The sequence below is a fragment of the Oryzias latipes genome, chromosome 21, assembly GCF_053564925.1.
Source record: "Oryzias latipes strain Hd-rR chromosome 21, Olatipes_Hd-rR_3.1".
Lineage (NCBI taxonomy): Eukaryota > Metazoa > Chordata > Actinopteri > Beloniformes > Adrianichthyidae > Oryzias > Oryzias latipes.
This window is the reverse complement of record NC_136257.1, coordinates 29952038-30024126: the sequence shown is the minus strand read 5'-3', so window position 1 is coordinate 30024126 and position 72089 is coordinate 29952038. Positions and strand designations below refer to the sequence as shown.

Genomic DNA, 72089 nt, shown 5'->3' with positions numbered 1-72089 from the left:
CTAAAATAGTCATGATTAAAATATTTAAAATAGATGAAAATATGATTTTTGGTAGGTTTTTGGTATGCCTTGTTTTTATTTTAGTTTGAGTAAGTTTGACATAAAATTTATTCTATTTATTTTGACTACAGTTTTTTCAACTTCAACTTAGAATTTACTGAAGTTCTCTTTCCTGATGGTGCTTTTATTTTGTTAATTTGTACTGCATTTTGGCAGCTTGGTTTAGAAGTGTGTGTAAATGAAGATGGACTGGACTGTTTCCAGATGAATTTCTTGAATGGACACACAGTTCTTTCAGGCATCATCACTGATAATACTAAATGATTGCTTTTGTCATCACATTTGACAGCAGAATGTCTTCAAGTCATTCTGTGCAAGAATGATGTCAGTTCTTGTGAAGCGAGTGCAATGTTGTGGAAAACAAAAATCCTTACCTGACAGGTTTTCACTTTTGCTGAACAAGCCTGAAGAAAGACATAAAAGACTGCAGATGTGTGAAGAGTTTCTCCACCGGAGGTGGCTATTTTCTAGAACTCTTGAAAGTTCTGAACAAAACTTATCAGGATTAATTAAAAATTGTGTAAATAGGACATGTTTTACAGGTGCCATGTCCTATTTACAAATCAGTAACTGATAATTCTCCCTCTATAACAAATGTTAAAGATTTCATTAAAAAGAAAGCAAAAGCTATCATCTATTAAATGTGATTTTTTTTAACAGGATTGTTATTAAGCAATTAGAAAATTTAAAAAGTCCTTTTTGTCTTTGTGTCTCACTTTCAGAACAAATGATGTAAACAGTAAATGCTGTCCAGATTTAAGGAAAAAGGAAATGTCATTTTCTTATTACCATTGTATTCCATAAAACGCTGCTGTAAACAAAGAAGCCAAACCTAATATATGATGATGGTGTAAAGTCCAGATAAAGGAAAAGAACAAGGCGGGCTATTTTCATTTACCTGCTGAGAGAAACACCAGGAAAACATCCTCAATCTGCACCATAGTCTTTAGAGCTCTTAATGGTTTATCAGCAAAACACACATTAAAAGGAAGCTTGAACTGAGGCTTTATTCTGAAATTTCTTCTATGATTTTTCATTTTTACGTTACTGTAAATGTGGTTGTATAATTGCACACAGTCTTTAAAAACAGTTCATTTGCTGAAACCGTGTCTGAAAACTTACTGGTTTACTCTTGTGGTGGTTTGTCTTCTTCTCACACCCCAGCTTCAGGAGGACCACCCACAGACTCACTAGTTGAAGCTTCTCAAACGGAGCGCCTCCAGCACCCTCCCGCTCGTTCGATCTTTTACTTGTTCCGTCTCTGATTTCACCTGATCTGCACCTTTGTAGCCGCTCAAACCTGACAGGGCAGAGCCTGTGAGATTAGACGTGGGCTTTGAACACGTCAAGAGGCACCTATGTGAGATGTCCTAATGCTAGCAGTCAGAGAAATTCCCAGAAACTGCCCATGCCATATGACTGTACTGGTATAACTGACTTAGCAGTGATCAGAGGCAATGCTGTGATTGCAGACTAATTCATGATCTTCTGCTCAGAGGAAATGGGGTTTATAAAGGGACTCGGAAGAGGAAAGATCAAAGGAGTCAGTTGGATATTGACCCTGAAAAAACAAAACAGGCTCAAGCTTCTCAGAGGCTTAGGGTTTGAAAGTCATATTTGTTTGTAGGCAGCAGAACAGCATGTCAAAACCACCTGCAATCAAAATTTTCTTGAAGGGGGGGGGGGGTTGTATTTTATAGCTTTGTAGGACTCTATTATCATTTTAAAGAAACACTAAAATCTTTTTTTAATCTACTTTAGATTCATTTTCTGGAATCTTGTCTTTTCAGTGAAATGTTCTGTGAAGGAGCATGAATGAACAAAAAGCAAAAAAGAACAAACTGCATCCACTGCTGCCTGGTGTCCCTTGTGAAGTGACTCTGCAGTCTTTCACAGGCAGGAACCCATTTCTAGAGCTTCTCAATGAATTCCTAAGCGGTGGTATTGAGAAGCACAACAGGGACTCATAACTTCATCACGTAAAACACTTAAGACGCAATACTGATTAATTATTGCATACAATTTTAGATACTAATTACCTGTAATTTCTTCTCTGTGATTTTTTTTCTCAGTCATATTATTTTTTCCTTCTAAAAACAAATATCATGAAAAACTGCCCAGCTACAACAACGTTTATATGCAAGGTAAAACATACAAAACTTATTTCCAAAATCACCTACTCACGCTGTGCTGTGTTGCTGCTAAGGGTAACACTCACAACTCGCGGCTCCCTGGTCATGTGACAGATGGAGAAGTTCTATCATGAAAATGGAACGTACCATTATCGGGCATGTGGTAGATGTATCGTGAAGGCTCCTTGACGGTGAACTAGCGCCACACTAGTTCCTGTTAAACTGCAAATATTGGTTCCTTACTTACCGTGTGCGAATGCTGCACATGATACGTAAGTGACCATAGGATGTCCTCAAAAGTTGCTTCTGATTGTCTGATTTCCTAATTTTTCAGACCAGGAGTGTGCACTTTTCATGAGAACAACTCTAACGGTCTTGGGGGTTGAAACAATAAAAATTCAGACAACGTGCCTGTATCTCAGCTACTTATCTCTTCTTACCCTCATGTATAAGTGTTCGCTACGACCTGTTGTCCGCATCATGTCAGTAGAAAGAAATATGCATGAACATTTTTTCTCTAAAGGGTCACCATGTGTTCTACAGCCTTGATATTTTGTGCAGACCACCTGTGTGCCCCGTACAATTGGACTATTTTTCACTTGTAGACAACCTGTCACGGGTCCTCCGTCAGCTGCCTCCCTCCTCCCTACTCTGCTCATTGGAACCAGCTGCACCTCATCACCTCATCACCAGAAGACCTTCATAAGGAGATCCATCCCAGCATTCTACGCCAGTCTGTTACACACTCTCCGGTGCTTATGCCTGGCTTCAAGCTAAGTCTCATGTTTCCCAAGTCAAGTCACGCTCTTACCTTGTCTTGTCCTACGCCTTCAGGTTCTACTCTCCACGGGTGCCGCTGGTCCCTCCACGCCTCAGGCCGTTCAAGCCACGCAGTCCTCCTCGCTGCGCTCAGGATCATCCGCCACTGCGCGTCCTCACGCTCACAGGATTCTCGCCGCTGTACCACAGACGCTCTTCTGCAAACCCCACTGGAACTTCCTACCAGACTCTCGTGCTCTACGTTTATTCCTTGGAAGTTTAACATTAATTAAACTTACAACCAAGTCCCTGAGTCCTAGTCTCCTTCCGGGTTTCAGCAACTGGGTCTGTTTCGTCATCGCGACCATGACACAGCCCATTTTCACTTGTAAGGAAAACTGTAGCAAGGATCGGTACCGGTCCGTGGGTCATTTGGTACCGGGAGGCACAGAAAGAATAAATAACTCACTTTACATGTGTTTTATTTATTTCAGAATCTGAAAGATGTTTTATTTTGAAAAATTGCCAAATTCTCTGTTACATCCGTCTATGCCAAGGCGCTGTTCTCGGTCACCTGGTAGGTTACCGCTAAAATAAAACCCAGGAACTTTCAAAAAAAACCAAATGTCTTTGGAAAGTTTCTTTGCCAAGGGGAAAATCCAGGACAGAGAAGAGGAGCCTTTGACTTTCAAAATAAAGAAAACTATATTTAATAGACAGTACTTCTATTTTGCACCATGAGTGTGGGAAGGGAAAAGGGTGACCGCCACAACAATCGTCCATCAAATCCACAAGACCGGTCCATGAAATTTTGTATGACGCCATACCGGTCCGTGGTGTTAAAAAGGTTGGGAACCACTGATGTAGACAACAGAAAAATCTACAATTAATATATAAAGTGGTTTGTTGAGGTTTATCCTTGAATTTGCCAAATTGGAAGAAAACAACAGGTTTTGTGACATGAAGGCAGAACAACATTAAAAAGCAATAGAAGGGAAGTAAACAAAATCTATTTACAACACAATGGGGAAAAAAACGGTTCTCATATAAGTGAAAATACATATTCTAAAATAAAATAAAAACACGTATCACAGCCACAAGAAAGGCTGCAAATATATTCAGATTCAAAATCTCTCCATTCTTTCACTCCTTTTGTGTCTACTGTTTTTCTTTTTTCTAAAGGATTCTGACTTGAGGTTTCTTTTTTCTGGTGGGCTAATCACATTTCTGGTGGATGACATCAGCACTGGCCCTGAGTGAGGAAACCACACTGGTAAGAGATGTGCACCTCACCACTTCATCAAGTGAAAAAATGAGTTTTTTACTCAAAAAGGACAGAAAGTGTTTAGTTTCCAACCAGCCAGCCCCATTTCTTTGTTCTGATCTTGTTAACTCCGTTAACTTTCCCACCTTCAGCTCAGCCCTTTTCTCATCCTCATCCCACAGATGCCCTCCGTTCTAAACTAGTATTTTTATCTGCTGGAAAGAACACACTTGGGGAATGACAGATTGAGTGTTAATTTGTGTGAGAGACAGAAGCTGATTTGTGGCTTTGCATAGCTGTCTCATTCAGTTGCTTAGCGAGCGTCTAATTTCTGCATCTGCATGCTGTCAGACTGATGAACTCGTGTTTGGTTGATGGAGCTTGTAAAGGTATCTTGGCATAAAGAATTGGTCTGACATTTCCACAGCAGTAAAGATATTTTGTTTAATCCAAACTTCTTTGAAACCTGTTAACCAAATGCATTTTTTTTCTTCTTTCAGTCAGTGATGACTAATGCTCCTGCAGCAAACTAGAGTTGCTTCTAATTTGAATCACATGCATTGGAGCAGAGAAACCAAAAGAAGACGTCCATGGAACGGATTTCACTACAGGGGAGTCAGAATCCAGGCCTCAAGGACCGGTGTCTATCACGTGTTTCAACAAACCTGCCATCTAAGCTCCTTATTGGCCAAACTAGGGTTCGGCGCTGCCCGCATGCGGTGGGTCGGAACCAGGCGAGCTGCTCGTCCCTGGAGCAGCTCCCCGGTGGTGACGACTACAGTCGGCAAGCAGTAAACAGGAAAGGTTCATAAAAAAAAATACTGGGCTGAGTATTAGGCTTAAAAAAAATCTAAATGTAGACATTTTCTAAGTAAAGTTAAATGTGACCATTGTCCTGCATCACCGCCACAACTCCCACCGGTGTGTAATTCCAACAATTTTCCGACCCAGGCAGGACAACGATGGAGAATTTTGAGATAATTGAAGTTCCTGAAGAGAACAGTAGGTTTAATGGCACCTGGGCAGGTTTGTTTACTTTCAGAAACTTTACCAGTATGATTAATATGTAAGGAGGAATTGGGAAACAACAGTCTCAAATGTGGCGAGACAGAATAAATACACAGCTTTTGTCCAAAAACATCCTGATCACGATGGGAAAAAAAGTTGTCTGTTGACAAAATTCTATTGAAATGACAGAGGAAACAAAAAAACGAACATCTCATGAACTTAAAAAACGTGTGAAATGATTCCATTCACTGGAAACACTGGGTTTTCCAAAGGGCGTTGCAGCTCCCTGTGTTTGAATTTCTGTGGGAAACTGGTCCAAATGGCTCTGTCAATTCAATTCCATTTTATATACATAGTCCAATAATACATACCAGTAATTGTATAAGAAACGTCAAATCTTAAAGAACAGGATGTCATAGAAATCAATTGGCAATTAGAGTGGGAAAAGTTGCGACCCCTGGGCTCAACACACCTGATCCAGGTAATCAGCAGCAGATGACTCAGAAATTCTGAAAAAATAGCAGAGGGCCGGCCCTTAAGGCCTTAGTTTGACACCTTTGCTCTACATATTTAAGGGTGTATTCAGAGTGGATGCATTGGGTAAAAGTCAACCAGAGTTTGTTTCCCCCGATAATCCAGAACAGATTTTCAGTCTGAATGCACACAACCGCTCTCAGACGCATCTTTCCAAGTGGCTTCAGTTTGTTTTCCATCGACTGAGCTCTGGTTTGCTTTGAGTTTCCTCAGTCGGGACAAGCTCTGTGCTCTGAGCGGAAAAACTGAAAAGCATGGAGCAACTCATTGGAATAAGGTCATATAAACGTAGGCTCATTAATAAACTTGTAACATGATACACATTGCTTTTCACACCGGTTTTCCCAGCAATCTATATGTCATAAACACTTATTTTATTTACAGGACATTATTTTTGTGAAAATAATCCACAAATGCTCTGTCAAAGCTTCCGCTGATCTTTTAGGGTTTCAGCATGATCTGTTAACACATAGTGAATTGCACATTTGTTTGGCGTGATTGTTCTGACATTCTTAAAAGAAGCCAACGGTTTAACCAGAGCACATACTGTTACACACTTCAAACACAAAAACATTTTGACCAAATAATCTTCTGCATGAATTACATGTCTACATGTCACTGAAGGAGCCCGAGGCACAGCAGAACCAATCAAGTTATGATTTTGGCACTGTGGTGCAGTCAGCAAAATTAAAGAAGTTATGGATAAAGACTTTGATTTGTAAGCTCTTTGATGTAATATAGATCTTTTTGAATGTTAACTGAAAAAGGTTTTTACATCGTAATTATGTAAACAAAAGTTTTTTTTGGAGAAACTGAATCATAATAATACCCTAGAATACAAGGATAAATAGGCTTTTAAACATTGCGATTTTCTAGAAAACAAACCCAAACAATATTGGTCTATTTTTAAAACTCTTCTTTGAAAAATATAACTTATAAAAGTAGAATGTGAGACAGAACAACATGTTCTGATGTGGTTCCAAATCAGTGCTGGCTTTCATTAAGTATAGATTTCTCACATAAACCCCCCTCGATTAGGTTAATGTTTGCAGAAATTCATAAAAGCTGGCAGAAAAACGTGGAAAACCACTTATAAACAGACATTATGCAAAATAAAATGTTGTGCATCAAGTGAATAAGACATGTCAGTTACTTATTCAAACAGAGCAATAGGCAGTCATCACCAGTCTTATTTGGTTCAAACAATTTTTAAGATGAAAGTCAACTCTGATATTAAACTGACTGCTGGAAGCTTTAAAAAAGAGCTTTAAGTGCAGAAATGTAAATGTTTTTCAGACATTTCGGCTTTTCTTTTAATTTAGCTTTAAAACACATGTTGTACATTTATGGTCTTTTTTGGGAAATTTCAGTACATATACTTTTGGACCTTGCACATGTCTTAATTTTTTAATTCTTCCCTCAGAACTAAATTAAAATGAAAGTAAAGACAGAGATTTTTTTTTATTATTAACTAAAGGCTTTTCCCATGGGCTCATGATAACACTTTAACCAGGATGAAGATCTGGTGCAGGCGGCACAAGGGAAGGACTTTTGATCCAGCCACTTTTAAATATCTGAAAAAGTCAAACTTTGCTTCGTCTCATGTCTACATTTTCTGCGTGACTGAAGATTACACCCATTTACTTGGTCCTGTCCAGAAAGTTAAAAGTTAGAATAAAGTCAGAATAAAGTGTCCAGCATCAAACGTAAAAATCAGAATGAAATGATGAACACAAAAACTGAAAAACAACTCTTTAAGAGAGAAAAATACAAACTCAGTCCACTATAAACCACTTTTCGACAAATAACCATTTCATGTTGTTCATTATTAAAGTAACTAAGCAACAAACTACGTACTATGTTGTTTCTAATAAAGCAATAATAAAATAATGCAACAAAATAAACTCAGAAAAGTTCTAGAATTAGAAGAAAACAACAATTACAAAAAAGTCTATCTGATTATAGACCAAAGTCCATCATTTAGTTAAAGCTGAAAAACAAAGGGGGGGTCTGAATTCCCTTACCACTCACTAGTGCACTTTATAGGACATTTGTCAATTTTTTGGAGTGTCCGAATCCATAATTCCAAAATCCAGAGCCCTGAGAATTTCCTAGAAGTCGATGCTCAGATCGTAAATATATAACACCACAATACATCTCATTTCATTATCAGAACACAGTGGATTCATACACAGTTTTCATTAAATGTTCGGGGAAAATGGAAGATGTCATAATTGCCATTAAAAAGATAAAAAGCAGTGAGCGTGTGTTCAAATTGCTTTGAGATCCAGGGCACTGGATAGCTGTGCACTGAATAGAGGTGAGAGAGCAGTGAGGGAATTCAGATACAACCTGCTGTATTTTCTGCACTATGAAGCCACACACACACCGGGGCGTATTAAAGAACACACTAAACAGGCACTCTTGAACATGCCTTTAGCGTATGGTGTCCACACTGGACTTTTACTATCCAATCTACCCAAAACTATCGCATGTACACAGAAGAGGTTTGGTGCGAAATGTTAAAGCAGTGCAAACCTTGCAAGCTCCAGGCGTTTTCTTTCACAGCTCTATTCCGATGTATGAAAGATCAAATTCCAGCTGGGGACAAACCGCAATTATTAAATTCTCCTTCGTCATCAACTTTCAAACATTTGGCACTTCAGTGAAGTCACCCATACGTCACTGCCCAAAAGTCCCTGATGGGTCAAAGTTCAACTGATTTAACTTTCAACTTGCGTTCAATGGCCGCATGTTTCGTATATACAACCTGCAAACAGACTTAAAACTTGCGTGCCAACACTTGAACGCAAGTTTTAAAGTGGAAGCCCGAAATGCGCTTGGAAGTGGCCGCTGAACGTGAGTTTCTGAGCCCGGCGTGAAAGTAGCATAAGGCGCACTTAAAAGCCTTAATTTAATAAAACAATAACGTGTGCAACATGATCAAGAGCGCTTCATATATGGATGTATACTGGTTATATACTATATATACTGGTTGTGCTTACTGATGTGGAAGTGATTTTTAGAGGTACATGACTCTCTATCAAAATGTTTGGGTGGGTGTTATTGTGAATATGACAACGCGAAAATGTGTAGCGGTGTCTGACTGCTTTTTTTGTGTTTTTTTTATGAGTTGGGAGTTATAGGTAATGTGAATCCTCTAACACGGCCAACGTGTAGCTCGTTAAAAGAAACAGTTCTCAAGATAATGTGAATGCAGTAAAGACTGAGTGATTTATCTCTCTGTTCTCGCTTGATGAGTCTTTTTGTTCTAGGCACATTATATATGACATGAGTTCAAAAACTGATCATTCACTGACAGAGCGCCTTACTATCGAGTGAGCCCAATGGTGCGGAAAACACGGTAAGTTTTAAGATTAGCTTCTCCTTTCAGCAGGGGGCATCATTTCAGTGTTGAAGGGGGTAATTGCCATGCACATTGGGGCAGATCACAGAGAGAATTTGGTCTGAGAATCACTGACCTCAGTGATGGCGTCACATCTTACACAGGCAGAAATATACTTGAAATGAAAATGAACGTCAAAGGTTTTCTACAGCTGTTCTAGGGCTGGTTACGGTAGACTGTACATGATCTTCCACAGTCCATAGGTGGTAGTCCATAATGGTGGTATTGGAACCTAATGGTACAATTTTCCTTGTCAGCTCAGGTGGATAAGATGAAAAACTAATCAGAGGAGGTTTATGGGGAATCCAGAAGACTAAAGAAGGTAACCCAAAGAAAGTGACAATAAAGATTAAATTAAAATCATTAGTGACGATTACAAACTAAAACCAGGAGAAATTATGTCTTAATCAACAGAAACAGAAACTGTAAATGTTTTCAAGAGCCTGTGTAAGAAAAGTGTTTCAATGTTTTAATGCAGGGACAAAACACTGCTTTGGGGTTGTTTTCCATGAGGAATGAACATTTTAATACACTTAAATACAGTGGCAGTATAATACGTTTAAATGTTTATTTAGCATGGTATAGGCTCTTTAAAGCTTTCGAGTTTGGTAAACTCTACCTTTTTTGGCCTTTTTACTGAGATGTCATTGATGTAGCTTTTATCTACAATTTCCAAAGCCTGCTTGTATAGAGATGTTTTGTTCATGCTTGAGCTCAAACCCTTGAAAAAGGTAAACAGAGTGCATAAAGGTACGAGAATAAGACTTCTAAGTAACCATCCGCATCAATAAACTTCAATAAGGAAAAGAACTGCTCTGGTATTGACAGTCAACATCGAAAACGCTGAAACGGCTGGGCGTGTTTTGTGTACTCTGACGTAAAGCCGTCCTTTTGGTAACTGTTGTTTCCCCTCAGAGGCCACGAATCATGTTTGAAACACAAAAGCAAATAAAAACAGCAGCTGCGGGCGCACCTCACTATTGCTGAGGCTCAAACGTATCCAGGATATCAGCACGTCATTTTACCACGACAAACCGGAGCTTTTTTTCAGTCCCGGAGCTGAAACTAAAAGACAAAAGATGCTGAAAAAGTTGGATGCATGCTCCCGGGGATGACAAAGAGACCCATATCTGCTGCATGGCAGGTGGTCTGATGGACAAGAAAGCCTCAGGTATTGAAGCAAATTGACAAAGAAACAGACACAAGCTGTCAAAGACTGAATAATAAAGACATTCGCTTTGACTCCGTATTTAAAGTCTTACAGACACTGTGTGTTGTCACTTTTTATAGTTACTGCACTTGTTTGATCCCCAAGCAGTGACAGTGAGTGGCTGTGTAGTGAAGCAGTCATTCAGCTGCCTTTGTTATCTGCTCAGATCCAGACCCGCTGTGCAGTCAATGATGCCAAAGAAGCAGTGCATTACTGCTTTTAGTGGGCCAATCAATTCAGGCTTCTCTTACAGCGGGGAAACCGCGGGCGCACCTTTTCCATGGCCAAACCTCATGGAAAATGATCCAATTGAGTCACAGTGTGTGGAAACTTCTTTGTGCGATGTGTGCGTCACCCAGACTTCATGTTGACTTACTGTAGTGTTAAGGTTAACAGTGGAAATGAGGACAAGAGGCTTTCAGAGCAAATCCGGAACAAACATGAGGCAAAATAAGACTGTAGACAAAAGACAGTTACAGTCATTTAAAATTATGTATATCTATATAATAATACATAAAATTACTTTAAAATCTGATTATTATTTTCTTAAATCTCAAAATTGCAGAAGGAAAAAGGAAAACAATGAAAAGAGCTGGACAAAAAAAATAAGGGTTTTGTCGATTAAACTCCAACTTGGTGACTGTCCTAATGCTCTCGCCTCACAGCAAGAAGGGCACGGTTCAAATCCCAGCTCTGATCTTTCTGTGTGTAGTTTACATGTTTCTCCGGGAACTCCAAAATACATGCTTCATGGGTTAACTGGTTACTCTATGTGTGCACGCGTGAGTGTCAATGGGTGGCCCTGTGACAGACTGGCGACCTATAGATGGTGTTCACAGCTAATGCAGGACAAAACAAACATTGATCCTAAAGCCTACAAAACAGCATTTCTGTACCTAGAAATAAATACATAAAAATTGAGTTCATTTTGTTTAAAACATGGATTGTTGCTGTTTTCATCTGACAGACATTTCCCAAATCAGATGTTTTGTTGGTCACGTATGTAGGCCTGTCAGCGTACATTTAGGAAAATTGCCCGTAAAAAGATCTGGACTAATTTGGATCTCTCCATTTAGCGAACTGCTGACTCTTTTTTATATGGGGTTTCTGGAGTTAATCCCACTTACTTGGGAAGTTGGGGTACGTCCACAACAGATCACCAGGCTGTTGCAGGGATACACACTTATGTTGAGACAAGTTAGAGTCACCAGTTAATCTCTGAAGCATGTTGTTGAACTGTGGGATGATACTGGGGCTCCCTGAGAAAAAGCACAGGAGAACATGCAAAATCCACACAGAAAGATCCCAGCAGAAATATCTCAGCTGGATCTTTCGGGGGCTTCTCGCTGTGGGGCGACAGTGCATTACGTCCCAGGTCACCCCAAGTCTGAAATATATGACGACAAATGACATGATATAGAAAATAACAGTCGCTTCATTAGACGTTTCTTTCTTTTTGTGATGCACCTTGAGACAATCTCACTTTATGGCACTGGCACTTTATGAAAAGAAAAAAAAAACGTTAAAATATTAATTCTTTCACTTTATGATGTTTTACTTTCTTTTTACTGTTTTGATTTCTTGAAGGTAAATTTTTTATTCTCTGGCTCAAATATTCTGTTTTTTCTTTTTTTTGTTACTGTTTGTCCACATGTTTCTGAACACGCAATTAGCCAAGAGATGCTAAATTTACCCAAACTGCATGTTTGACATATTTATCTTTTGATTCATCGCTGTTAACTGCTCAAAATCCAAATTAATGGTTGTGATAAATGCACCGCTTTGAGAATCTCTCCTGGGAAAAGATGCTTTGTAAACTTTTTGCTTTTTTAAAGTTAAAATTGGAGCTGATATCAATGGGTGAAGCTGCAGTTTTGTCCCTATGTGCACAAAGCCAAAGCTGTGATTGGCTCCTGAGTGGCTCTGGATGTTAGATAAACAGAGTGAAAGTAGAACAGAGGTGTGTGAGGGATGCTCATTTCTGAGCCGTTCAAAAGCGAAATGTCAGCAGCCTGAGTGGAGGAGAACGTTAGATTTCTTGGAAACTGGAAAGAGAAACAAGGAGGCATTTTTAAGGTGATAGCAGAAAGGATGTGCTGGGCAATTCTGCACCTGCTGATCTTGTGGACATCCATCAGTCAGGCCTCGTCTGAAAATGAGGTGAAGGTCGCACCTTTCTGCCCCAGCGACCAGAAGGCCTTCGGAAGGTCTTGTTTTGCATTTGTGAACCAGCAGCAGTCTTTTCCCGCTGCTCAAGATTGGTGTGAGAAGAGTGGAGGACACCTTGCATTTATACCTGATAAAAACACTCAGAATTTCTTTGAGAAACACCTGGACCCCGATAAAGACGCGTGGCTGGGAATGGCACCTTCCACCTCCACCCGTAACCGCCAACATATGGAAGGTAAGCCAGTAGAGAAACCGAAAACAACTATTGTTAAGGATCAGAGATTTCAAACAAATTAAATAAAAATGAAAGTTTTTTTTTTTTTTTTTTTTTTTTTTTTTCTACATTTCAGCAATGATGCACAATTTTTTTTTTAGATCCACGTCTCTTTAAAAAAAAGAACAACGTTCCCAACTCTGCAAAAGATAAGCAGGCCACGTTATTCAGATTAAAACTCAAATTTAAATGTTTATTTATTTTTTAACCACTTTTGGGTGGAATAATCGTCCGTTGAATTTATAAAACATTTGAACATGTTTGTGTTCCATGAACAGATGCCTGTTTGGCCCTAATGCTACAGGAATAAAGCCAAACATGCACTTGTAGAACTTGGAGGTTAAGTTATCAAAGATTCTCATAAATCACTTTAAACCTGGTCTTTAAAATGGTCATCCATAAAACAGTGTAAAAGCATCTATTATCAGTCACCGTACATGAAACTAAAAAGCAAATCTCTTTTTTGTTGCTAATTTAAAGGAAAGAAAATGTTGGATTTGCCTTTGAGTCTGAGGAATCCTTCTTTCTTTTCTTTTAATTTGCTTTATAGACTTTAAAGTTAGCGATGTACCGATCAGGTATTTTTTTTACCCTGATCTGATTCAGAGACCTTTGATTTAGAGTATCAGCTGATACGATTCTTTTGAAACACATTCGAAATATGAACAAATGCGAAGCAAACAGATCCAGGTTATCCCCGTTTTTATTTAATCACAATATTTTATCATATACACTTCATCTGTGTACTTTTCTTTGAGGTAGTTAACTAGTAAACATTAAACAAATAAAAAAACAGCAGTAAACTTAAAGACCTACTCCGATCATTTTTTGATTGATTTAATTATGATTATGCCGTTTTTAGCCCAAACAGCATTTAGTCTACACCCGATTCACCACAATATTAATAAAGAAATACTCAGAGAAGCAAATTAGAGCTTAATTTTTAAAGTATATATATCCCCTATCATTAGAAAATGCCACAAAAACATGTTAAAAAATACCAAACACTGCGTTTTTAAACTATCCAGAAAGGAATATGAAAAAATAAGCAGATAAAAGTGCAACAACATGTCATAAAGTAAAGCCACTAATGTGTTTTTAAGTGCTTTTGAGTTATTTTCTGGCTTACTAAGAACAAAATGTATTGATGAAAACCAACATCTCTACTTTTTCTGGTTAGAGCTTTTTTTTTTTATCAATGTTTTTGACCGCATGTCATTCTGGACTGTGTTGATTTTGTAAGGTCCACGTTTTGTTGTTTTTGAGATACCCAATGAAGTTTGTCGTAATAGAGGCTGCTTTGTCGTCATAAACTTTCAAAAAGTTAAACTTGCACAGACTTACTGGCTCATTTATTAAGCACACCTGTCCAACTGCTCGTTAACACAAATTTACTATCAGCCAATCACACTGCATTGACCATATCTACATGTATTTAGGCATGTAAACATGCTCAAGACGATCTGCTGCAGGTCAAACCAGCATCAGAATGAGGAAGAAAGGTGACTTTAGTGACTTTGAAGGTGGAATGGTTGTTGGTCCTAGACGGACTGGTCTGAGGTTTTCAAGAAACTGCTGTTATACTGGGATTTTCACGCCCGACCCTGAGGCAGATGGTTTACAGCAGCAGAAAACCACACTGGGTGCCACTTCTGTCAGCTAAGAGCAGGAAACCGAGGCTACAATTCACACAGAATCACAAAACTGGGCAATAGAAGATTGGAAAAACGTTGTCTGGTCTGATGAATCTCCATTTGTGCTGCAACATTTGGATGGTAGGGTCAGAATTTGGCGTTAATAACATGAAAGGATGGATCCATACTACCTTCAATCAACAGTTCAGGCTGGATGCTGGTGGTGTCATGTTGTGGGAGATATTTTCTTGGCACAATTTGGGCTCTTTAGTACCAGTTGAGGATGATTATATTGCACAGCCAACCTGAGAATTGTTGCTAACCATGTCCATCCCGTTCTGACCACAGTGTACTGTGTTCTGATGGTTACTTCCAGCAGCACAAGGCACCATGTCATAAAGCTGGAATCATTTCACTGGTTTCTTGAACATGACAATGACGTCACTGGACTCAAATGGCCTCCACAGTCACCAGATCTCAACTCAATAGAGAACCATTGAGATGTGGTGGAACGGTAAATTGGCATCATGGATGTGCAGCCGACAAATCTGCATAAACGGCGTGATGCTGTCATGTCAATATGGACCAAACTCTCTGAGAAATGTTTTCAGTACCTTGTTGAATCTATGCCACCAAGGATTAAGGCAGTTGAAGAAGGCAAAAGAGGGTCCAACCCGGTACTAGCAAGGTGGACCGAATAAAGTGGCCTGTGTATGTAAATTGGTGGTCACAATAATGAGAATAAAATCAATATCCGATCCCTGATCGGGATGCAACATCCAACTTCAATGAAGTCTGAAACCATGTGATCGGGTCAAGCCATCCCTAATTAAAGGACAAAATGAGAAGAAATACGTTGATGAATGGCTTTTACTAGAAGTTCTCTTTTTTCTCACAGTTCAGATTTACACATGCATTCACTTAATTCTCATAAATGTGTTTGTCTAGCTGTTTCATCTTCAGGTGCTCTCTCATGGCTGGATGGTTCACCTCTCACTTATTCAAAGTGGCTGCGCACCCCTCAACCAGGCGCAGCCTGTGGACACATCCTCAGGAGCTCCAGCTTCCAGTGGGAGGCCACAAGTGACTGCTACCAAGAAATGAATTTCATCTGCCAGTATGGTACGTCCCCAGTCCGAAACAAGTAAATTGGATTAGCCCGCCTGAATAACCGGTCTTCGTGTCCCTCTCAGAGTCTGGAAGAAAGATTGTGTGTGCTGGTCATGACACCTCCTTGGAGTGCAGTTCCAAGGAGGTGCTAATGATAGACAGCAGCTTCTACGGCCGTGAAAGCATTCATTACTGTCGATCCGGAGTCTCTGCACCGGCGTCCCTGCAGAAAGAGTGCGGCTGGGTGGATGTGAAGGCAACCATCACAGGTAAAGAGTTACAAGTGTTAGTGGTTCAGTATTACAAAGATAATTTTGTTTTGTTACCTGTCAAAATGTCACGCAGATGTGTAACTGAGTTTTTCTTTTCTTTTCTTTTTTTTGCATATTCTGACTTAAAAAGATTGGTGTTTTGTTTTTGTTTTTAGTACACCTAAACCAATCTGGTCTAAATGACATTATTTCAACGGAATTGGATTAAAATGACCAGGAGTAATTGGTATAACTATTAAAACATTAAAAAAACAAAATAATGTCATTACGTGATCCTCTTTTTTTCTTTTATAGTGCCTTGGAACAGTTTCTGCTGTGTTTTGGCACTCTTTCAAGTTTTAACAACCCAAACTGGTTTTTATAGGATTAAAATGAACAGAAACGTTTCAAACTTGAAACTAAATCCTCTATTATTATGTAATGTTTGCCAGGAAGCTTAAAGAACACAACGCCACACGCCAGACCTTTGTTTGACCAGACTATGGAACCACAGACATCAGCCATAAAAGCTTTTAAAACTAATACATAACACATAAATAAGTGATATAATCTCCCTTTCAGTTGAAATGTTTACTTATGCATCAGCTCATGAGTGCTCAACAGTGCAAACAAACAGGACACCCATTGTTTTTCTACATGTATTCCTTTTGTGAAGCTTTCAGGAACGATGCTGAAGTATCAGGATGAACATTTTTAAATGTAATGTTTACAGGACAATTATAACAATAATCTGTAAGGCCAATGGCACAATCAACCTGTAGCTTTAATCTGAACAAAAGAGAAAAAAAATATTCACATTTAGAAAAGAGATGGAGCTTCACAGCATGATCTGGAACTTAACCCCATAGTCTCTGCACCCACCATTGCATCTGCTAATCATACAGGTGCTGTGACCATTAGAGTCATTTACATTTACAATGTTACATGGAGGGTTCAAAAAAGTTATACGTTTGAATTTTAGGTTTAAAACAAACATTGAAAAGAGTTATAGCACATAATTGTGATCCCCTTAGGTTCAAAAATATAGTTTATTGGAGTTGCATCTGTTCTTTTACATTGTATTTGTGTACTTTAGATTTTTGTTGGAAAGCATTTTTTTCTGTTTAATATTTATCTTTTTTTAATTTTTTGCAGTAAAAAATGACAAAATTTTAAAACTTGGAATTAAGGTTTTTGGGAATTTCAGGTTTATTGTGGAATTATTGTGTTATTTAATAAAAAAATATCGTTATAAAAGAAGCTGATGTTGTAATAAAGGATGGATATTTAGTTTTGCCACAAAAAAACTATTTTAAAGTTACGTTTTTATGGCAAATTGTAAAGTAGTAAAAAACGTTAAAAAAGACTGATCTACTAAGGGCTAGGGCTTTGCACATTTAGAAAAAAAAAGAAACACCACAGTCTTAATCATCCACTTATGTTTATTCTTAGTTTCAAAATGTCTTCTTTTTTTAAAAATGGAACTTCCACACGTGATTTAGAGTTTTAACCAGTTGTTCCTGCATCTGGGAAGTCCATGGTGGACAATCTCTTTCTGCAGAGTGACAGTCAATACTTTGACAGAATTAGTGCTGCTGAAAACATGTAAAAAAAAGAGCTCTAATGTTTTCAGTTGATATCTGGTTGGGTTTCTGGTCTGAAACTTCATGATGGGATACTTCTGTTACTGTAGAGGAGAAAGTTTTTACATTTATTGGGAAAGTAGCATTTCATCATTCTTTTCTATTTGTGGCCACAAACTAATTAAAACATGTAAACAAAAGAGGCTACTAATTACTCATAAGAACATTATTGTGTGCTGTTGGGTAATAAAATAGATATAGACTAATAAAATATGATGGACAAAGACATCATTAGTTTAATTTTAGGTTAGGAGTGAGCTACAAATGCATTTTAAAAATCCTGGCATTGCAAGAAATCAGTTCAGAGAGAAAATTTAATTGGGTATTAAAAGGCCAGGCAAAGGTACACTCAATTTATTCACCAACCAGTCCAGGGACAGTGGTAACCTCAAAATTGGTATTTCATGGCCAAAATTTAGCATCTTGTCCCATAATGTAATAATTTTGTGGCCGCATATTTGTGTTATGTTCATACAGCTTAACTATTTTGTGCCAACAAATCAGTCTTTCATATAATTTAACTGATTGGTTGAGACACATTTGTTTCTACGATTTAACTATTTTGTGGCCATGAATTGCTTGTACTGTATTAATAAATCAACCACTAATCAACAATTTAACAATTGTATGATTACAAATTTGACGTTTCTATGATGATTTAGCTATTTTGTGGTGACAAATTAGTATTTTGTTTGTACAAAGTATCTCTTTTGTTGCCATGAGCTAGTCGCTTGTACGATTTAACTATTGTAATGCCACAAATTAGTTTGTACAATTTATTTTCTGACCAAGGATCAGTATTTTCTGAAATGTTACTTTTTTTCATTTTTACCAGAAATCAGTATTTTCTATAATGTAACCATTTCACTGCCACAAATTAGTCATTATGTTTTCATGCACAAGCAATTTTGCACTTTTAATTTGGGCTATTTGTAAAATCAGACCCCATAGTCTTGAATTCACTTCAAGAAAAGTCATTTTCACTTTTCATAAGCTTTAGTCAAATGCCTTTAGGAATTTCATCTTCCTTTGTTCTTTAGTTTGATGCACTTGTCATTTGTTTCCTTTAATCCACAGAAATAAAACACCCTTTTTTATGTCTGATTAAAGTGGTAACAAAGACTATTTATTCTGTTGTGGAGATTATCAGTTTATATCTACAGTCAGGGATATTTTTATTCATCCAACAATGAATCACTGTACAAAGACAACAATATTGAAGTGATTTTAAATATTTTCATTGAAATCCGTCTGTTTTTTTTTATTCCGTCTACATTTCTATGTCCTACAACTGTGTTGCTGCTGTTCTTTAGTATTTACGACTTTAAACTGACGGTCTAATGTTCAAAAATGTCTCTTTGAAAGATTTCTGCATCGCTTCTGTGTGTGAGTGGGAGAGCTGCACTGACTTTATTCCCTGGAGGATTGATTTCTGACCCTCATGCTGACGTTAAAACATGGCCCACTGTGTCGGAATCCCTGCTGTAGTTTATCAGCTGCTCATGGTGAACCTTTTTGTTTTTTTCCAGCTCGCTGTCATGGCCAACGCATCTGCAACATAACCAAAGTCATGAACTCGTTGGATGAACTCTGTCCTCGGCGTAGGAGCTACCTGTCTGTGAAGTATCACTGCAGTGATGGTATGTTATGCAGATTTTTAGGTTTCTGGATCCAAACACAAACTTCCACCACAATGAGGATAATCAATTCTATCAACACTTTTCTGCAAACAATCGTATATTTTGCTAAGCAATGTCTGGGAGAGATGAAAGTTGATGCTCTTCTCCCTGACCAGAGTAATATTACTGTGTCTTTTTGCTCTATGAGTCTATGGACAAAATAAAGCATTGTGTGCACATAAAAAACTAGTTATGAATTATGAATTATAAAACAACAAGATTCATGCTGCAAAAATGTTCACAATATATTAAGTGTTTCAAGTTTATGCAGCGATAGCAGTGAAGTGCTTAGACTACGGTCACATATCCCAAAATGCAACAGCGTGACAACCTAAATGCAATTTTTTCAGAAAATCGCCGGGTGACAGCACAGCGGCTTTTGTGGTTGGGAGGTGGCAGTGGCATTTTTACATACCACACAATCGCCACGGAGGTTTAGTTAAATTTTTTACGGCTACTGGAAAATTTTTGACATTGGTCAGTGGCTGCTAGGACACATTTAGAGGTTGCGTGATAGCAGTCCAGTGACTGGGGGGTGGCAGGAAGGCAGCAGCGTGATAATTGACTGATAGGAAGGTCTCGATTGTCCCCAAAATCGTTTGATGATCTGCCAATTTCAGACTGCTGTCCCATTGTTAAAAATCGGACAGCAGCAGGGGGCGGGCACTCAACGGAGGCCGTTGACATGGACTGGGAGCTTGGTGATGAACGGACAACAATTTGATGATCCCGGCCAGCAGGGGACCTAAACATTGTGCTTGCTGCACTACTCATAGTAGAAGAGCAACACGCAGAAGAAGGTTGAAAAGGAAGAATCTGAGTTTTGAATGATGCAAAATGACTCACTATTTATATACCTCTACTACTTGATATCGACGGCTGCCGTCCAGAAACATTTACACATCGTCCAATTAGAGCTGCTGCCTTTCGGTAATCAGGCTGCCACCGCCGTGTGGCCACCCAGCTGTCGCCTGATTTTGTCATGGCGTCCTCCACCGACGTCTGAGGGCCACCGTCTGCATTCATGACCATGCCAGCGATTTCTAAGAAATCCGGTGGCAGCAAGATATCTTGAAATTCTGCGAATGGCTCCCCATCACGCGGTGGCAGTTGTATTTGTGACCATATTTGCAACCATAGCATAAGCCGATTATTGTTAGTCAGCTGATTTTGACATGGAGAAAAGCGCTCTACAGACACCTCAATAACCAGCAGCATCCGTACGGGTAAACCCAAGTGTGTGTAAGGCTACGTTCACACTGCAGGGCTCAATGCTCAATTCTGATTTTTTGAAAAAAATCTGATTTTTTTGCAAGGCCGTTCACATTTCCAATTAAATGCAAACTTTTGTGATCTCCTGTGTGAACGTGAAATGACCCACAGGTGACCAGTACTCAACGGTGAACGACGTCACTCGTCGTTTGCGGAAGTAGCTACCGTTAGCAATGGATGTCAGCAACAGTGTTGTCAACAGCGGAGCTCTTTTAATTTATTTTCACAAAGGAGCCAGCACAATTACAATCTTCTCATTTTAAGAAGGCATTGGAGCCAGGACCGTCTGTACCCACTGTTGTGGAATGGAGATGTTTATGTGCTGCAGCCACGCACGCATGTGTGTGTGTAAGAGAGAGGAGAGGGCGCGTGCAGCGAGGAAGGGAGTGAGGGGGGCAGTGGGGGCGCGCATTCATGTTGTGTGTTAGAGAGGAAGGAGAACGGCAATAAAAGAAGGTTTCCCCCAGAATAAATGCTATTGACTCTTTATTAACCCGCTCTGGAGAATCTGAGGGTCCGAACGGGGAAGTGAACCCCGGAGGAGGATCCGCCTTCGGTCCCCCGCGCTTCTGACCACGGTCGGAAAAGGGAAAAAAATGTCATCACGGAAAGGTTCAACACAACGTTCGTCCATTTCGCTGGAGATGTTTTCAAAAACCGCCCGGTTACGATAAGAGCCCTGGAGTTTGGCCTGAATAGAGCTGTAACCCCAAATATGAATCAAATCGGTGACCTCGCTTCCCTTCAACTGACTAGTCTCAGCAGCATCGTCCGCCATGGTAGATGTTTATGTTCTATTTCCCGCCTACTTCACCGCAGAATTACAACGTTTGTAGCGTATCGATGACGTACGGGTCGGATACATGTGGCCTGGCCGTTCAGACGGCGGTCGCATTTCAAACGATCGGATACGTATTGGATTCAGGACCACATACCCAAGTGGCCTGGGTCGCATTTGAAAAGATTGGATCTGTGTCGTTCAGACTGTCATGAAAAGATCAGATACAGGTCACATAGGGGCAAAAAAATCGGAATTGGGTCGTTTCAGCCTGCAGTGTGAACGTAGCCTAAGGCCTGACATGCCCAGGTCTGCAGATTCATATTCATGTTGACCCATACAGATGACTAAGGCTCGAAGTAGTGCTGACGCATATTTCTGCCTCTCAGGTGAAGCTGTGATGCAAAGCATGTATAAAAACCTGCATGATGATTAATGAGACAAACAAACATGAGATTAAAATAATCTTAAACATAATCAGCATTTCCCAGAGCAACACTTTTTAATGCCTACAAAGGCCCTTCATCTACTGCGCAATCAAGTAAAGCAGGGGAGTCTGCTTGATAGCAGCATTCACGGACTGTTGGATCAACAGAAACTTCAGTCCATTTAAGAACCCTTAATGCCAACTGCAGTTGCTTGGTTTGGATGATTGCTTTCATTAACACAGAATATGAGCCTGAGAAAAGATAGAATCTCGTACCAACAACTTAGGTCTTGTTGAATTTTATTTATTTGTAATTTTACGAGGTCTCACTGCTACTGTGGTCTCGCAACTGGCATTTTATAAGCTTTTTTTTTCAATAATGTAAGAGCGAACAAATATTAAACAAGATAAGTAAGGCTGTCTGAAGGAAATCTAAAAACTGGTTTTACTTGAGAGGAAACTTCCTCTCACTGCAATCCATTGCAGTGTAGAGATGTAGGGCATAAATGTTTACCGTCCTGTACCCACAAACACTACAGAGCTGCATGCAGTATTCACTTGTGCTCTTGTAAGCCCAGAAATGAAACCTAAAGCAGTGAAAATAAACTTCCCCTTTGTCATTCTTGTCAATGCGCCGATGCACTGAATATAAATGAATCCATTGAACCCAACAGCAACAACCGGCATTTCAAGAAACTGAGACATTGTTTTTAAAGTTTGACCACAAAGTGTTCCTCTTTACAACTTTAATGTAACTGCCAATCTTTCTCCAACTTATTCAACAACATTATTATTACTTCTTATAGATTTTATGAAAAGGAAGATGTGTGGCATTAATTAAAAGAACTCAAACAAATCAACAGGAAACAGAACAAATCTGTGATTCATTTTCTTCAACTTTCACGATGGACTGTCAGCAGCTGGTGCATGAGGCCTGGCCTGGTGTCAAAAACGTACATATTTAAATAAACGGAAACACGAATGAAACTCGAAAGCAACAAAAGAGTGACAAAATACATGACTTGACAAGGAAAAACCACACACTTCATTTACTGCTCCCTGACCCCTAAAAGGCTATATGGCGCAAAACTTTCCAATGTTCCTGATTTAAATGTAATTTGGACACATGCTCTATAGTTTTTTTTTTTTTAAACAGCAAATATAAACATTTTACAAATACTTTTTTTATTAATCTCTTGTGTTAATATAAATAACATTTATTTAAAAAAAAGATTTTATACATTTTTGTAAAATGTCAAATTGTTTGAACGCATTGGATTGTGGTCTATATATACCAATCTACTGAGCATCAATGCACAAAGTTTTGCTACAGAGACTTCTAGGAAATTTCCTGGGGCCCCGAATTTTGGAATTGGAGGTTGCGTCCAAAATCCTTTACTAGTGACTAGATTGTGCACAATATAGTGCATTCGCCATTCTATTGTCTGAAATCTAAAACGGAGTGCCCGAAAATCTCCCAGAAGTCTCTGCAAAAAACTATGCATCAATGTTCACTTGATTGAGGAAAATAGACCACGATGCATTGCGTTTGGACATTTTTTGCAAATAAAAATGTATTAAATGTTTTTTTTTTGATAAGCCATCAACATTTTTAAAATTAGATCACAGTGGATTCATAAATAGTCATCTTAAAATGTTTGTATTGATTAGGGTTTTACTTTGTGAAATCAGTAATGTCATATTTAAAAACAAAAAAGAAAGTAATGAGCATGGTGTCCAAAATTGCCTTTAAAATCCAAGACACTACATCAGGGGTGTCAAACTCATTTTCACAGAGGGCCACATCAGCATAGTGGCTGTCCTCAAAGGGCCATATATAACTTATACATGCAACTAAATGTTATGAAAATTAAATGTAACTGCTCCTTAATGTTAAATAACGCATTATTTATTTATTACAACTTTTTAAAGTGACAATTATAGTTGCATAGAAAACATGTGTTTGCTTGTTACTCTAGCATAAATCCTTTTACATTGGATTCTGTCAGGTTAGGTCATATTGACAGTGTATAAGTCCCAATGTACAGTTGCCCAATCCGATATTTCAAGTCAGATTCCCCATATGGATAAATGCACACCAATTTTCATTTTAAGAAATTAAAAACCTTTATGCTCTTGTGGGCCACATAAAATGACATGGCGGGCCACATTTGGCCCGCGGGCCTTGAGTTTGACACATGTGCACTAGATAGTCCTAGCGATTGATCTGGCAACACTGATGCTTTGCCTCACGTGTCAAACTCATAAAGTGAAACTCTGTGTCGGTGCGCATATCGCTCCAGGAAAAGTCATGAGACCGACAAAGCCACTGTGTCGGTGTGTCACAGAGGAGCCAAACAAGGAAGCGCATCAACCAGCAGTGTTGCCAGATTCTGCGGTTTTCCACCAAATTGGGCGGTTTTACTGATGGTTTTATAATTGGTCTAAGCTATCTTTTATTTAGAAAAATATTTTATTTTGATTACCAGATCTTCTCAACATTTTTGTCACTTGGGTGCTGTATCAGTCCAGCGGCAAGTTTAACAGAGAAGGAAAAAATCTTTAACCGCCGGATCCGCACCCAGCCTTCAGCCATTGAACGATTCTCGCGCGCGCCCTGTTTTACCCGCCCACCTATGGTTGATGTTTTATTTTATTGAGTCTTTCCTACAGGTGTTGAATGTGGAGTTTAATTAGGTTTCATGGAATTATTTCATAGTTTTAATAGTGTTTTTGGCTTTTTGTCCCCCCCGGTCCCTTTCGGTTTCCGCTTGATCTAGCAGAATACCATTCCATGTCAAACTGACTTATTTTACAATAACCATGTTTCAGAGGTTAAATGTTGAATTTGTTCAGCAGAACTGTCAAACTTAAAAGCACCTCCTCAATGCTGGGACTTTATAGACCAAGACATTGGAAAGAGGAAGCCACAACTACAATGACAAATATTGTGTTTACAGTAGTTTAATTAATCAGTATATCAGTGGAGATTCTCAACTTGTTTGCCTGCAATGATGTTCTTAGACCAGCAGGAGTCAGTATTGAGTAACACAGTATTAACACAGTATCAATACAGTATGGGCAATATGCCGAAAACGCTTTCTGAGTCCTTATCTACTAGTTAGGAAGTATGGAAGGAATTTGAACAAAGACATAGGTTATGTCCAAATTCCCACCCTAACCCCTATATAGTGCACTATATAGCATGTTCGCCATTTTGCATTGCTGTCCAAATCTACAATTCCAAAATCGAGTGCCCTGGAAACGGACACAAGCCTGATAAAATGGAGACTGACTTATATAGTGCACTAAGTAGTGAGGGAATTCAGACAAAGCCTAAAATAAACTAAGGATCATTAACACAAATTTTTTTGAAACCCTCAAATACAGACACTATTTTTTTCCAACTGAGTTGGTTTCTGTAGAAATATTTGTTTTTAATCATGACAGATCTAAAAATGGAAAAATTTAAAGCTTTAAAAGTAGCTGAAAGTAAACGGTTGGCAGGGCAAATATCAAATTGTGATCCTATAAAAAGTCAGCTGCTGCAGATGAGCCATAAGCACCATTCCACTGGCATGTTCAGTGTCAGGCTTGACTTAGTGTTTATTTCTTTGCAGCCTCACCGCACCCTGGCCTGTCACATTTATAAACATGAAGAAGCTAGGTGCTGTGCATACTTGTGAGTTCATGAATATGTATTCAATGTTTCAATCGCAGACGGGTTTCTCGCAGTGAATCTTTTCCGCTCTGCGCTTTACCATCTGACTTTCATTGTGTGTTTCCTATGGGTGCTCATTCACATACACGGTGCTTTAATTTTCTACATTTTAATCAAGGGGAGAAAGCATAAGGGTAGCCCGAGATAAGTCCATACATTCATATGGATTATTGTAATTCGTCTTTGTGACACTTTCTTATTTCATCAATTTAGGGAGGAACTTTCAGTTGTGTTTGGATCTGAGCTTTTGAGGTTCAGATCATCAACACATTGAGTACATTTTCAGAAATATTTGGGGTAGAACACAGGATTTGTGGTTTTATCAAACTCCATGCAACGGGTGGATGGATACTTGATTCTGATTGGCTGCAGGGTATCCATTGAAAAGTGATACTGAACACCTTAAAATAGAACAAACAGAAACTTGGAACAAACACAGCTTATCACAACAGCAAGACGGTAGAAAAAATCTCTGTCCTTCAAAAGTCTCTATGATCAATGGTAATGTTGCCTTTAATTTGAAATTGTCTGTTTTTCTGGTTTGCTTACCTTATTGTTTGATACAGAGTGAATATGTATAGATTAAAAAAACATTTATGACTATTTGATAAAAGAAAATGTATGTTTGTTGATCCACATTTAATGATCAGTGTTAATGGTGAATGTTTCTTGCAATAAAAGTGAACTAGGAAACTACTGGGGGTCTTTGAAACAAATGTTAGCTTCAAAATTGGTAGAAGCAGTACGAGGTGAACTTTCCTTTTGAATTGAGGCTTTGGATCACTGAACACAACGTTTAGCATATTTACCACTTTACTCCGCTGCCGCAGAGCAAGGTTGGTGCTCAGTAGTCGCTACCATGACAGCATTGCACTACCTATCAAATAGTCTGCTTCTTGTGAAAAAGGATTTAAACCTAAAAAAAATAACAACATTTAAAGTCCAAATTTTTTATTTCATTTACATTTATTTCGTAAATATCGTAAATAAACAGATGAGGCAGTGTTGTGAGTTGTCCAACGCAAAGCCTTGTCATTTGGTTTATCAATGGACACCTCATCAGGCATTCATCCCTTACATAATCCAAGCACCCCCAGACCATCTTGTTCTCATCATCCTTTTAAATATAATTATGATGTAGATTGACCTGTAACCAGTGGTTACTGCTGGTGTGGCACTGATGTCATCAGTTAGATTTACAAACATATGAACCCTACAGAATGGCTTATTCACCATTTGATTGGAAACAGTTAAAGTATATGGTTTAAATTTTCATTTCAACATTTTTCTTCTAATTTACAAACTGTTGCATGGAAAAATATCACCAAAATTGCTACTATAGTGACTTAATTTTGCTCAGACAAAAAAAAAAAATCCATGCCCCACTCCTTCTTAAGAAACACATGGATATTCTGTTGTTCCTTTTCTTTCTTTAGTTTTAAAAGTCTCTCTGTCTCCATGGAGATCACTGCCAGAGACTAGTTCCTAAATTTATACACGTAATCCTCCATTTAGAAAATTATGCTAAACAATATTAAAAAATAACTGGACGGCTGCAGTTGACTTGTCACTAATTATATTATTCTTTAGCCATAGTGTCACATCATCTGGGATCTTCAGCGCCCCCTGCCTTAAAGCAGGGGTACTGCATGCCTCACCTACTGTATTTCTTATGCACATTTTTTATCAGATTAAAAAAAAGACTAAATGGGTCACTAACAGTCACCAATGTAATCAGACAGTTGGCCAGAAATAAACAAATGGTCTGAACCCCAACCCAGTAAAGCACATGCGCCAGCTGCAGCTGTAGTGTGTGTGGTACAGGCCTGCCTGCTGCTCTCTCCTGTTTTTGAACAGGATATTTGTAAAATCGACACTTTTTTTATCCAAAGAATGTACATTCATTAATTTTATTTATGTATTTTTGAGCTACATTGCCTCTCCTGACTGCATGCCACTGCCTGTAACAGGACATTTAATCCTTCCTTTGTCCCTTTTGTTCACAGAATATTTTTTTTCCCAAAAGTGTTACATTTATCTATTTTATCTATAATAAATTTAGCAACAAGTTTGCTAATAAAGACTTTTAAAATCAACACTGTGGTTCAAGGTCTAACCAGTGGCAAAATTGAAAACTAAACTCACAATCCCTGCTGCTTGCATCAATCTTTATGTACTGAATCCACATCTGCATCCTTGTAACTGCCTGGTGAAGACGGGCTTTGGACACCTATGGTGGTACAAAGTTTAGAAACATTCAACACTGTTCTTCATCATTGTCATTTGGTATTAGAGCAAATCAGTTTATGACAGTTTTGAATTCTTGGCTTCTTGCTGGGAAGATCCTGTTCATTAGAAATACAGGTTAACCTAGTTTTAGTAAAGTTTGAAACACTATTTTATTAAATGTAAATGGTAAATGGCGTATACTTATATAGCGCCTTTCTTCCTACAAGGACAAAGCGCTTTACAGTCACAGACCCATTCACCCAGTCACACACACACATTCACACACTGGTGGCAGCTCCGCTGCCAAACACAGGCGCCCGCCTACCACCAGAGGCAAGGTGGGGTTCAGTGTCTTGCCCAAGGACACTTTGACTCAAGGGCGTGCAAGGCGGGAATCGAACCTGGAATCTTACGATCATGGGTCGACCGCCCTACCGCTGCACCACGGCCAATGTCAATAAGGTGCGATTGACATCCATGTAGTTTTATGAAAACTCGAGCAGGAACTATAGCTTCAAAACATGCCAACTTCCTCAGTTTTTGAATGACACTTAAATTAGGCAGCAACATTTTGATCTCCCGGCCATAATTTACTTTTTAATTGGACAGTTTAAGGCTCAAACACAATCTGACGAGCAGCAACTTCTTTTTAAATGGAACTTTGTTGTGCTGTTTTCAGTAACTTTATCCTGGCTTATGCAATTTTGTAAGAAATTTTGAGAGGAAAAATCACTTTCGTATGGTAAATATCTTTTATTCTTGCTAACTTTTAACTTCTGTGATTAGTCTCTTCCCTATTGTGAGGTTTGTTGTTTATTGACCACATTCGTTTTTCCTTCACCAGGGCTCTCACTGTCTGTGAAAAATGTAGCTGCTGTTTTAGAGGATGTTGTCATCGAAGTGAAGCTGCTCGCAAACGTGCAGGATCTTCTCTGCAGGCTGCAAACAGGAGATGGGCAAACAATTTCTTTCCGTCCTCCTCAGGGGTGAGCGGCGAGTTCACGGACTGACTTCACTACGTCGGTTTTCAAAACAAACTGCAGAACTAAAACTGTTTTTGTTTTTTTGCCACATTAGAATAAGTGGCCTCCAATGTTTTGTCACATTCTTCTGTCTTTTTTTTAATGCACCTCCTTGTGACAACATCCATTGGTTTAAAAACTTACTTTCTATACTTTTGTAGCATCATTACACGAGAAACAGCTTGACAGCTTCGCATCTCACAAAACTCTGAGGCAGACATGAAATCATGTCTCTTTCTCTATTCTACCAAAACAGAAAGTATTTTTCATGGCAGGTAAACCCTTACAGTTTAACCCAAACTTAATAAAAAATAAAAAGATATTGCACTGAGATGTATGCAACAATTTGAGAAGTTTGCTCTCTTAAAAAAAAAAGAGAGAAAAAGCTAATAAGGAATTTTAATCAAAGTAGGACCGATGTATTACTAGACGATCAAAAGACAGCCAGAGCCAGAGATGTGTTCAAATGTAAAACAGTCGCTTAGTAACCAGACGCCATGACAGCTGAGGGAAGATCAGAAGCTGGGCTTTACTGTATAGCCGTCATGAAAAAGAAAGTTTGTCACCGCTAAAGAGATAAGATCACTTTAAATCCCGCTTAGCCTTTAAGAAAAAGTCATTTTTTTGTCCAGTAACCTTTATTTGACATGTATTCACTTTGCCTTGAGCCTAAGCCTCCAACTGCCCTCACGGAGGGAAACGGGCTGTCTGAAGAGTAAGAGTGAAGTGGGTGAAATGCAGGCATTTCGTACAGATTTTTTTTTATTTTTTAACCCCACAAATCCTGCAGACTGCCCAGAGAGCCAGTTACTGCTGCTCAAGTAAAAGGTTTAACTTTTACTTAATATGCCATCTATAGTTGATTGTTATTGTTTAACCTACATTTTTCTGAGATTTTTTGTTGTTGTTCTTTTGGCATCTACTAGTTTAACTATTTCTGATATTTTTCGTTTATATTAGTTTTAAATCCTAATGTTCTTTTCTTCAGGTTGAGGAGCAGTGTGATGCACAAGTACACACACCCAAGAACATTTGTTGTCAAATGTGAGTGCTCCAGCTCCAGCGGTCAAATGCACTTTACGGCCCATAAAACGGTTACTATTCAAGAACCCGTCAGAGAGATTGGTGCCATCAGGTGCTACACAAGGAAAAAGTCTTTTTCTGAAACCAAATGCACAGCTCTGCGTGGAGAAGCATTTCAAATTCAAATGGGAGTAAAAGCAGGTGAGCATTCATTTTGTTTGACACAGTTTTCTCCTCACATTTTCAATATTTTTGTATTCAATCTTTCTTAAAATTGAAGCAATTATATTAAAAACAACTTGTTTTTCTTCTTCTCAGGTACAAATGTGGCCTACAGAATTCAAATTGGTGAACAATTTCTGGCTGGTTTATCTGTTTTTCAAGGAAATGTACCCAAAAACATCTCAGTGATGGCAGACACAGTTAAACAGCTGGGAAGCGGCTGCCACCGACTAACAATTTATGCTTCCAACATGGTCACAACTCCGGAAGTTTCCTCAGACCTGCAGGTTGGTCAAAGTGATCTGGTTTTCCTTAAAGACCCAACCAAAGGAAAATTGTTTGTGTTCTTGTAATATTTTTCTCAATATGGAGGACATTTTTAAAGAAAATTAAGCTTTTTTATTCAAATCATTGTGAATCAGGAGCAGATGAAAAAAATGCAGTTTGAAAAATCTCGTAGGTGTGAAGTAGAAGCTTAAATCGGTGAGCTTCCTGTTCCGCTCCATTCTGAGGCATCCACAGACCTTACAGTTTATTTATTTAAAATAAGGGACAATGCACAAAAGAACATTGATCACGTGAAAACAAAAGGTTGTACTGTGCCAGGTTGCTAATGATAATGTTAGGTTGGTGTTGTGAGGGGCTGTAAACAGATGGGTGACGGGAAGTGGGGACGTCGCTCCGCACCAGCGGCCCCATCCATAACTCAGAGGTGAATTTTGAATGAACACCTCCCTCAAAGGATGATCAGATGGGGCTTAAACCAATATCCTTCTACATTCCACGTTGCCGGCCTCACGATGTACCACTTTTATTCTACTTCGTTTTTAGACACAATCTGTAATTCCTGGAGGCTTTTGCGGCAAACCAAAAGATACAAATTCCAGATACACAATGGAAATCTGTCTATTAACTTGTTCATTTATGTTTTTCTAAAGCATGAACATGCATCAAACAGCTAAAGAATGTGATTTGACTCAGTCACACTGGTCTGTTGTTAGCACATCCTGACAAATGCAAGACTGTGATCATCAACTGCTTGAATTTATTCAGAATTAAATGAAAGTTGAAATGTTGGGAAGTTTCTATTATTTCTAATCTTTCAGGATCCAACATTGTTGACACTTTTTACGAGACAAACTATTAAAGTGGCTGCAAATAATACAGAATTTTCCAAACAAGCACGAGGTCTATGATTGTAAACAGTGATTTGGGGCAAAAATTAATGTCAGTGCTTTTTGTTTGTCTTCAGGTTTGTGTTTTGGAGAAAATATCTGGGCTTCAGGCCTCCATCCTGAAAGACACAGTCGACCCTTTTGGTGCTCACCGTGTTGCTGTTGGAGTTTCCCTCACACGTGGCGCTCCTGTGTTTCTCAGCTTCCTGATGAAAGGAGAACACAGCTCACTTGTTGAAACTAGAAAAATGGATGTAAAGAGGGGAACGTTTGTCATTCAGTGTCCAGCTAAAGGTAAGTCCACATTGTTCAGTCAGAACTGAGACAGAATAAAAGTCAAACATTTCCTCGTGTAGACATTAAAAAAAAGAGTCATAAATACACTCACACACATATGTGTATATATACATATACATATGTATGGGAAAATAAATAAAAGCACATTTGGAACGAAAGAAAGCAAAAGAAAACATGAAAACTCTCACTTTGTCCAAATCAGCTCAGAGGTTTGGTTGAAAAATTGACACCAGACTGTGACAGCCTCCCTGCTCGACACTCATGAAAAGGTTGGATTCAGGGGGTTAAACCACCAAATGGTTGCTGCGCACAGCTGTGTTTACAGCTCACTGCTCCTCGAGGGAAATGGTCAAAGGTGGGCACCAATTTTGCCCACCCAGGTGTGACATCTGATGTGACCTACTACTGGAAAAAAAATCTTTGAGGAGTTGAAAAGGAGCCGAATTTGTCATATTTTCAGTCATAAGTCTCTGTGAAGTTTGATGTGAATTGGCATTTGTGATATTTTTCTGCTCACATGAAGAATACAGCTGCCGTGCTCCATCTGTGGTCTGTCCATCACTGCTGCTTAATGCAAACTTCTCTTTGGAATTTTATGTTCTTTTTATTAAAGTTTATAAAAAAATATTTTTATTTTATTTTACATAAAAACAGTTTTAAGTGAATCTGTGCACTCCGTTTTTCGGGAAATTGCCTTTTATGAATAATTCATAATGGTGGTTAGTTCAACTGAACACCAAAACAATCAATTCTTTCCTGTGTGTTTGTAACAGAATGTGTCCAAATAAAAATCCGAGCACGGAACGCTTTCTCGTCTCAAAAAGTTGACAGTTTGACCGGCTTCAAAAAGAAACAGGTAAGAGAATGTTTACACCAATACGTGCAGTTGAATTTTACCAGAGAAGTTGATGCATTGATGAATCTTTGTTTGTTTTCCTTAGGAAAAACGACTTGTCAGAGATTCGAGATCTGTGGTGGAAATTTCTGCATCTCCAGCCTCTGTGACGAGCACGTCTGACTCCATCGTATTATCACTGTCTGATGAAACAATCCTAAGGGGTGTATCCCGTTTTGAATGGAACTGCAGTAAGACTCCTTCATTTTAGCCATTTGTGTGCAAAATTTACATAAAGTGCCTTATGTACATAATGGCTGTGTGACATGACCATTACCCTTGTGCTATCCTATGGGGTCCAGATGACCCCACCCTTACATTGACGTGTTATTCCTACCATGACAAAGGTGGATAAAGGTGGAGAGGATTTCATGTAATTCATGGACACCAGTGAAGATCACAAATCATTGAAGAAAAAAGGTTCAGAGCACTGTCTAGTGGGTCTAGATGACCCAACTCCCAATGGTAAAGTGCCTAGGATAGCACAAGGGTTACGAAGAAATTCATATTCAAACTGTATCTGAAAAGATGGACGAGTGTTTTATGTTTTAAAACTCTTTCAAACCAAAGCATGCTTCAAACTGGGTTCGTCATCATCGTTTTGTGTGACACACACCATGATGTTTGTAATTCTTGAAGACAAAAGTGGACTAAACTTAAAAAAGTGAATTTTTATTTTTGTATGTTTCTATTTGTATTTGTGCTTTTGATATTTTTGTCCTCTGTGATTTTATGAAAACTGCAGGAATTGAATTAGAAACAGCTGCAAAAATTAAGGGCCATAAACACCAGCAGATTTTGAAATATGAGGGAAATATGAGGGAAATATGAGGGAACACAAAAATAAAATCACATTCTCAAACTAATGTATTCACATTTTGTTATATTGTCCCTAAAACCCGTTTTGAATCAAAATAGTGATTTAGAATTGAATGGGATAAAAAATGATAAAACTTTACCAATCGCACAAAGGGGAAATTAACTGGTGTTTTACCATATTCTTGGGACACATATCAAGAAAATTAAGCTAGTATTTTTATATTCAAATTATTGTGAATCAGTAGCAGACAAAAAAAAACTACCCTTTGAAAAAGATCATATTTGTGATGTAGAAAACTCATAGTTTTTTTGAGTTGGGCTTAAAACGGCATTAGCAAAAGACCACTGTGAACAAATTATAGCGCCCGTACAGTTTACCCCCTTTAATTGTTCATGAGATGATGGCTAAAGGAAGTTATCCAGCATGTTTTGCAACCAAAGTAACTTTTTTTTTTCATGTGAAGCAGCAGTTAATCACCATCATATATCGAAGCAATTAAAGAGTGAAAAATATTAATTAGAACATTAAATCGTGAAGTCATTCCAGTATGTTTTCAGGCAGAACAGGTTAATGTGAAAGTTGTTTGTTTGCAAACTAGAACTGTTTCAGATAACAGCAGTTGTGCTTATCAAATAGCAGGTAAATTAAATCCATTTCAAGCATAAATCCACCTATTTTTTAATTTTTCACACGTCTAAAGTAAAAATAAGAGTTACATCAGTTTTTTTAATGAAGCATGTTTGTGTTATTGGACTGATATGTTGCTTATTCTGCTAATTGTGATAAGGAAGAGCATGCAATTCATTTTTTGGCCAAACCGAGAGTAATCCATTACACGGATGATGAATGATGCACTGACCCTGTGCCCGGCTTGTCTCTGTTTTCTTGCAGAAGGATCCTGTAACTGCAAAGACAAGTATACTGGTATTAAAAATCCTGCAATTAAAGGAAACTGCCTGGAACCGTTTCACTTTGACAAGTATAGCTTGGATTTAAAGGGGGGACCCTCGAAACCTGTCATCAAAGATGTGTGCATTACACTCACACCAACTCGGTACAATGGAAATGACATAAGGTACGTTAAAAGGTCTTTGTGTCTCCCAACATTAAATGGAGTAAAACAAATTGTTTTCTGACACTTCTATGCTACAACTGACCAACAAATGTGTTTTAAGGGGAAGCTACCACATTGTTGATTTTTTGAGGATCTATAGATCAACATAGATCAAAGCTGAGAATATAATCCTACTAGACAATAAGTACCAGAATCACTGACGTCGTCGGGCTCCAACATGGCAGCGTCCGTATTGCCAAAAAATGGAGACTTCATTTAATTGGAGCCAGAAGTAAACCATTTTCTGTGGGTGATGTCACACTCACTCAGTCCAGTTATCATATACAGTCAATGTGTACAACCAATAAACATTAGCTATCGACTTGCATTTATATTAGTTTACTGTATACTCAACTTGCTTTTTTGGAGATTAACTTTTCCAATATCTTCTTCTTCCCAGAGTTACTTGCAAGGATGGTTGTACAGTACAAGGAAAGATAGAAGATGCAAATATTGAACTGAGTTGTGATAGCAGCTGTCCAACAGTTGATTGGTACATTCAGGAAACAGATGATGAAAGTAAATGGGATGTAAGTAAAACATTACAATAAAAAAATACAAAGAAATTGGCTTTATGAAGTGAAAATGCTTATTTACTCCTAGGCAGACACAAAGGACTGCTACATCAGTGCAAAGCAAATCCCACTAGTAGAGAAAGAAAGCCGCAAAACTAGTTATAAAGTGAAAAAACAACGAATTTCAGATGCTGGAAAACGGAATCAAAATGTCACTGTGGTTATTATTTTTGGTGAGTTGACATTAATACTTAACTTTAAAAACATATATATATACTTCTAAAGTGCTTGGATACGTGAGCCACTGTTTGTCACACGGATCATAATATGAAGTATATAAATATCTGCTCTAAAAATTCAATCGTCATAGTTTTAAATGTCTCTTTTTAGGCCAACCTGCTCCACAGTACTTAGAATATATTTTAAATACAACTTCATCATCATCCTCTTCATCCTCACCCTCCTCACCGTCATCTTCATCATCACCCTCTTCGCCATCGTCATCCTCATCATCCTCCTCACCATCATCTTCATCAGCACCCTCTTCGCCATCGTCGTCCTCTTCGTCATCCTCATCATCGTCCTCCCCCTTACCCTCTTCGCCATCGTCATCCTTGTCATCCTCCTCCTCATCTTCCTCCCCTACTCAAACGAACCAAACCACAGAAGGGACCCCAACAAATGTTGAATTGCTGTCATGCGTCGCGACCCCGTCCACGGGAACCATCCTCGACGCTTTTAACCTGACCTGCACCACTCAGCAGCCTTGTGTGGGCTGTCAGTTTTGTTTTACTGCTGACTGTGCGTAATTCAAAGCAATAAAAAGTCTAACCTTTTCGTCTTCTCAGAATAAAAAACACATTTTTGTTATTTTCAGACAAACAGTTGCGTTGCAGGGAAAGTAAAGAGGTGCAGACGGTCTTCCTTCCCCTTGGAAACATCAGTTCAAACTACAGCCTGCTTATAACTGTGACTGTGGCAAATGGCAGCGAATCACTAAACACCACCTTCACAGTCCAGGTTTGTAAATAAAAAAATAAACTTTAAATGTAATCAACTTTAGACTCTTGAAAAATGAAGCTTTTTTTCTCTTAGGTCTTGGATTTTACACCAACACCCAACTCCACTGATGATCTGCATGCTGCAGTGGTGAACACGTTGGAGAAGCTACAGACAAATGGTCAACTTTCAGGAGAAACCGTTGGACAAATCTTTTCGTCTGTTGCTGAAAGCCTAAACAACAAACCTGATGCGTCAAAGGTGAGCTGAGGCATGAACCGAACTCTGATTTGTGGAGTTGCACTGAAGCAGGAACTGACTGAGAGGCTTTTATCAATCTGATGAAAATAAGATTGAAATGGCGAAATGAGGAGTCGCTGTGGTGACCTGTCAAGGAAGCAGCGCAAATACAAACCACAGAGGTTTAGCAGAGATTAAACTATTGGGCCAAAGAATTTATTTCATTCTGATTTTATTTGTTTATATTAAGCTTTAAAGATAAAGAAAAGACAATAAAAATTACAAAACACAGATATATCAAACCTATTTCAGATATTATGTTGTGTAAATAAAATATGGAGAAAAAATTTATAGATTTGATAAATACATGTACTCCTGTTGTACATGTACTAAGAGCACAATTAAAGTCCCACTTAGATACAAATAGTGTTTTTGATGTTTTTAACATGGCATTTTTCTGATATTGGGGGACATAAACAAAGAAAATTAAGCTTAAAATTATAGTATTTCTTTATTAAAATCGTTGTGAATGAGGAGCAGACAACAAAAGGCAAATGAGATTATTTGTAGTGTTGAAAATATTCTGGGTGGGCCATAAGCTTCCTCAACCACTCTGCTATGCAACAGGGAGAGGAAAGGGGAACAATGTGGGCCCACTATAGGTTTTTTTTTTTTAAATAAAATGAAACAAATGTCAGACTGAACTGTTCATTTCCTTATGCTCATATTTCTTTTCTATCTCCAACAGCTCAGAGAGGAGATGGTGGACACAATGGTCAACATTATCAATGAAGCTCCTCCCAGCACTCCAAAAGATGCTCAGGCTTTAGCTGAAGGACTGACCGCTTTAGCCTGGGAGAGAGCTGAACTCCGTGTGTCTGCTCAGGTACTGTCTCAAATTCCACTTTAAACATGCGGTACTTCAGCCAAGGTGCATAGAAAAAAGGTCTGTATATTACAGTTATTACAAAACAATGAAATCAAAGAGAAAAATATGTCTGGTTTGTGAGATTTGTTGGAAATAGGAAAGATGTTCACTCAAAGGCGGGGGTGCTCTATTCGTCAATCGCGATCGACCGGTCGACCTTCAAGGACATGAGGGTAGATCGCAGGCCAGCAAAGATAAATAACCAAAAAAAAAGAAATTTATATTTCTTCTAGAAAATCCGTCAGCAAATCAAAATCCTCACAGAGAAAAACAAGAGTCTTAAAGTTCCCTTTAGGCCTTATCACTAGAGAATGCAATACGCCAATATTTTTAAATATTTATTTCGCCTCTGTCTTGTCTGCTCCCATTTAGTGGACAAACACACCACTTCCTCCTGTGTCTCATTATGAAGCTGCAAGTTCGCAGACGCAGGAAGTGTCTGATCAAGACATGTATGATCCAGTCCAGGTGTTTTTCCATGTTAAAGATAAACGCTGGATACGATGGCTTGAAAAGTATAAATGTCACCAAGCTCATCGCAGGATAGTCACAAGCAAAATCAGTCTACATTGGTATGAACTAGGCCGCGCCATTGTGGATACAATTGATGCGTTGGCCGATCACTGTGAAGCACTGTATAAACCGGCCTTAAGTGCTTGGAGGACGCCCACACAATACGCTCTGATTGCCTAATCTTGGAATTCTAACAATCTGGCTTATGTGAGGAACATGCATTTATCTCTTGAACAGCGCTAAAGGACACCTTATGCAGTGTCCATGGTTTGGGGTGTCAAAAAAAAACGAAAAATCTGTGACATGTGGCGTGTATAAGCGTACACCACGACCTGTCACCCGTCGCATGCCTATGGAAAAATGTGGACAAACATTTTAGCCCTGTGAGCTCACCAAGTGGTCTACAACCTTGACTTTTCATGAGCACTTGCTGCGTGTCCCAGAGAAGTTTACCCATTTTTTGTCCACACAAAGCCTGTATCCACCCATGAGGGCATTTATAACAAATTAATTAATAATCAATGTAACATTCCAGTTTGTTTGTTTTTTTACATCCAACCTTTTTTTTGACTTTCAAGCCTGTGTACAATAAACAGGGTGTCTACTGATTTAAAGAAAATACCCTTTAAATCAGTAAACACCCTGTCTATTCTACACAGGGTATCTACTAATTTACAGAGTGTCCACTGATTTAAACAAGACAGATTTAAGTATTTTTAAGAACTTTTTAAGAACACCTAAAATCTAGTTTAAGGCTGTATGTGCAAGTTTACAGCTTTTGGCAAACCTCCAGTTTGCTTTAGAAGGATTTCCCTTTAACCAGTTTAAACCATTGCAAGTAATTCCTATTTTCATGCTGATTCTCCATAAATTACCACTTCCCGCACTAACAAGCACGAGCCAATTAGTTAGCTATGGTTGAAACAACTCACAACCAAGCCTTACGACACAGCGCATCCTGGAAATGTGTTTTTTTTTTTTTTAGTGAATGAAAGTCACATTAGTTTCACGGGCAAAAAAAAATAAATAAAGACCCAATTACCAAAATTTGAGACAATTTGATGCATTAATGTCTTATGTTAGTAAGACCTTTCTCTGCAGCCACTCTGATGAAACTTGAAAATCTCACACACAGATATCTGCTTCCTCACTGTTCGAGACCCTCAGCTTATCTCTCATGAACATGAATGTGAGCAGAACAGAGGACGGCAGAAACCAAGTGCTCGCAGCTGCCAGCACCATTGTGGTGGGAATAGACACCATGCTGAACTATTCTTTCATGGTGAGTTATGAACTTCCAAGCAGATTGGGTTTTCTTCTCGGAAGGGAAGTTGAACTTTTAACAGCCTACAGTCCCAGAGCTCAGCCTCTGACACTTTTTAGCTCTTTATAAATCTTTTCAAATCTGTTAGAGCTGGAGTCTGCTATAGCCACAATCAAATGTAATCTATTATTCAAAGGTTTGCACCTGCACTTTAAAATTTAAGGTTGTTTGCCACTTTTCCACAACTTTGTTTAACACAAAATCAATGTTGCAGAATTGTTGTCTCTAGTTCTGCCAAATCTGATTAACATCGCAGTTTTCTCAAACTGATCTGTCTGTGGTTTCAGTTTAGGTATTGAAAAATGTAGTTCTTTTTGGGAAAGGTCCTTGGTTAAGGACTTCAAATCTTCTCTATTGAAACGTTTCCCCTCTCACTGAAGTGGCCTCATGAACAGAGAGGAGGTTTTCAGTCCAGATGCCATGTATTCACTTCAAGATGGATACATGAGAACCTTTACCGACATACTTGGTGAAGGGCAACCATGAACTTACACCGCTGTAATGTCTTTGCAGAAAAACGTTTCTGATGCTCTTCTCAGTGCTTTAAGTAACATCCAGAGTGCACTGCTGAAACTGAAGGAACCCAACGAGGGACCGACTCTGCTCAAAACAGTCCTCATCAGAGTGCTGGTTAACAGGTGAGTTCCTTTTGACTAAAACGAGGAAGCAACGTTTCTTTTTTGAAGGCCCACTCAGATTATTTTTGATCAGTGGTCTTTTAAATATGCCGTTTTTAGCCAAAGTTTTAAAAAATGGTTGTTTTCGAGCACAAAGTCTCTGCAGAGCGGCACGAGTTTATTCAAAATTAATCTCAGAGTTGTGCCCAGGACTGTTGGCGCAGAGTAGACACCCCGCCCCCCTTTTCCCTCTCTGATGCCCATGGCAGTGTTTTCTATGTCAGGGCGTCTTTTTCAAAGAGCAATTTTCACCCGCTCCTCATTCAGAACAATTTGAGTACAGAAACGATGGTGGATGAGACATTGTCTAAAGAGAAAAAAGAAACTCTGCTAATAAAAAAGCTGCAGTGGATTTAGATTATCAGGAATGGGTTTTGCCCATGCATTGCTGTGAGAAGATGGAGATGATGAAAACGATGATAAGAATATGAAAACAAACGAGAAAGTAAGGGAAAACATTAGTGTACAATGTCACTTTATATAATTTCAAATGTGTTTTTTGGTTAGGCCGTGTAGCCCCAGGTTTGAAGGTAAACTAGAGAATACACAAAGAAACCCTGTATGAAGAAAGCAGCTGCAGCTCCACTGCAATATGCAATGAAACACAGTTAAACACAGTTAGGTGTACCACCACACAGTCTTACTCCAGAGTGTCTACCCTGAACAAACACAGCTAATTGACCAGAGCCTGGGACCAAAACCCATCCCAATGGAAACAACTGACAGCTAAATACTTCTGGCAGCTTATTATTGTGGTTTTTGGTGTTTTAATCATAAATAATCATGCTAACAACAATCTAATAACAAAAGTTATTTGGACAACTGCAAAGTTGGCTTTTTTATTTGAAGCATTTGAAGTTTTTTTTTTTCCCCTTGGAACATCATTTCTTTTTTGTTGTTTGTTTCTTTTTATTTACAGTTTCCTTTTTTGTTTGCACCTTTTTGTTGTTGCTGTTTTTTTGCTGCGATGATGGGTCAAAAATGCAATTTTAAGTTTAATTTGTTTAATATATGTCCTCCATTATCAGAAAAAAAGTCACAAGAACATGATAAAACACCAAAAAACAGGATTTTTTAATCAGGACTGGCCTTTAAATGAACTGGATTTATTCTTTCCATTTGGTGCCCCTGACATAAAACCAATTGCAAGCAGAATATTTCACTTTTTTTGTGAGATGTTTAAAAAATAATTCTACTGTACTCTCTCTTTTCCGCAGAGTGACACCAGACAGCTTACTGGCTCAAAATCTGAGTTTTGTCGAAAGCTCCCTGCCAAACTTTACTCTCCCAAAACTACCCACTAACCTGTTACCTTCAGATGGACCAGTGGACATAAGGGTGAGACCATTTATTGCTTGGCTTTGTGTGTTTGCAGAGTACGTGTTAGATTGAAGTTTTTCTCAATTTTTGTGCAACATGGCTCTAAAACCTGCTTTGCTTTTTTAATGCAGATGCTAAGTCTGGCTAAAAACCCATTTTCTTGGAATGAGAAGGGGAACATCAGTGGCCTAATAGGCTCTCTGTCCCTCTCGACTAAAGATGGGTCTGGTATCCCTGTGGAGAACTTAAGTGAGGACATTGAGGTCAGTGCACCATCAGAAGTTTGCTCTAAATTGTTACCACCTGTTGAGGGAGAGCTGCTGTCAATTCACACATTTCTTTTTGCAAGATGGCGATGGGATCTGGCCTTTTAAAACTGGTTTCTACATCATATGTTCTGATAAAGTGATGAGTCCTGCCGAATGCATTACCTCTAAAACCATAAAATGATTGCTGAACATGGAAATAATTCAGTATAAACCTTAGTTTAAGGTTTGCTTTACATTCCGCTCCCTTACAATTTACGGGAAATGAGAACTGGACTGAGTGAGTGTGATGCCATTGATAGAAAAGGCCTTACTTCCAGCTCCAATCAAATTAAGTAAATTCATTCACCACTTCTTTGTGTTTACGAACATCTCCATGTTGGAACCAATAACCGTCAGTGAGGCAATCTCACCAATCAGGAGTGAGCTTGTTGGAAGTCCACACACTTGAAAACGCCCAACACGAAATCTGGAAAATATTTCAAACGTTTGATGTTAGATCACCTACTTTTATTGAAGCATCTGATTGGTTAGTTTAAACCAGGAATGACTTGCAATAAAGAAAAAAATACCATGAAAAATAGAAGATCAGCAAGATCGTGTTTAAAAAGGTACCAGAGCAAGGATTGGGTATTCTAATAAATAGAATGACTGAGCTGTTTATTTCTCTGAAGGAGTCTGTCGGATTTTAGCTTCTTGGAACCAGTGCGTACTGGGAGGGTACCAGGGGGCACCCAGTGCAGGTTTCATATAAATACAATGGTCCTTACATGAGATTCTAGTTGCAACACCAACACCATGGATGGAGAACACTTGTACATCTTCTTTGTTCATCTTTGTCCCTTTCGGGGGTCATGGGGCTGCCAGAGCCCATCTTGGCCACTTGTGGGCAAAGGCAGGGGACATCCTGGACAGGTCGCCAGGCAGATGGAGACCATGCTTTTATTTATTTTTTTACTTTAAAGCTTAAGTTCATGCCTGTATGGTGCTGAACTAAACACAGCATTAAGCATTAGCTCAAGTCTCACTCTCTCAAGGTTTTGATTTTTCGTAAATTTCTTCGTCCAATTTGAAAAAATTTTTGTTTGTTTTTGTTTTGTTACAACCCCATTATGTTCTGCATCCTGATTGGCTGTAGACCATTTCAGTCAATCTCCCTAATCGGCTATGTCTCCTGAGCAGAATGCATTGGAAATTTTAAAGTCCTTCTTCGATCCTCTTTTGATCTCATTTAAATGTGTTCCCAGGGGTCTTTAAATTACAATTTTGCCATTTTTAGGCTAAAATCCAGAGCGGCAGTAGTTCATTAGAAATTTCCGTCTGTGTTGTGGGCGAACCATCTTCATGGAGTAAGCCTATCTCCATTTCCCATCATCCGTTTGTTTACACTCTCCCCCGCTAGTTTACAGGTTACAGCCTTAAAACATCTGTAATAATAGTATTAAGTAAAGCTGACTACTTTGTGAATTTCGTCTTTCGCATGTTATTTTTACGTAACTCCCACGGTAAACAAGGGACCGCTGATCTGGATGAGCATTTGCTTCAACTGTCAGTTTGTTCTGGGTTCTGTCCCTTTCCCCGTGCTTCCATGATTCTTTTTTTTATTTATTTATTTACCCAGAGATGACTAAATGACTCTCAGTGAAGAAAGTTCTGAGCAGTTTGAAGGTGGTGTTGACTTTGTTTCCCAACAGGCCATATTTCCCCCAACCCATACTGAAATGCATGAGATGAGCCTTCTATTCGGCCCACTTTGGATCCCCAGGTGGGCTACAGGCTCTGAGCGTGAAAGTACTTAGTGTGCTGTGCTTACTCCATCCCAGGTGTTTTCTGTTTGGGCCTGTGAATGCATACATTAATTAGAAAATGCACAAACAATATAACACAAAATAATAGGGCGCCAGCTTTTTGTTGAATCAGTAATTGTATTAACATTCAGCCTGCTGCGGTTGTTTGCATACATTAATGTAGAGGAATGGTGGAGGATTTTAGCATACAATCACAATCAGCTGCATACAAATAGCAGAGGTAAAAATAATGTCAGTTCACAAAACTGCCAATTGAAGGATTTAAAAAAACCTTCAAGCTTTAGCTGTTGCAAAAACAGTTTTTTTTCTAACTAAATGAACAAAAATATTACAAAACCAAAAGTGGTAGATTTATTGAAGTTTGTACATTTTTTATTTTAGTAAAATATAAATTGATTTTTAATTGTTTTGTTTTCTTTGAGGCAGATTCTGTTGCCGAGGCCAGCTGGAGAACAAGTGAACACCACTGTTTTGGACCTAGTAAATTACAGCACAACAATCATAGATGTTCCCTCAGCCGACACCTCCCTGCTTATAAAGGTAGGTTTTATGATACTTTACTTAATCTGAAGCAATTTAGCAAGTTTTTTTGATGCTGCTACACAGTTTTGCTTGAATAGAAAATTAAATTAATGATAAAAAGCTGCAGTGCCTCACAGCAAAAAAAAGGCCCCTGGTTCAAGTCCCGCCTGGGGGAACCTGAAACAGAACACCAATGGGGGGCCTTTCTGTGTCGAGTTTGCATGTTCTCCCCATGCATGATTGGATTTTCTCCGGGGACTCCGATTTCCTCCCACCGTCCAAAAACATGCTTCATATGTTAATTGGTTACTCTAAATTGTCCTTAGGTGTAAATGCGAGTGTGTCTGGGTGTGTGATTGTGGCCCTGCATCAAGCTGGTGACCTGTCCAGGGGTCCCCCCCGCCTTTGCCCCCGAGTGGCCAGGATAGGTGCCGGCAGCCCCGTGACCCCGAAAGGGACAAAAAGGGTTTCGAAAATTGATGAACAAAATGCTGTAGCCTTCCTTTTTTTGGATTTGAGCATGATTTTGTTTTTGCTAATTCTGCAAGTAATCTTTTCAAGATGGTGCCTTCGTTGGATCCTTTACCATTCAAAGTATACCTGGGTTTCATTGATTATCCCACGGAGACCAATCATGTCGCCATGACTCAGATGCCTCTGCAGGGGACAACAGAAGGTAATGAATACAGCATTAGTCACATGCACCCTTATGTATTTATATTTGTTTTTCTATGTACAAAAATATACTTAGGCTACTCTCCTGACATGCTAATGGTAAGCTATATCAACAACCAGGAAGTTAGCAATAAACCTTTGAAGTTTGTATCCGTTCGACATTTCCCACTAAGCCTCTTCCAACTATAGGTGGTGGACATGCGGTAGAAAACAGTAGAAAAACAAAAAGACACGCCTCCCTGCTTGTCCAGCATGGGTCATCTGCACGTTTTGAGCCCGTTCTTCAATTGTCCGGTGTATATGAGGATTTGACTGATACTGACTTTAGCTTGTGTTGTTTGAGAGACAAGACAATATTGTTTTCTGATGTTTTTCTGAATGGATCATTTTTTAGTTAAAAAGTACTACATGTGTGTGTCTGACACAGAGGAGAAATACACATGGATTGTCCGACCTGAGCAGCTCAAGGGAAACACTGGAGCCCATTACCTTGTGGTGAGACCGATCGTGGGTCCAGGTATAAAATCCGTCAATGCCAGTTTATCAGTGACCACCATCGCATCTTCATGTAGATTTTGGGATGAATCTATATTACAATGGAGCACGACTGGATGTAAAGTAAGCAAAGCTTCTCCAGTTTCTTATCTTATATAGCAGAACACATTTTTCATGACTACCTCTTTCAAGGTTGGTGTTAAGACAACATCCATGGTCACCCAGTGTCTCTGCAACCACCTCACTTTTTTTGGGAGCTCTTTCTTCGTCACTCCCAATCTGGTGGACCCGTCGCAGACGGCTCAGCTCTTTGCAACGTTTACTGAGAATCCAGTGGTCGTGTGCTTTGTGGGAGCTCTCTTTGTGACTTACCTGCTGGTGGTTGTGTGGGCGCGACGAAAAGACATTCAAGACACAGCCAAGGTAACAACTACTGAGTCAACACTGTGAGAAAGCAAAGAAAACAATTATTTCTTTGGGAATTTTTAAATTATTTTACGCAGAAATAAACTTTTTATTTTCAGTTTCTAATTAAAGGGTCTATATCATGTGAAATCAACTTTTTGTTGCTTTTAAGTGTATTATAATGTTCATTCTTTACGAAAAACAAGCCCAAAGTGGTATTGTGATCCATTCACACATTTCTGAGCGTTTAATCCCACTGTACACAATTTTTCTGCTTAAAAGTGAACCAGAGTTTGTTCCCCCGATAATCCGAAACAAATTTTCCGTCTGAAAAAAACCCAAGTGGACCATGGAATAGGACCAGGAACTGATCTCCCATCTTCTGAGGTGACCCTGGTTCGCTACCAATCAGAATAATCTTCGGTTCGCTCTTACATTCCTGACATTCCTGATTCTGGATGCAATCCCGAAGCGGAGCAACTGAACCAAAATGGTTACCGTAGCCGACGTAAACAGAGTAGGAATGAAGGAACCAATGAGCCACGGACTAATATAAAGCGATTTTCGTGTTATCAAAAAGAAAAAAAAGTGTCCAAATGTTTATTTGTTTTATGTTAACACAGAGGAAAACGCTTCTTACATGCTTTTCTGCGTCTTGTTACGCAGCACTTGCCTCTGTGATGTCCTCCTGAAAGCTACCTTGTAGTTTCAACAGAATTCAGTTAAAAGACTGCCGTAACACCACAATGAGGAGACACAGAAACTCATTGAAATGTGGTCGGATAAAAACATCTGACGTGTCAGAAACTCTTAGCAGCGTACATTCTTTGCCGTCTTCTCGCATTGCAGCTCGCAGGACTGAAAGGCTTAAGAAAAGCATGATATAGGCCCTTTAAAATGCAATTTGAAATCTTGAACAAACATTGTAATTATCCCTAATATTAACATATTTTGTGTGGTGCAGATGAATAATTTTTCCTTCAAATGTTTGGTAAAAAACAGGTGAAGGTGACAGTTCTGCATGACAACAACCCTAAGGATGAGTACCGTTACCTTCTGTGTGTTCGCACAGGCCATCGGATCGGAGCCTCTACCTCCTCTCAGGTGAACAAGCACATTTCCAATTCCCTGGTTTTTTAGTAAAGTCTCCATTGTGGCTTCAAAGATTTTCCTGGTGGAGCCCATTGCTGCATAATTGACACACATAAACATAAATCATGGCAAACTCATCAATACTTAACAGAACAAATGAGTGGGAGGTTAGCATGGTTGATGGCTCTGCAGAGAATTAATAAAAAATGCAAAACAGCAGCAACGGTTTGAATGTCAAATGCTTTTATGGAGCCCGACTGCTCAGAAAGAGAGGACAAATTTAGAAAAAAACTCATTTTCTGATGTGACCATATGTATAATTGGTTACATTCAGAGGAGGGCAGGTGTTTTCAAACCTAAAATTGTGATCAAAACAGGCCGGGTCAAAGACAAAAGACAGCAAGTATCAATAGGACAACCAAAAAAGTGAGAGAATAAAACATCTAAACAAAGTGGGAACTGATGACTTTTTAGCTACATAACAGGTTTGAAAATCTGATCCGTTGGTTCTTGCTTTTAACAACAGAGGATTTAATAACTTTTGTGGGACCACTCCTCTTGTTGACAGCTCATTTTTCAAAGCTTTTGCCTGGCTGTGGACCACCCACTCTGTTTGTTAGAAATCCTCTAATTTATGTCTCTAGTTCCTGAACACTTTGCAGCACTTAACAGCCTAAGATTTCAATGGAAAGAGCCCTTAACAAAAGCTTGAATATTTAACTCAGCTCAGAAGGTGAGGCATCATGGTGAAGTACAGCTGCTCCCAACATAATGGCCTCACAAACTCAATGAACTGGAATTATTGTCTGTTTGTTTGGCAAACTGGTTCTGGTAAATTTTAGTTTTAGAACAAAATAAAGAAAAAATGATTTATTAGGGAAAACTTTTCTATCCTTGTAGTCTCATCAAGACTCTGGAAAACAGGCAGGATTGAGGCTCTCAAGGACCAGGGTTGGCCAGCCCTGGTCGGGGTTTTGGATCGTCAGACAAACAAAGTGTATACTTGTATAAACCCCTTTTGTATGCAAGGCTAAGCTAAGAAGAGGGAGGGACAGAGTGGGATGTTAGAAATGGGGGTAAAGGGGTTAAGATGGGGGAGATAGAGGAGGGTGGAGAAGCGGTCGATACAGTCATGACATAAAAGTTTCATAATTAAATTGCATGACTTAGTTCTCACATACACACAACTTTTTACAGGTCCTATTTTCATACGTAGAAGACTTTTTAATGACTTTTTAATTAAAGCAAATAGAAAACAATCCAAACAATCTTTTAACTTGTTGAACTATAAACAAAAAAGTGAAGTCCAGTTTTTCACTGACAGGCTTGTTTGTTTTTCCAGGTGATAGTTACGCTTCTGGGTGTGGAGGGAAACAGCGAGCCGCACCACCTGACAGACCAGAGGAAACCTCTGTTCGAGCGAGGCGCCGTGGACATGTTTCTGATAACCACACCCTCTTTCCTGGGGGAGCTGCAGGGCATCCGACTGTGGCACGACAACTCGGGGAGCCATCCTGCTTGGTACCTACATGCAGAAATCTTGAGGGGAAAATTAAACATTCATCAGGATTTAAATTAAACACAAGCTATTCTTATTGCTTCTTTCTTGAATTAACATTTGTTGTGTTTAGGTACGTGGCCAATATCATGGTACAGGATCTGCAGACTGAACAGAAATGGAATTTCTTGTGCAATTCTTGGCTGGCATTAGATGTGGGTGATTGCTGCATCGATAGAATCTTTTTTGTTTCAACAGAAGAGGAGCTGAAGAGGTTTAGGTGAGGAAGAAGCTCATTTGATCAACTATACAGCTCCATTAAGTACTGCAAAAAGAAAAAAATCCACTCAAAACCAGAAGCTAATGAGATGCTGCGGCTGGGCTTGTGTCATTTTGAGCAACCTAAATACCAAAGACATTTTTTAAACAGCAGGGTTTTCAGTTTTTTTCCCCTGAATCACAGGATTGTGAGCTTTTCGGCTCTAGAAAAGGTTTGTAATCATTTTGTAGATATTTCAGATAAAGAGTAAATGATAAAAAAAGAAGAAAGTTTTAATCCTAATTTGGTTAAATGCCTAATTGGACAGTAATACATTTTTAAAGGGGGTAAAGGTAAAACTACTTAGTCATCTAAAATTATGTATATCATGTGATCAATATGTTCAAAGGGGCAAACAAAGTCATGTTTGTTTTCAATTCGATCAAAACAGAATCTGATTACAATAAAACTTTTTAGTTTTTCCAATGGATCTCATAAATGTTTACTGAGAAGGTTGAAGGCTGTTGTGCAAAATCCACCAGACATGTTCAAGATTGTGCTAAAGGGCATTCTTGAATGCGTTTTTAGCATGGTGTTCAAACAGGACTGTCACTACCCAATATTACTACCCAGTACCCAAGAGGCTTGGTGCAGAATGTCGAAGCGGTGCACATCCTGTGAATCTTGCTCCAGGCTTTTTTTTCACAGCTCTATTCCCATATATGAAAGACTTAGTGTCATATGATAACAAACCTCCATTTTAGATTTCCTCGTCATGATCATACTTTCAAGGAGTTGGTACTTCACTTTTTTGAAAAGGACGCTACCCATACGTCACTGTCAAATCTGAGTCCTCGATTGGTCAAAGTTCAGCGTTTTTTCGATTTATCAGTCAAAAGGTCAACTGGTTGAACCTTCAACATGAGATCAATGATCGTCTGATTTTTCAAAGGCACGAAACGAGGGTTGACGTACGTTTCCATAGACTTTTTATTGGAAGTGGCCACCAAAACGCAAATCGACACGACCAGTTTTTAATATACCTTTATTGGAAGTGGCCGCTTGAATGCGCGTTTCAAATAATGATCTTGTTTTTGAGCATTCAGATGCAGTTTATAAAGGTTTCCTTCCAAATGTTGCTTTTGCAGTAATCTCTTCTTCATGAAGACAACAAGGGATTTCTGTGACGGACACCTCTGGTACTCTGTGGTCAGCCGACCAGCCGGCAGCAACTTCACCTGCGTGCAGAGAGTATCCTGCTGCTTTTCCCTGCTGCTGTGCACCATGCTGACCAGCATCATGTTCTACGGGATCCCAACAGACCCGTCTGAGCAGGTCATGGACCTGGGTACTCTGTTTTCTTGACAGTTCATTCATTTACAGAGACTTAAAAAAAATCTAATAGCATCTTATTGATCTTTTGCCATCTCTTTCTCTGCCTTTTCAGGTCATTTCGAGTTTACTTGGCAGCAATTTATGATCGGAGTTCAGAGTTCCCTCATCATGTTCCCAATAAACGTGCTCATAGTTAGTATCTTCAGAAACACTCGTCCACGAGAGAGTTCTTGTTGTGGGGGCAGAAAAAAGAAACCTAAATCCATTCCGAAGGATGGCACTTTGGAGACAGTTTCCTCACAGGTGGACACAAAAGCTTCTTTGGACATCATCACTAAGGCAGGTGCTTTTTTTCTACATGAGCTATGAATGTACAAATGAACAAAACTTCCAAAAAATAATTTAGAATGCTTTTTAACAAGCAGTCACATGACCAAGTAATTGTTCATAGTCTTGTTTGTAAATAAATTCCATTTCTACTTGTCAACGGTAGAGACTTTAAATTCTAAATTCAGTACAGTGATCCCTCACTATAACGCAGTTTACTTTTCACGGTTACGCTACTTCACGGATTTGCGTCGTGAATTATGTTCTGCATTCTGATTGGCTAAAAAGTCACTCTGCATCTTCTCTACCTGTGCGTCAATAACGTTGCAGTTAAATATGTACACGTACGTAAAACAGCTTGCCAAATTTACAACACATACGTGCAAATCATCTTGCAATTTCGAGTTTCTCTAAAACCCATAGAAAAAAGAGCGACAACAACAACTGCCAATCACTGTGTTCTTCTCCCGAACAAACACAGCTGCACCGCGGGCTTCAAAAGAAGAAAACACTGTAGAGAGGAGTCAGGATGCAGCGGCTCAGTCTGAAGAGCAGTAAATACACCTGAGTCACTATTTGTACCAATGGACTTTGTATTTTCTTCATAATCATTTTAAATTTTCTCCCGTTTAATCCAATTACTCAAGTCCCGGTGGGCGGGGCTAATCTCCGCGATTTGAAGCCTTCTGTTCACATCGATGATTAAAATGATTATTTGACAGTACAGTACAGAAGTTATTTGTAGAAAAAAACGTTTCTAAAGTACTTTTTTTGTGAAACAAATGCTTGAGCCTGTAAAATGGTTTGTTCTTTCTTTTCAATGTATAATAGAGTATTTAATTGTATAATAATTGTAAAAAAAAAAAACAGAGGTTTCTACTTCACGGATTTTGCCTATCACGGGTTCTCTTTGGAACGTAACCCCCGCGAAAAACAAGGGTTTACTGTAATTGCGAAATCTGGGGACTATGGTGTCTCACTGTGACCAAAACACCTATATCAAAATCAGATTTCAAACCTGAGAGTCTAGACCAGGGCTGCCTAAATCCAAGCCTAGATGGCCGGTGTCATACATGTTTTCCAACCGTCCTGCCATTGAAGGTCCTTATTGGCTAAACACACCTGATCCAGGTAATAAACAGCAGATAAGGCAGGATTTCTAGAAACTCAACTAGAAATCCAGACCCTTCGGGCCTGGATTTAGGCACCCCTGGTATAGACTGAAGAAATGTTAATACCATCTCTGCTACTTGTCAATTTTGACATGTTTCTTTGCATTTTATGTCTGTATTAAAGTAGAATTTGTTGTGTTTGAAATTCTGTCTCAGGACGTCACAAGACTTGCTGATTTGCTCTGTAAGAGGACAAAGAGCAGGTTTGGACCTGAGGAAGAAACTGAAATCAATACTATCCTCTTCAAGATGGAAGACGTCATCCAAGAGAGGCGCAAAACAGGGGACAAGGGACTGTTTCACCTGCCAGGTGTGTTGAGCAGGTTGCTCTTGGTACTTACCAGTACAGCCTACAAACTATAGGAAAATATAAGAATCTGAGGCCCTTTACCTTTTCAGGCACACTTTTGTTTGCAGAAGGTGACTCCATTATGTGTTTCTTGTAGTTCTGAAATATGGTGAATTTTTTCCCTGTTTTTGGAGCTGGTATTGTAACCACAAGAAGGCACAATGCAATGCTTTTGAGTGCTAGTCCCAAGTCAGAGTGAATGTGGAGAGTTGGGTTTCTGACATAGAACCACAGCCAAATCAACAATCCAAATAACGAACAGAAGAGAGCTTGGTAAAAGTCAAAATGTTTTTTACTTAAGTTTGCTTGTGGAAACAAGATAGTTACATTTCAAAGTTGGGTCATTTATAGTTACAAAGTAATGCTTTGGATTAGTTTATCCTTTTTTCTGCCCTCCAGCTTAAACCAAACAAAGTTGTCCTCTGCTCTAACAGGAGAGGTATGATTCTGTGTTCAGCAGTGCCTGGTTTTCATTATCCATGTGATTAAAGACAAATGTAGAGGAAATACAGTATGACGTCCTGCCACAAAACATACAAAATCAAATATTCACAAATATTATTGCCTCAGTCTATATGTGACAAGCTCTGCACAGGGACATTCGGATAAACAGGTGGTGCTTTCACTGTTGTTTTTTTTATTGTTTATCAGAAAAGTACTATGCATGGTAATAAACATTTCATTAAACATGAGAATAAACACAAAGAGTTATGGCTAAGGGCTAATTTTCACTTGTTTTCCACAAAAGATATTGCAGGTACACAGTTGAACAATTTGGTGTAAATGAAAAAATAAAAATAAAATGTAGCTTAAATGTACAACTTAATAAATTGCTTTACTATTATTGGTGTCAATCAATAAAGTGGGTTGTCTTGAGGCAATGTCTAATTAAACACATGGGCTTGCACCTTTGCAGTGAAATTTATTCCCAGCTGGATATTTTACATGTAGTTTCAATTATGTTTTTAGAAATTAACATTTTCTTTGAGGAGCAAACGAGCAGTAGAAAAGAGCAAAGAAAAGAAGATTAGAACATAATTAATTATTACAGACAAAGTCCAAATATTAACACCAAAAGAGAACTGAAGACACAAAGAACATTTTATGTAGAATTAAAATACAACACAAATACAAACTCCAATTTGGGGACTGGTGTCAAAGAGTGCTGTGTCAAACTGGTCTTATCGAGCCAAAGTAGGAAAAACATGAAGCCGGCCAGCATCAGAACTGTACATTAGAGGAAGTGTTGTGTTCAGTGAAAACAGACAAAAAGCTGAGATGCAAAGAGTAAATATGTATTTAGAATTGGAAACAAACAGAATGACCAGTTTCTCAAATTAACTATTCAGCTAAAAGTTAATAGCTATTCAGAAGTCCAGTTCTATGACCTCCATGCAAGCAAAGTTCAGGAAATAATCCAATCAGGTTTCCACAAAATCATTATATAGAGGTTTGTACGCCTCCTACTGCCCAGTCCGAGGTTGTTGAGTCCCGGTTACAGTATAAGGCTTGAGATGGCCTAGCCTAGCAGATCAACTGTTGGAACCTGACCTGCACAAAACACAACCAACGATGAACGCCTCCCACAATTGAAAAATGAAATAACAATGGACCACTATTTTCAGTTTATGCCTTCTGCTCTTTATAACAAAAAAACCTAACAAACCAATATCCAGAAAGAGTACTCAAATTCAAAAAATGATTAACCAATTTAATGAATATAAAAAATTAAAGGTGCATTTTTTTCTCATACAAGAGTGGCAAGAAATACAAACACATCAGCATTACAAAACCATTGTGTAAACAGTAATTTGCATCATACAAATATAACCTGTTTAAAGACCCAATGCCAGCACTAGCAGATTTTGATGAACACAAATTGCAGTATTAGGAAAATTAGTGTCCTGATATAAACAAGAACACCCACCAGTTCCCCGTTGTGACTTATGAAGCGCTTACGCAGCCCTGCTGCTCATGAAGGCCTGGCCTGGCTTCCGTATACAGAAGACATTGCTAATGTTCATTTATAAAGGCAAGTCTCGCAACAGTCAGAACCACCAAATCTTGCGATCGTCCCAACAACATGGCAGTGGCCTGAACAAAAACCACAAATCACATCAAGGCTAAATACAGCCGACATTGGTGAGGGTTAGAATGAGGTTATTCCTCCAATTGTTAAGACGTCGTATAGGAACATAGATAAAATATCTTAAAAGAGCTTGGAGAGCATATATGTAATACGTAATATGCCACCAAAGATGCTATGACATACATCATTACAAAAGCCTAACATAACAGTCAGTGATACGTACGATTTCCGACTTCCTGAGTTGTACGTTGTCACATAAAGCAAGAACTGTGGTGGGAGCTTCATGGTATTACAATGTGATGATGTTTTGATGGATATGCCAGAAGGTAATATGCTAGTTAATAGTCAACAAAGTGTTTCAAATAATCTTAAACAATTTAAATTTATTTTTATGTTTAAAAATTCATACCGTTGCCAAGCTGAATGAAAACACTGAGAAAAAAACAGCGCTCATTGTACCCTAAATAAAAATGTACTTTTTCAGAGAGCAGTGCTCATTTGAATCCTCCATCAGTGGTGGAAGCAACTAAGAAGAAGAGCAACAAGATGCAGCATTTGTACAGGAAACTGTGTGACATTGACAAAGAGCTTAGTTTGTTGGATCCTTCCAGCTTCCAAAAGCCCAACAGTTACAGCCAGGCCTTGCAGCAAGTCCAAAGCATGAAGGGTCTCATTGAAGTTCAGCTGTTCCCACCAAGCCATGCCAAAGAGGATGAGCCAACCCATAACAAGTAATGTATTTCTACTATTATTATAGTTTTTACATGTCAATTACTACTACCTGCCCCCCCCCCCCCACACACACACACAAGATTTCTCCTACAACTTACACTGACCAAAAATATAAACCCAACACTTTTGTTATTGCTCCCATTTTTTATGGTATGAACTCAAAGATGTGAAACACTTTCCACATACACAAAATTACCAGTTCTCTGAAATATTGTTCACAAATCTGTCTAAATCTGTGATAGTGAGCACTTTTCCTTTGCCAAGACAATCCATCCCACCTTGCAGGTGTGCCATATCAAGATGCTGATTAAACAGCATGATTATTGCACAGGTGTGCCTTAGACTGGCCACAAGAAAAGGCCACTCTGAAATCTTCAGTTTTGTTTTATTGAGGGGGTCAGGGGACTCAGACAACCAGTCAGTATCTGGTGTGACCACCATTTGCCTCATGAAGTGCGACACATCTCCTTTGCATAGAGTTGATCAGGTTGTCTATTGTGGCCTGTGGAATGTTGGTCCACTCTTGTTCAATGGCTGTGCGAAGTTGCTGGATATTGGCAGGAACTGGAACACGCTGTCGTATACGCCGATCCAGAGCATCCCAAACATGCTCAATGGGTGACATGTCCGGTGAGTATGCTGGCCATGCAAGAACTAGGATGTTTTCAGCTTCCAAGAATTGTGTACAGATCCTTGCAACATGGGGCCGTGCATTATCATGCTGCAACATGAGGTGATGTTATTGGATGTACGGCACAACAATGGGCCCCAGGATCTCGTCACGGAATCTCTGTGCATTCAAAATGCCATCAATGAAATGCACCTGTGTTCTTCGCCCATAACAGATGCCTGCCCATACCATAACCCCACCACCACCATGGGCTACTCGATCCACAACATTGACATCAGAAAACCACTCACCCACACGACTCCACACACGCTGTCTGCCATCTGCCCTGAACAGTGTAAACCGGGATTCATCCGTGAAGAGAATACCTCTCCAACGTGCCAGACGCCATCGCATGTGAGCATTTGCCCACTCAAGTCGGTTACGACGACGAACTGGAGTGAGGTCGAGACCTCGATGAGGACGACGAGCATGCAGATGAGCTTCCCTTAGACGGTTTCTGACAGTTTGTGCAGAAATTCTGTGGTTATGCAAACCGATTGTTACAGCAGCTGTCCGAGTGGCTGGTCTCAGACGATCTTGGAGGTGGACATGCTGGATGTGGAGGTCTTGGGCTGGTGTGGTTACACGTGGTCTGCGGTTGTGAGGCCGGTTGGATGTGCTGCCAAATTCTCGGAAATGCCTTTGGAGACGGCTTATGGTGGAGAAATGGACATTCAATTCCCTAGCAACAGCTCTGGTGGACATTCCTCCTATCAGCATGCCAATTGCACGCTCCCTCAAAACTTGCGACATCTGTGGCATTGTGCTGTGTGATACAACGGAAGATTTCAGAGTGGCCTTTTCTTGTGGCCAGTCTAAGGCACACCTATGCAATAATCATGCTGTCTAATCAGCATTTTGATATGGCACACCTGCGAGGTGGGATGGATTGTCTTGGCAAAGGAGAAGTGCTCACTATCACAGATTTAGACAGATTTGTGAACAATATTTCAGAGAACTGGTTAATTTGTGTATGTGGAAAATGTTTCACATTTTTGAGTTCATACCATAAAAAATGTGAGCAATAACAAAAGTGTTGCGTTTATATTTTGGGTCAGTGTATAAAGAAGTATAAAAAAGAACAGTCATGCAGTTGACAATACAGTTTCTCGCTCCCTACTCCCAGGTTTCGCCCAGCAGATGGCGCTGCAATGAATGGCGGAGGGAAAAAAAGTTTGTGCTGTCGTGGAATGCTCCCCTGGTGGTTCGTCTTTGTCGGCTGGTTGCTGGTGATAGCGACCAGTGTTGTGTCAGGATATTTTACAATGCTGTACGGACTAAAATTTGGGAAACAACGCTCCATAAGCTGGTTGGTATCGATGATTATCTCCTTCTTCCAGAGTCTTCTTTTCATTCAGCCTCTGAAGGTGAGAAAAAAAAAACCATTTGAAGGGTCTCGTTGAAGACCCTTCAAACACACATGACAGACACATGACGAGTATATTTGCGGAACAAATGTTGACCCACCATCTGAACACTCCTACCACAGGTGATATGTCTCGCAGTCTTCTTTTCGTTGATAATAAGGAAAGTAGAGGAGGAAGACCTACATAATGTTGAATTTGTTGAAGAAATTCAAGGTGGAGTATTATTAAGACTATGGGGTAGAATAACTGTCAAAATGAAACGTATACTGTACTTATAGACAAACTGTGTAAAAATATATATAGAAATAAAAATAGTTTCACGTTTAACATGTTCAAATGATACACCTTTGTTTTGAATGCATTTTTTTTTTTGGTCATTCTTTTTTTTTGTTAAACTACTGTCAAAAATAAGACTCGGGGTCACAGGTACATTTATCGATTCAGCAAAGTGTGCATGAGTAATGATTCTATTCCCACTCTTTTCTTTCATTTTTCAGAAATGTTTTGTTGTCATATGGAAAGAGCCAATTTGTTTTAGTTTCATCAACACACCCTTAAAGCTGCGTTCACACCGAATGGTATTCACACAGTAAGGGCGTCCATTTTCAGAGTTAAGTCAATGTACAGACTCGATCAGAAGTCCTGCGGCGTGTTTTGAGCGTCAGGTGCAGTAGTCTGGCAGCAGTGCGTATAGGCCGTCTCGGCATGAAGCGGCACAATGTTTCCAGACTTTTGTCTCATCCCAAACCATGAGGGAGTGAGCTTTTTCCCGTGACATGTTCCTGATGCAATCAGTGGGTGCAGTCCAAAACCTGCATGGAGGACAATCTGATGGTTTCCCTTTGTTCTCCTAAATTCTATGATGTTTTTCGTATTTGTATGGAGACAATGATAAAATGTCCTCTAATTTTTTCCTATTTTTCCCTCCTCTGACTAATTCAGACCATCAAACTGGTTCATAAAGAGACGGAAGTACTGCTGAGAGCAGCCGTTATTCAGATACAGCTCCAGACTGTAGAAAATCTGAATGATGTCATGATGTGTTTACAGATGTTCTTGTTGAGCTCTTCCAAGTAAATAAAGCTGATGTCTCAACATCAGTGTCTTCCATCTATTGACTGTATTGCACACTTTCTCTTTCGGCTTTTCCCATCAGGGGTCGCCACAGCGAATCATCCTTTTCCACCTCACTCTATCATGAACATCTTCTACCCTAACATTAGCCAACTTCATGTCCTCTGTTAAGACATCCATATATCTCCTCTTTGGCCGTCCTCTTGTCCTCCTGCCAGGCAGCTCCATCTCCAACATCCTTCTACCAATATATCCACTATCCCTCCTCTGAACATGTCCAAACCATCTCAGTCTGGCTTCTCTGACTTTGTCGCTAACACAGGCAACATGAGCCGTCCCTCTGATGTACTCGTTCCTTATCCTGTCTAACCTGGTCACTCCTAAGGAGAACCTCAACATCTTCATCTCCGCTACCTCCATCTCAGCCTCTTGTCTCTGTCTCATTGCTACCGTCTCTAACCCATAGAGCAGAGCTGGTCTCACCACTGTCTTGTACACCTTTCCTTTGAGTCTTGCTGGCACTCTTCTGTCACACAACACTCCTGACACGTTCCTCCACCCGCTCCAACCTGCCTGCACTCGCCTCTTCACCTCTTTTCCACACTCCCCATCACACTGAACTGTTGACTATTGACTGTATTGTACACGAGATATACAAATATACTGTTAATGCTTCCATGTAGCGATGAGGCTAAAAACTTTTTACAGAAGTTCCTCCCATACACGTCGTGCATTAAATTTATGAGCACATTTTTGGACAAGGTTCGAGCAGCAAATTTGACGCGTGTCAAAAGGGCGGTAGACACGAATTAAATGTGGTCTGATTCCGCCATTGTTCATAAAACTACATTCTCCGTTATTTATTATATGACTGCTGCAACATTGAAGGTTGGTGCAGATTTTTGTGATCAACCATCTACAGTAATAAAATATTAATAAAGTAATACTGAAAAAATAAATATCAGTTCATCAGTAGCTGTTTATACTCTATTGCTGAGGCATCTTCAATATCTAACATTTACCTGCGGTTTGGGCTGTAAGTGTGCACGAGGACTTTGTCGAAACGATGTTTTGTGACTTGATTTGCTCGTGACATTTTTTGACGGTAATTTAACAAGAGAGAAGGTTTGTATTTCAAACAAAAAAAATAGTCATATTCAGAACCAACATACCAAATGTAAAACGAAATGTTATGTTCCTTTTCTTTAATTTTATTTTAATAAAGTGAGAAGAACAATGTTTATGAGCATACATTTCATTTAGACAGTTAACTTACCCCTTACAACACAAACATTCTGGTTTCGGTAAAACGGTTGGAGATTTTAACAAGTGTAGAAGCATCAACAGGTGAGAAGAAGGATCACGATGCAAGCGGATGGAAAAGCCTTCTCTATGAACCCCCTCCTCCTGCGGCCATTGAGAGGATGAAGAGGAACAAGATAATGCAGCAGAAGGCTAACGCTCTGCTCAAAGAGATACTGAGTGAGTACACTTAGAGCAAAATGCAAGGCTCATCTCAGTGAGGATTTGCAAGTCAATTAGATTTTTGCTACTACAGCAAACCCAGTTTCTTGCCTTAAAGTTTTATTGGATTCATCCCAACTGTTTATTGACACAAACCACACTTTGTTATTGCTTTATTGGAAATAAGGCGAATGGGAGCTATACTCTGTATGTGTGTGCAGTTTATATAGGCTTCTTGTGGATGTTGCTGTTGGTGGCATATGGCCAGAGAGATCCCAACGCCTTTTACCTGAACCAACACATCAGGAATAGCTTCACTGGGGAGGCCTCGGACAGCATGAGTCTGCAGGATGTGTTCACGTGGGCCAACACCACCCTGCTCAAAAACCTCTTTGGAGAGTATCCAGGTAAGCATGTACCTTCCAAAAGGACTCTGCCTTTTAAAAAGATGGTATTAAATGGGGTTAAGTTGGACTAGTAGCTGTCTTCTATTTTCTTTTACACCTAATGGAACTTTGAAAAGTTTCTTTTAGTAACTTCTAAATTAGGAAAGTATTGAAGGATGTGTTTTCCTGTTGCCCAAAGGGTTTAGTTGCTAAAGTCATTTACTGAATGTTTGCAGAGACGCAGCCCTGCTTCCGTCCTGGCATATAAAGCAGTTATTGAGGGAGCAGAAGTCTTTTAAAATTTCATGCCATATTGTTTCCACCTTTTTAGTATGATTGATTCATTGTTTGCTTTTTTGGCTTGGTCTACTCCTAATAACTTTAGTCATGCTAGTAGAAGTTGCAGTAGTTTTTGATATGGTGTGATAAAAGCAAATGTAATTTTTATTATCTTAAGTGAACTTCATTAAAAAAATAAGTTTTATACAAAGCAGTCCAGATATATTTAAGAACATAATATATATATATATATATATATATATATATATATATATATATATATATATATATGTATATATATGTACCCATTACATAAATTACACAATGCAGCCATGAGGGGGCCCAAGCCAAGGCCTCATTGTGCTGGTCTTTACACCTGGAGTGATCAAAGCAAAGAAAAATAAGCTCATATAGAGATACTCGAATTGTTCCTAAAAGAAAACATAATAAATCTTGAAGATTTGCATGAAGCCCATTAACAAAGTGCATAGGAGGCTTTTCAGTGCAGTGGAGTTTAAGAGTTTAGCTGGTGACTTTTTTGTTTTTCTACACGTTGCAGAGGACATGCATCCCCATTTAAATCTGGAGCTTTGAGTCTAATGCAGGCAGCCACAGGAAGACTATGCTGAAATCTGAACACTGGTGTGAACAGTGTCCTCTTTGGCTTAATAAACTGAGACATGCAGAAGCATATGGCATCAGCTGCAGAGGCGTGGAGCTGGTTGTCAGATCTTAACAGTAACCCATTTTAAAGGGACAGCAACCAGACTAAAGGAGGGTGCAGAGAACACCCAGGGCAAGAACAGATGAAAAAAGTCTGTATTTTGCAGATAAATTCTTCCAAGTGGCAGCATTAGGTCAGATGAATCCCCATTCTTGAAAGAATCAGACTCATGTGATCGAGAACACAAGCCCACCACCTTTGTGTAAACAAACAGTGGGCTGCAGGAACAAAATTAATCCAACTGAAAACTTACATAAACCCACCTAACATCGACAATAGAAGAGTGGAAAATGTTTATTTATTTATTTATTTTTACTAAATCAATATCAGCTTTGAAAAAAACAAGGAAGCAATCTGCCTTCTGTTGGCAACCATACCTATGTCAGTGTCTCTTCAATTCCCTGGCTACTGTGGGTATGTAGAAAAAAAAATGCAGTGAGCTGCAAAGGTGGGATTATCTCATTTGTATTCACACTTAACTGAATGAGTGTAGCAAATCAAGTGGTCAATGAGAGCACATGATAACAAAGCATCTGCAGTCATGACGAGATAAAGAAAAGAAAAAAAATCCATATTTCAGGTTTTATCACAGATGGAAACTCCAAACTGGTGGGCGATGCCAGAGTTCGTCAGGTGCGAGTGAAGGAGGACTCGTGTCAGATTGCTGGGCTCATGCTTCCGTTGGTGCCAGAATGCAATGCTCCGTACTCATGGGACCTGGAGGAAATGGGCTCCTACGAAACTGGCTGGAATCGCACTGGCCGAGAAAATTTTTCTGCAAGCACTCCAAGTCCCTGGAAGTACCAGACGCAGACTCAACTCAGGGGAAGACCATTCTGGGGCAAAACAGCGCTCTACAGGGGAGGAGGCTTTGTGGTGGAGCTTGGCCCTGATTTATCAAATGCAAGCAGGTACTGCGAAGGGGGGGGGGGGGTTCTAAGGGCAGGGATGTCCAGTTTAGTTTAGTCAGTTTGTTAGTTCAATTTAGTATTTTCCTAATGAATTATATGTATTCATGATCCTTTTGATTTTATGTTTAACGTTTTCAATTACTGATACGAAGCCCATCGAGACGACTGTTGTTGTGAATTTGGGCTGTACAAATAAAATTGAATTGAATTGAATTGAAACTTACAGCAGAGTGAACTGAATATAATGTCTCAACAATCTAAAGCCTTAGTCACAACTGCCCTTGTGGGTAGATAAGGGCTGTCTGATGGCCAAAACTGGTCCAACATGTATGTGGCAGGCTGGTGGAACAAAATATGAAAGTCAGAGTACTCGGTGAACCTGTAGAGCAAAAATGTTCGCGCACATTATTTCTACCGGCAGAATAATGACCATTCGAAGCAAACACCTCTACAACATGTGGGGTAAAGTTCTGGTGAATGGCCGTACAGATATTTCATCAAACCCTGTGGATTTTGCAAGTAGCCTGTCAGTGCTGTTTACGTGATAAGTGTGCAGTCCTTGCGTGTAGCCTGACTGCATCACCTGTAAGTCATGTACCACTTCTATTAGTCCTGCGGATCCTTCACGATACACTTACCAAACATACGTCAATTCTATGTTCCATTTTCCTGACGTCCCTTGAGGTGACAGTGCAAACCTCAAGGGAACTACTAGACAAACCTGCGGTTGCCTTAAGATGTGGCAACTCCTCTGTACAACCATCTGCAGGCCTGGACAACCCAAAAACCAGCAGGGTCAACCCCCTGGGTGGATGCATGTGACTAAGGCTTTATGCTGGTTTGACGGATCCTGAACCCTTCTTTAATACACTTTTATTTCCTTCTTCCACAGCACACTTGAATATCTTTTTGAGAATAAATGGCTGGATTTGTACACAAGAGCCATCTTTGTTGAGTTCACTGTTTATAATGCAAATGTGAACCTCTTCTGCATCATCACTCTGTTGATGGAGACCACAGCAGTAGGTAAGAAGCACTGCTTTGGATGATTGTAATCATGATTCATTCTCAGCTTTATTCCAGATGCTCAAAATTAACATGGCATTAGATTTATTCTTTTATGAGTGGGTGCCAGTAATTGCATCTTCTGTAAAAAACGGAGTGTATCAAAATCAAACACTGGTTTACTTTTGCAGGAGTGTTTCAGTTCTACAGTGAGCTGCAAAGCATCCGCCTTTACCAGTCGACCGGCGGTCTCTACGTCTTTGTCATGGCTGCTGAGATCATTTATTTACTTTTCATCCTTTATTACATGTTCTTGCAGGTAAGAGTTTACACTTACGGATGCATTAAAATCACTGAAATTATTCCTAATTGTTAATTGTAGATGCAGTGCTTTACCGTTTGTCACAGGAGTTACGATCTGATTACGTAGGATTCTAGATGTTTTAAGGCAGTAAAACTCCTCACAACACACTTAATACACTTTTCTCGTACAGCCATGAATATTTTCTAACTCTAACTCTCTTGTTTAACTCTTAAAATTCAGAACCTTTAAAGAAAAATATTTAGTATTATTGAATGTAACAAAAATCTGCTATCGTAAAATTTGTCATGCGGAACACATTCTGCATAGGAGACAGAACATGGAGGAGATTGATTGACAAGGTCGACAACTAATCAGGACGAAAAGCAGTGCGCCGTTTAAAAAAAGATTTTAAAAAATTTGCAAACTTGCACTGAAAAACATCTGTGAAACAGTGAGATAAACAAAAGGTGAACCACATTTTAACAAGGGAACTCGTCTGTTTTTGTCCAAAAGAAAAGTTTTGATTTTTTTTTTGTCATTGTAACACCTGGAGTTAAAACCTTTTAGGAGTCATTTCTAGCAACACAGAAACATCCTGGTTGCATAAATGTAACTTTAATATGTCAATCATTTCCAGGCGGATGAGTAACTTTAAAGGGCCTTTGCAAAAAGAACTTTGAGCTTTTAAGTTTATTCCAATGTTAATTCCTCAACAACTCCAAAGGTGTATTTTGATACGTTCACGCATTTTTGAGCAGTGTTTTGTTTTTGTGGGAGAAACGCAGACGTGCTGCCGAGGCCGGCTCTAGGTTGACATGAAATAGGTGGCGCCCACACGGAGTTAAAGGCGATGCCTCAGAGATCGAGTCGTCTTACTTCTGGGTAATGAGCTGCGAAACTCACTAATATTTCCCAAAAAAATCTTGTTCTTTAGTGTGTCAAAAGTAATATATGATCATATGGATGCAGTTTACTCTGAAAGGCGTAAGAAAATCATGATATAGGCCGTTTAAAAATTACAAAACATTTTAACATAAAAGCCTTTGATGAGTCCACCGTGCACATGCATTGATGTGATTTGATAAAAAAAATCTAGTGAAAAAAACGACATTTTAAACAAAAATATCACATATTTTTTCAGCTGTAAATTATTTTGTAATTCATCTCAGGGTCAGCTGTTGGTTTATCGAAATCTTCCTTAATCATATTACAGGACTGTGATTTGAAAAGGTTAACTGAAGCTCAACAGTCAATAAACACAACCCTTTGTAATTAGTTTAAAAATTAATGTCATTTGCTTTGTCTTGACTTTATTAAGTTTCCCTCACATAACCAAAGGTCATGCGTTTGTAGCTGCTTGTTACTCAATGGAACTGCGTTCCTTTTCTGTCAGGCAGCACAGTATCACTAATGCAGCACTGAGTCATAGTCTATTAACACACTTCTATTTTCTTCAAGGGCTGTTTTTCTGCTAATTTGGGTTCCTCCATTAACTGAAATTTCTCTGTAATGATATAATTTTGTGGCCACTTTTGTGGCTCTTTTAGGCTGTTTTCTTGGGGATTCTAATAAACAAAGCTAACCTATATAATGTAATAAAGCACATCTTTTAATTATTTATGAAATACTTTGAAGTTTTTCTGACCAAGTCTTGTGGATTACTCCATATGCATCTAAAACTTAAAAGTTTGATGGGCCAAAGTTTTTTTTTTTTTTTTTTTTTTTTACTAATAGAAAACTTCATTCCAGCTTTTATTTGCCAACAAACATGCTGCAGAAGTCAAAGTTGGATTTCTATTGTCTTAAAAATGACATTTTCCCCTTTTTTCCTTTCAAATAGGCCAAATTAATGAGGCTGCAGCGGTGGGATTATTTTAAAAATAAGTTTTATCTTCTGGAGCTTAGTATTATTCTTCTCAGCATGAGTGCTGTGGCCATTTTCATCAGGAGGACACTTCTTGGAAACCGAGATGTGGCTTTTTACCAAACCCACAGAGACCAGTAAGACCAACACAACTACTGAGAAACAGTCATTCACTCCTGAGCTTGATACTATCATTATATTTTAAAGGCCCACTCCAATGAAAATTGAATTTTGGGTGTTTTTACCATGTTCTTGTGGAATCTTTTTCATGATTGAGGACAGATAAAAAAATTAGGATTAAAACTGCATTTCTGAGCATTTATTCAAATCTCAAAATATGAATTGCTCCAATATTGCTCGACATTTTTGGTAGTGTTCTGTTGGTGTTGTGAGGGGCTTTAAACTAACGGGAGAAAGTGTAAACAAATGGATGATGGGAATTCAGGTCAGGCTTAGTTCATGCCCACCCTTCTGTCTAAAACTCAAAGTTGAATTTCAAATAAATTTCTGCCGTTCTGCAGAAACTGAGTCCTCGAAAACAACAAGGGCTTTTTTGATTTGGGATAAAATCGGCATAATCATCAAAAGACCACTGGTAATTCTTTTACTGTTGATCAATGACTGGAGTGGGACTTTAATGCTTCTTTTGCTCTATTGTCCCTTTCGTATAATTTACTAATCAATTTGAAGACATCTTGGTTGTGCGTCTAGATTTGCCAGTTTCTATGACACGGCCACAGCCGACCTGCAGCTGCAGTATCTCATCGCGTTCCTGGTCCTCCTTGCCACGGTCAAATGTTGGCACCTGCTCAGACTGAACCCCAAGATGAACCTGATCACAGCCGCCCTGCAGCGAGCCTGGAACGACATCTCCGGTTTTCTTCTCATTTTTGGGGTCTTGTTTGTGGCGTACTCCATCACGGTGAGTATTTGGAGCTTCACCCATTACAAATAAAAGCTTTTTCCTAGTGAGTTTCACGAGCCAGGTTCTCTGAGATAATACAAATATCCCTGCAGCGCTGTGAGCTAACATTAAGATGCTATTAAAAACAACCAAACTCCATGGAGGAATGTTATGGTAATGTGCCTTCAGGTTTAGAGTCTTTACTTAAAGATAAGTTAAAAAAAATCCTATTTAGATTTGATTGCAACTTATTTGAATGCATACTGTATAAGCAATAATAATTCTTGCTTGAACATTTCCAATCATACACGCCTATTTCAATACAGAAGCTGCTTTACAGCAGACTGAAAAGCTATTAAGGATGTGTTAAAAATTTAAAGATGTCAGCCCAGGTTCTTCATTTCTTCCTCCCAAGTCTCATTAGTTTCCTTTAGAGCGAAAGGAATGGGAGATAGTTTAGTTTAAGTATCAATCATTGCGTAGCTAAGGCAGGCAAATTGCAAAAAAGGAAAAAACTAAGCTGACAAATTACTTTTAGGGTGTATTCTGATGAAAAAGTCTGTTGGTCCGGATCGAGTCCTGAAGCTTGCGCTTGGTCTGTATTCAGACTGCCTTCAACCGGACATTTGTGTTTCAAACTGAATCTTTGGAAACAAAACCCCAAGACTAAAGCTCTTTAGTCATTGGCCAGAAATTACGAGGGCGGGGCAAAGCAACGAGAGAAAGAAATCAAAGTCTAAAAAGTTATAAACCTGTAGAGAAATTTATTAAGGAGAATCTATGGTCAGAAAAAAAAAACTTTTAAATAATGACAGCCAATGAGACAAATAAATAGATAAAAAGTCACAATATAATAAAAAAAAGAAATAACCATATACAAGTCCAAGCTGAGAAATGTGGATGAAGCGGTTTGAATCAGTGCTGTTGGGATGAGGCGACTACCTAAACATACTAATTCTTTCATGAAATGATTTCATCACGCCATTTTTCAAGATATCAGGATGGTTCAGTAGGCTCAGACATTGAATGAGCGGCTCAGAGAGTATATGAGATCCTTTTTCCCCTCATGGATTGGCCCCCCCAGAGTCCGGACCTGAATAAATTCTCTGGGATGTGCTGGAGAAGACTTTCTGCAGCAGCTTAGCTCTCCAGCCATCAATTCAGGATCTTTTAGGTCAAGTTTCCCTCTGCTTTTAGATATGCATGATCAAAGCAGTTTCAGTTCTCTTGTTGTAATATCACCAAATTGAAGAAAGTTTAATTCTGAAAGATCACAGCTCATGCAGTGGTCATCATCTTTTCAGAGCAACTTGATTTACGGCTGGAAGCTTTCATCCTATAAGACCTTCACAGACTCTCTTCTGACCGTCATCAGTTTGCAGGCAGGCATCTTCAACTATGATGAGGTGAGTGCTCACAGGCTGGAGAATTTGTGCCACACTGAGATTGTATGTGAACACCACAGACAAATGAGATATGTGTATCTTAACTTAATTTTGTCTTAACTTACGGCTGACTCACTTTAGCAGTATATTTGCACAAAAAATTGGCAGTACAGCTTTATTCACACATTTAGGCAAATGTTTGACATCATTCTGATGACTGAATGTTAGTATTTTCTTCCAGGTTTTGAATGATGACCCGGTGCTTGGTGGATTACTCGTCGGTTCCTGCATCGTCTTCATGACATTTGTGTTGCTTAACCTTCTCATCTCCTTGGTTCTTGTGGCGCTGAAAACGGAGCAGTTAAACCACAAGGTAATGTTCATGTCAGTCATTTAGAGCGGGCTCCATTCTTCTACTTTTTCTTAAAAAAAAAAAAAAAATCCAAACATTTTTTTTTTTATTCACAGTGCAAAAGCTGAAGCTTAGAAATGCAGTAACCTTTAACTCTCTTTTGATGTTAGTTTAGAAGCTGCACTGATATTCCTGGGCAGATTTGACCCGGGCCATATTTAGTTATAAAAAAAAAAAACGAGTCATAAGATTAAAAAAAAAAAGTCACAAAAACTCTGTTTATATGTTATTCTTAACTCCTTTACTAACAATATTTACTTTAGCGATGTGTTTCACTGATCACAGATCATGTTTTAATGAGGTTAATTGAGCGTCAGCACACATCCGCCTATATGTGTACGAGACAGAGATGCATTATGTGTTTGATCTGAGTCTTTTTAACTTTTACTTTGACTGCCGGGTCAACCTGACCCAAACAGTAGCTTTGCAGCATAAACACATATAACAGGTTTACAAAAAGACTAAATACATTTTTATTTCAAATGTTGATTTTAAGTATTTCTTTTTTGATTGTTTTGAGTTGTTAAATGGGTCAATTTGACCCAGAACATAACAGAAGTTTTGTGAAAAGAAAACTGAAAGGGCCAAACAGTGTTAAAATGTTTGGGCTCACGAGCTGATTGATGAGTCAAACAGCTGGGTGTTATTTTACACACACTCACACCCCTCACCCCTTTGTGTCTCTATGTCTACAACTTCCTGACGTGTACCGTTTTTTAGTCTTCTCCTGAAGTAAGTCCAAAAATAAAGCCATTTGGGGAAGTAATGGAGAAAGTTATACAGCAAAGCTGCAGAAAAACACTACATTTAACCTGTAGACTGTTCATATTTGAAAACATTAATGACAAAAAAAAAAAGTGAACAGTGAGTAAATAATTAATTTCCACAATTATTTTTTTATACCTCCATTTATTGCCATGTCAGCAAACATAATGTCTCTAATGAGATGGACCAACCTGCTGTGACATTAATATGGCATCCCATGCTGTGTGTATTGGACGAGTGATCTGTCAAAATCAGAAACATTTGCTTTCTTAGAACATAAAAATATATATTTTAGGTCATCCTGGAGGATCTGGTAATGGGATAAAATGCCATCAAACTCTTGCATCCCTCATACTAAGATGCCTTTGTATAGAGTTTGTTTTTCTTAGATGACATTTGATCGATAAAAAAATAAAATACAATGATTTTATGCCATACTACTACCTCTATAATTTATGGCTTATTTTTGGCTCTCATTCACTCGTACACTCGTTCTAACGAGTTTTATTAGTCTAAGACTGTCCTTATTATTGGTGCTTCAATTGGGGTGTGAAGACGTTGGGGGGTCCAACTGTTTCTTTGGCAAATTTCAAAGTAAAATCAGTCTAGAGATTGAGCTTTTTGCCACTTCAAATTAAAAGTCAAATGTTTAATGAATACATTGAATACAACCATCAAAAACAAAGCAAAACTGTTTAACCATCCATTGAATTTCACCAAAAACAGTGACATCAAAAATTATCACCATTATTTTTATGAAACAAGAAACTGGTTTGGCTTCAAAAAGTCACACCTGTACTAGGTGAGGGAACATGGCGCAAACTATCAAATGAAATGTGTCATCAGTTGGTAGAAGTTCTGGTATCTAAAATTCCATACAAATTAAATTCGTTGAATTGATTGATATGAAAGCCCATGGCAGTTTTAATATGTTTGTCCATAAACAGCAGGCTGCTGCAGATGGTGTTAATTTGCAGACCTAACCCTTCTCATTAAAGAGAGGCATGGGGCTGTCTTGCAGTAACAATAAATTGACTTCATAGGGACCAGCTTGCCAAAAATTCAGATTCTTTAAATAGGAGTTATAACTGGAAAAAAAAATCTAGTTGTTGTGTTTTTAAAAACTGGGGGTTGGACTTAAATTGAATAAATTAGCAAACACAAATGGGAAAGTTTTGCAGGAAGAGGTGAAGAAAAAAATAAAACCATGCCATGTACTCAGTTATTTTGTTTGCTTCTTGGCAAAAAAGCTCAGCCAGTAATGGCACATTCAGCCCACCAGATAATTATTATGAACAGTGTAGTCTTCATGGATGGAAGAGTCAAAAGTTCAATATCTAGAACATTGACTGTCCTACCCAAAAATAAATCCAGAGCCTGCCATCTGTTGTTAAGATGTGCTCCAGTTCCGTCTCTTGAGGATTTGCCTGAGTCGAACAGAGAGGCTTTAGAATTAGCCGTAATTGTTCAATCATCCTTCCATCGATTCATTTCTGCCCCCAATCCTTTCATTTTTTGAAATGTGGAGGAGCAAACTGGAGTCTTGCCTTAAAACTGTCATCTAGAAAGTCATCCATCAGCTTCAAAGAGAGACAAACAAAACTAACGACCACATGCACATGTCCTCACACTCAGTCCTTTAGTTCGCTCAGAATTATAAAAACCAAACTGCTGCACACGTTCATGTGCTAATGGAAAAAACTTGAAGAGGCAAACGACTACACATGCGTCAAGAGTAAGTCATAGACGGATGTGGTGGATGGTATGGTACTTTTCCCAAATAAAAATTAATTCAGAATCAGAAACGATAACAAAAATTATTCAAATTACTGTATGGATGTTTTTTTTTTTGTCCTGGTATCAAGTGACACACAGACCAGTAGGGGTCTGAGGCCTGGGAGTTAATTTTAACTACTCTAAATCCCTACCAAATTGCAATAAAATGCAGAACACTGGATTTTTCAGCATTATATACCCCTTGTGCTATCTTAGATGACCCCACCCTTGCATTGACGTGCTCTCCTTACCATGACAAAGGTGGATGAAGGTGGAGAGGATTTCATGTAATCCATGGACACCAGTGAAGATCACAAATCATTGAAGAAAAAAGGTTCAGAGCACTGTCTAGTGGGTCTAGATGACCCAACTCCCAATGATAAAGTGCCTGAATAGCACAAGGGTTACACTAGTGTTTTGAAGGATTAGGGATTAGTAAGTGAACTCAGACATATCTTAGGTTAGGTAAAATGTCACACATTTTTGACCAATAAACTACAAAGATGTCTATTAAAATGAATAATCTGTGCATCCTGGCCAAAATGGTTTTAAAGACCTAATTCAGTGAAAATCATGTTTTTGGTGTTTCTAACATGCTCTTGTAGCATATTTCTCATGATACAGTACACATAAAAAAAATTAAGATTAAAACTGTTTTCTTTATTCATGGTGAATTAGTAGCAGATAAAAAAAATGCAGTTTAAAATAGTCTTTAGTGGTTACGTTGAGCAACAATCGGCGGGCCGCAAGATCCCTGCTCCACTCTATTCCAATACATCCAAATACAGACCAATAGATCCATTTACGTCTTTGTTTTTCTCATCTGAGATGGTATCTGGCTCAGAAGTGTATGGCTGGATAGCTCCAATATTGCTCGCCATTTTTGTTGCACTGGCGTTGTTAGGTTGAGGGTGTGAGGGCTGTAAGCTAGCGAGAAAGCGTGTAAACAAGGGAAGGATGAAAAACCAGCACAGGCTTACTCTGCGCCAACTGCAAAAACTGTCCTAGAAAATGACACTTTTTAAAAATTTGGGCTAAAAAAGGCACAATCCTAATTACAAAGGATTCCCAGTTAGACTAGGCTTTGAAAATAGATCAAAAGATGATTGGAGTGGGACTTTAAATATGGTTTCAAGTAGGCCTGTTTTATCACCACTTCAAAAACAGGACCTACTTTCCCACAGAATACTTTTTTTTAAATTGCCCTGATGACATTCTTCAACAAAACAGAACAGCAAGAAACAGAAACAGGCGCCATCTCATTTGCATAAAGGTAAGGTAGGACAATGCACATGGGGCAGGAGAAAGTTCCTGAGTTGGGTCATGGCATAAATTTTAATTATCAGTTCTAATTGATACATTGTGCATTCAGTCAACCCGGCATTAATCATTAATTTGTTTTAATGGTGTTGTAGATTGCCGTGTGTCCTCTTTAAGCAAAGTGTGTCAGTCTGGAACCAGAGTTTAACAGCCTGTCTTTATTCAGTGCATGATTTTTTTTTTTTTAATCATCCCGAAAAGCTATGGTACAAAGGAAATGTGTGTCCTAATTAACTACAGTTAATAAACTGAAGCCCCAAAGTGGCGCATCTCAATCTAAGCAAAGAAGTATGAGCTGAAATCAATGCAGATATTTGATCTGCAGATAAATCCTGCTTAGTATTCAGGAGCCGCTCTTCAGCATCTCTCATGTTATCTGAAAATGAATTTGATTGTTGCTGCTTTTGTCTTTTGTTTTTTACACAGCCCTCAGAAGAAGAAGAGGTTGTTGACCTCCTGCTGAGCAACATCTTCAGTCTCTTTGGCATCAGATATAAAGACACGGCGACTGACAGCAGCTGCTTGCCCCTTAATAACACTACAGATAGCTCCAAGTCCCATTAACTGAACTTTTGTCAGAACTCTGACAGAAACATCAAGAGATAGAGCTCTGGCATGTACTTCTTCAAATTTCTATGCAGTTATATAGCATCTTTGTGCTCATTTATTTAGACAACGTGTGAGGATCTGTCTTTGTTTAGGTTATTTTGCCTCTATGTATTCAATACATCAATACATGTATTTGCATCACGATGTTTATTGTTCACACTTGCTCTGAGTGAACCATCACACCTGATGCTTGGATGAACAGCTTATTGTCAGTCAGGCTTTATTCACACTGCAAGCTGAAATGAACACAATTGTATTTTTTTCACCTTCTTGTTCATATCTAAATCCTACACAAACTTAAATTTTTCTCCTTCAAATCCAGCCAGAACCATACAAAAACTGCGAGGCTAAATTGGTCATGTTTCTTATCTTTTGCAACATGATCTAAAGTCCGCTGATGCGATAGTCCTCAGTTTTTTGCCAGTGCTCGCCGGTTACCATTAGTTGTTGTGGTAAGTTTACTGATTTGCTGGACGCAACAAACTAAATCTGTAATTCTGCTAGTACAACACATTTTCTCTGCCAGCAGGCGATGAGAAAGTCAGTGGAAAAAATACCCTAGTTTTTGTTCCCTCTCCATTCTTTTGGTTTCTTATTCAGTTGATATTAGCTCTGCTTTTTTCTGACGACTACCTTCAGCTCTTTTTTTGTTTTTTTGTTTTATTAGCCACTCATGTATGTAGAATAAAAATACTAATTTGACTGGCGTGCCTTGACAAAACTCATTGAACTGTCTGTAAATTAATATAAAGCATATTCTTTATAAATATTGGGTTTGAAAGTCACCAAGGTGATGTATCTAAGATCTGTTGCATGTTATTCCTTCATGTCTACTGTGACTGTTCTTTTTCTTTTACTCAGAGACAAAGTAGTGAATGGCAATACAAAAGGAAGTTCTCTACATTGTTACTGATTTAGATGTTCCACTTTAATTAGAAAACACATATACAGCTCTGATGGTACTTTTTGCTTCCTTTCTCAAAATCACCAAGTTCTCTCTAAAATGCATCAAAGTACATTTGAATAAACTTTAAAAAGTGGTCTGAAGAGTGTTTTTCCTTTCTGAACTGATTTCTATTTAAATTTCTTTTTTTTTGGTAAAAAGTCTCCATCAAAATTAATTAAATTGTTTTAATTGATGAACCTGTTGGAAGCAGAAGAAAAGGAAAAATAAAAGTGGTCAGAATTATGATCTCTCAGAG

General features: G+C 38.9%; 1 protein-coding gene across 1 annotated transcript; it reads left to right on the top strand.

The window, feature by feature from the left end:
* The first annotated feature begins 15577 nt into the window (after window positions 1-15577).
* LOC101167330 (polycystin-1-like protein 2) lies at window positions 15578-70978 on the top strand. The gene is made up of 42 exons (XM_078939012.1): window positions 15578-15829; window positions 18984-19094; window positions 28405-28546; window positions 29571-29806; window positions 29924-30114; window positions 31080-31296; window positions 32073-32155; window positions 32241-32385; window positions 33906-34089; window positions 34529-34658; window positions 34732-34876; window positions 35034-35444; window positions 35521-35663; window positions 35739-35903; window positions 36631-36768; window positions 38459-38605; window positions 39161-39285; window positions 40542-40662; window positions 40776-40907; window positions 43145-43258; window positions 43802-43916; window positions 44343-44533; window positions 44603-44833; window positions 45818-45919; window positions 47250-47428; window positions 47539-47685; window positions 48813-49012; window positions 49112-49338; window positions 50655-50808; window positions 53421-53667; window positions 55465-55705; window positions 55828-55918; window positions 58127-58261; window positions 58465-58650; window positions 60213-60543; window positions 61436-61569; window positions 61740-61867; window positions 63693-63853; window positions 64428-64638; window positions 65925-66026; window positions 66247-66378; window positions 70705-70978. The coding sequence occupies exons 1-42, from the start codon at window positions 15712-15714 to the stop codon at window positions 70840-70842; spliced, it is 6981 nt and encodes a 2326-aa protein (XP_078795138.1). The 5' UTR covers window positions 15578-15711; the 3' UTR covers window positions 70843-70978.
* The last annotated feature ends 1111 nt before the right edge of the window (window positions 70979-72089 follow it).

Excerpts from the sequence above, each read along its gene's own strand:
- LOC101167330 (XM_078939012.1), top strand. The coding sequence starts at position 15,712 with ATGATAGACAGCAGCTTCTACGGCCGTGAAAGCATTCATTACTGTCGA. Across the intron at positions 44,834-45,817 it reads ACATTCAAGACACAGCCAAG|GTGAAGGTGACAGTTCTGCA; the intron begins GTAACAACTACT and ends GGTAAAAAACAG. Across the intron at positions 50,809-53,420 it reads GGGACTGTTTCACCTGCCAG|AGAGCAGTGCTCATTTGAAT; the intron begins GTGTGTTGAGCA and ends GTACTTTTTCAG.